A 68,486-nucleotide genomic window follows, 5' to 3' on the forward strand; every position below is an offset into this window, starting at 1 on the left:
TTTAAACATCTGCACACAAATTGTCTGTTATACCTTGAAAACATGGAGCATTCTCTGAAATCATCCATTAACAAGAGAGGCCAGAGAGCAAGAGCAGGTGTCATGTAGCTTTTGCAGATGTGACAGAGAAGCAAACAATATAATGACAATCTTAAACTGCCCACATCTACTGAAAACTTGTATCTCTCCTCTGGCATACCCATCCGAGCACACTTGAAACAGATGTGGTTCCTTCAGAAGTTTAGCTTTGCCTTGTGGTCTTGCTCTTTACTATTGTATTGGGCTCACACACGTGCACTTGCAAACCTATGTCTAACCTTTTGAACTTCTAGTCAGTGAATTAGCAAGAAATGTCAGGGTTAGTTTTTTTCTGTCAGCCTAAGAGGAGACACTTATGGCTGCCATATGTTTTCTGGTCAAAACAACAGATTTTTTTGCTGTGTCCTTTGCAATGCCTCAGCAGACGAAGTTACATTGATATTCTCTGAAGCTCCTCTGGATACTAAACCTTCATGCTGTTCTTGCATCCCATGAAAATAGACCTCAATTATAACTGCCTGCCAAATGACGGTTTGACCACAAAACAGGCTTGAGTTGCATCACTTCTACTCCTACTGCATTGTGAAAAGCCACACTTTGAGTTATGAAGTTAATGGAAAAGATTCTAATGATGAATGTGTGGATTTAAATGTGTTTTGCTAAGGATACTTCAGTAAAGCTCTATAAACAGTGCACTAATCTGCAGGAAGCCACAAAAGTCATGACTTGCAGCCCCCCAACACCCACCCACCCCACCATGTGGGCCCCATGCTTTACTATCCACTAACACTGTTTCCCCAAGTGGACCAGAGGATCCTGACAACAACAGACACTCAATACTATTACTCAACCATAGTGACACAGACATATAAAAAAAAAAAAAACTGGACCATGGGAACAGTCATTTCAGCTGTTACTATAAAAATGAGGCTTTCTACTATTGTTTGTCAGCAGATGGGTGGAACAATGAAGTTTTGTAAAGGCACTACAATGGCATTCAATAGCAGGCAAATAATAATGTGAATTCTGTTAGAAAAAGTGTAAAAATGTTTTTTTTTTTTGTTGCAGGCACACATAATAAAATGCCTCACAAAAAGATATAAGGGAAAAAAAAAATAAATTGTGTTTTTTTTAAAGGTTATCATCAGCAACAGAGGAGGCCTGTATTTCCTTTGTGTATGAATAGATAAAGTAACCTGAGTGCACAGCGAACAGATCAAGTTCTTTTGTGCCAGAAAAAAAAGGTTCTTAAATAGTTCTGAGTTAAGCTGGAGAATAAGACTGCAGTTTTTTTTTCTTGGGGTGGGTGGGGGTGTGTGGGGGTGTCTTCTAAATCTATGAGCAGAGACATTCGGCACAGTCAGCACTTAAGCCCAGTGTTTACAGTGCACAGAAAGGTAAGCTGTACCGACTCCACGAAGCTCTCTCACTAGTGGGTAAAAGAGGCCAAGTCTCTGCTATCACTCGTCTGCAGTCCGTCTATCCCAATTAACTCAATGAGCATACCTACAGTTAATACAATGATATGATATGAAGAACATTTACAGCTCTAAAACACATCCAGTGAAACTTTAGTACAATGCACAATGTATATGAAGTGATGGAGGATCTGTCATCGCTATTTCACTTTTCATGGATATTTTGTGTTTGCAGTTGAAACAGTTTGGTGTTTTATGGACAGATTAGTGCACAAACACACCAATGGCTCACAACTCCTACTAAAAACAAAAGAGGAGCGCACAGTGGCATGTTAAGACCAAGACAATTTACTTTCATTTCATTATTCACACACTGAAAATTGAATATGGGGTTCAACTTTAAATACTTCAGCAAAAACTATACACAAAGGATGGAAAGTCCCTACCTCGCACGACACAGAGCCTGAGAAGCCTGAGCCAGTTAGACTGTACTGCTAATGACTTCCCCAGTGTAATTCTGTGTCTAAAAGGAGAAACGTATTAAGCCGTTGCTCTCAGGCCGCTTTGCCTTTTTGGATCTTTTGCTCTTTGAACAAAGATCTACAGAGAGTAGTGATCAAAAGAACTTCTCTCTGTTGGGGTGATACAACAGTTTCTGTTGCTACTCAGTTTCCAACATAAAATCCGCTCACTGTTTTGTGTATAGTAAATTCAACTGTGGTCAGGTGACTGAGCACTGCAGCGTGCAGCTCTGTGAGTTCACATCTCTCTTTGAGAGCAAGATGACACAACTAAGTATATCACTGTTATGTCTTAATGATTACAATAATGCTGGAGTGAACATTGTTAAGATGAACCTAACAAAAACACAACAAGCAACATAATTTGAGTTTAATCTGCTCTAAAATCAAATACAGGTGCTCATTAGCAGACAGAGGTCAACTAACTGTTTCCCCTGTTTAGCTTTTAAAAAACTCCATGTTATTATAGATACAATTTGCTGAAGTGCAACATAATCACAATGCTAGCAGACGAAGGTCATGAAACAATTCCATCCCAGAGATTTTATGTTGAGGTGTATGGGGCAAACATCCACAAGCACATGAAGTAATCTTCCTAAGGGGTGCAGGGTTTTGTATGGGAGGTTGCTAATAACAGCTGCCAGATGTGCGGAGTCCCCTGAGCCCGTGTACATTCTCACAGACAATGGAATGCTTGTGAGGAGCCCCAACAGGAAGTGAGGTCAGGGCTCTTGACCCCTCCCCTAAAGTCTCAGTGAGAGACACAGCAGTGGGGCAGTTTTAGTGGAGCAAGGCCCTGAAAGTGGCTCATAATAAACATGCTGAGAGTACGCAGTTAGTCCATAAAGCTTTCCAGCTACATAACCATTAGTTCAAACAACCTGTCAGTATTTTACCTGAGAACAGAGGAAGTGAGAACAAAAGTTTTCAAGTTGACTGTTGAAGTTCATCTCTTGATATTGCAAGTTTAAAGATTTTTTACTTTATTCGTTCTTAGAATCAAGTTGTTCTTCTTCTTCTTTAGAGATTGTGGTTTCAACATAGCTACCGCGGGGGTGGCTGAGATGAGTGCGGTAAGAGTGGATTGCACAACCTTCTCCCCTGGAAAAGCCTAAGCAGGCATGGCAAGAGTCAAAGTTGCTGAAACGTTTCGTTAGAATCCAGACACTCAAAGACGCAACTGGAAACTGTCTGTTTCGAATGGTTCCTTTATTGTTAAAGATGAGTTGTGGGAAGTATAGTTTAGAACTTTCTCATCTGACTTACTCTGATGTCATTCAACCAAATCTGACTCGAAACAAAAATACCTACGTGTGTTAATCAGAAGAGTTGAAGAAGAGCTTCCTGCCCAGGATTGTGGAAAGAGGAAAAGCATCTGAAAGTCATTCTTTCTGTCACGCATAGGTGTCTATTTTTGATTTTCCTTTTACACACAGAAACCCCCCATTTTTATTAACGAAACATACATTTGAAATAGTTCAGAAATCTTAAAGAGAAGCCAAGTGTAACTGGTTAGTTTCTAGTATTGTTGTGTTTTGATGAACAGGCCCAGACCAGGATATCTTTGGAGGCGATCTCCGTTTATTCTCACAAAAGGTGTAATTAACAACAAAATCCTCCGGTCAATTGTGATGAACTTGAGCTCCTACACAAATTAAATGACACAGAAATATGTTAGCGTACTACACAATAAGTTTAAGCTAACAAGTAAATTCATAAATGTAGTTTAACAGAGGCTAAACCACTGAAATTTCTGTGACCACAATGTCGCTTTGAGGCAAAAGAGTGAGACACATATATAGAAGGGAACCATGAAAGTGAACGTTGGGCTACATAAACTGAATCTCAAACGTTCCACATATTGGTTCAAGAGGCCGGACATGTCAGGTTAAAACTATTAAAACAGATTTTGTGTAATTATAATACTACAAATTACTGTTGTATAATTGACTCTGTTACACAAGCAAGTTTAGATGTTTTGCAAGCTAAGAAATAAGTGCTATGATAACAACATGAAGCTCCTTCTCTTCACAGACACATGACATCATAGCCACTTGGGATGACTTTGGCTTTCAGTAATGACTGGGAAGATATTATTACCTCCTCTGGGGTTGGATAGAGGCTCTTTCACTGGAGCCAGCACCTGCATCGCGTAAACACAGCCCTGATGACTAAGAAGTCCTGACTTACCTTCACCTCACCCTTTTTACAACACCTATGCACCCACGTGAGAAGGATGAATATGACAATTACAGCTCAGTCATCAGAAACAAATACAAAAGAAAAAGAGAAATAAAGGAAAGAAAGTCTATAGACAAAGACATAAAAATGTTTATCACGCAGGCCGAAATTTGTATCTCTTTCTTGGATATTACTTGCAAAGGAAACTGAGCAAGGATGAGCTGAAATGTCTAAACCCTGGTTCGTGTTAGGGATCTGCTGGATGAAAGGAAGTTAGGAGGTGGAACATCTGGACTTTATTTGCGTGCTGCAGAGTGGTGAAAACGTCCAGAAACAGGCTTAAACAGTATCGTCCATATTAATTGCTGTCCACAAATGTATACTGCTATTATAATCCACCACTGAAACGCGCGACTCTTTATGGGCATGTGACGTTTCCACACACCCCACTCTGTCTCTGTGTGTGGGTGTGTTTGTGTGTGAGAGCGTTGCCTATTGTGTGCGCGCCTCCCCGACGCTTCACAGCCCCGTGGAGCTGTTGTTCCCATAGAGCAGGAGGACAATCTGGATTAGACGGGCAGAAGAGAAAGTTCCATTACTACTACGTTGTGTCTGTGTGGCGTGTATTACTTCTCTCTTTTTTTTACTTTGAAGCTCTTGGGTAACATTGGACGGTTTGTGGTGGCAAACAGCTGGTTATGGATTTACCAATGACGAGACACGCCGTCTAGTCTTCAACCAAAGTTTTGATTGTCATCTTTGACCGCGTCGAACTTTGACGGAGAATTCGTGAAAATCTGTTAACACATGTGAGGAATTTTGGAGACAAATATTTCCCGGAGCCTCTTTTCACCGCTCTCTACTGTATGGCTCATGGGGTAAGTTATGGTACCTGCTCTAAATATTGTTGGTCTCACAGCATGTGCTTCAGCAACCCAACAAAAGAATCCGTGTCTCTCGTACGACTGCAAAAGTCTGCCGCACAGTGGCAACGGTTCTTTGGCTTTTTTATCTTCAAAGTCCACGAGGTTCCCACATTTGCATTTTGTTTTGATAAACTAGTTAGTCATGAACGGAAAGTCTAGCCAAAATGCACTGACTCATGAACAGCAATGACAGCACGATCGCACGCATTAGGGAACACATCTCTGCACTTTTACTTGCCAAACGTTGACAAAAACTCCGTTGCAGTCAATATTCGGATCCCATGTGACAGATGCAGTTGTTAAATATTCTGCGTTTTAATGGATAACGCTGTGTGATGTTAAATATTAACACATGTGGCTACATCTGTCCATCATGCATGGGGGGTGCAGTCTGCTGCATCATGTGTAGACCCTCAGTTATAGCTGTTGTTGGGGATGAGTTGCGTGCACAGCAGGAGCACGGGAGCCGTGCGCATTCACAGCTCCTTGGAGCCGTTGCTCAGCCTGCTGCGCCCCCCCAACACCCCACCCCCTCCACCCTCACCCCCCATCTCTGACCCCTCCGATGTTGTTGAGGCTTGTTCATCCGTCACACTAAGGAAGGCATTGTATTGGAAGGATGTATTAATAAGACAAAAGCCCCTATTATCCCCGTGTACAAGAGTTAATCTCGTGGGGTTGGAATCGGGCTTCTCACAGGAAGCCAGCTCAGAGATTCTGCAACCAGCAACTTAACAGAAAACAACCTGTCAGCAGAAATTAAACTGAACCAAAAGAGAATATATATTTGCATACACTTTCATGATAGATATCAGTTTTGTTTCTATCGAGTGGTTTGCATTTGTATCGTGGCGTCAAATCGAAAGTTGGCCTCTCGATTTCTTTGTCATGACATAAAGGCCAGTCTCAGTTAAAAACAAGTTTCATTCTCTGTAAACGTGTAAGCCCTGTAGGATACATAGGTGTCAGTAGTCCAGCAGGCATCCTGGGAGAATCCTCAAATCACAGTGTGATAAGATGATAAGGTACTAGATAAGATGTTTATTGCCCAGATAAAAGCCCCCCATTCCTCATTCTCTGTTCTGTGCTTGGTCTGGTTCAGTCTGCACAGTGTGGTGCTCATTAGCAGTCTGAGGAACTGCAAAGACTAATGATATTATCTATGTTTTCAAGCATGGTAATACATGTGGAAATAGGAAGAAAAAAACAAAACCCACACGCATATGTGCCCAGTGCTGCAAAGCCTGTATGAATAACAATCAGCAAAGGTACTGTAAGAACATCAAGAGTGGGGGTGGAGAGGAAGCAGGGTTAGCAGTGTTAGGATAGGACTATCAAGTGTTGAAGGGCCTGTCAACAGATTCATTGACATAGTGTTGTGCAAGATCAGCTCAGTTTGTTTTTGGCATGCATGGCCACCTACAGACCCTGACGCTTCCCCCACTGTGACCTGCTGCAGCCACCCGTTCATCAGTGTTTGGTTCATATGACCACATGGCTCACTGGATCTGAACAACACCACCTCACCAGGCCTGACTGCTGTCAGCCTTACTCACGAACCCTTCACCATCCTTGGTCTTGGCAATAATAAGCAGAGGGTCCCTTGAACAGCTTTAACTCTTTGGCCAGATACTCCACAGCTCCAGTCATGCGCAGCATATCGCAGACATGGAACACATTTAGTATTAGTCTTAGCAGTCTGTGTAGAATAGCTTTAACATCTTATTGGCGTACGGATATTGTCTCAGACAAGCAGCACATTACCTCATGAGTTCAGGATCTGTGTGTTGCTGACCCAGCTCACTGCACTCAGTGGCCCTATTTTCCACTAGAGGACTGCTGTAATTGGACCCTTCTCAATGAGGACTGCCAGGGGAAGCGTGAGAAATGAAGACAAATAGATGAGTTGAATAAATAAATAGATGTATAACTGCACAGATGGGTAAATAAATGAATGGTAATTCATCTGTGGGAACTGGTTTTGTGGGACTTTTTTAATGGAATAGGTCATTGGGGGGTTGGAGGCGGGAATGGATGGCGAGTGGGTGGTGTCGATCCCTGAAGGATGCTCACGTTTCAGCTCAGGCCTGGGAGCGGCCCGTTAACAGGAAGCAGTGAGAGAGTTTTTGCTTGGGGAGGCCAAGTTCTTTTTTGTTGTCTGTGTTCACCACTCTGTTCAACCAGATAAAACGGGTTACAACTCTTTAAGATCCGAGAAGTGACCTGCCAGAGTGGCCCTGTCTTTTACCTGCTTAAATGAGACCAGACTGAGATCAATACAGAAACGCATATGTGAAAATAATATGAGCCAAAGCATGTCCTTACAGATTTCTTTTTTTGATTCAGTCTGTGACATTAATCGTTGTCTTGGACAGTCATCTGCGTTCTGTGAACTCAGAGTTCTGGCTGGTACTCCCCACTGTAGAAAAACACTTTTCTTGGGTGTGGCAGCTGGAGCAAAATAAATGCCTTCTGTTCACAAGCTGCTGAAGTGCAAGTCACAACACACAGCTGACGGCATATGGCTTTCTGATCCAAAGCCAAGAGCTGTGAGTGTCTCCGATCAGAGACATAAATATGACAGCTTTTGCTTATTACCCATTTTATAAACACAACTGAGAAAAAGGATGTGCAGCTTGCTCTTTGTTGACAGGTAGATAAATACACATGTACACTTACTGACCTTATCTGTCTTTCTTTTTCATAACAATCTTTCTGGGATGTATAAGTGCTGCCCTGATTATTACATAAACATTTACACAAACTGATTTTTTTTTGGGAGAAAAAAGTCCCTTTGGCTATTTTTGGAAGGTATCTTATCCATTAGCTTGAAAGTCTCCTTTTACATTCCGATTCCACTCAAAGGACTTGGACAAACCATAAGACCCCCCATGACCAAGCACTAATGCTTGTAGCAGCATGCCAGGATTTCCTAATGCTGTCTGAGGTGAGGATAAATCCGTTCTTCTTCTCTCACATTTCAAGCTTGGACCAGCTGGGTTCCAAAAGGCTGCCAGTTAGAAGTAATGCAGAAAATGGTTTGAGTGAACTGACATTTTTCAGTGTTGTTGCTTTGTAGACAAAAACATTGTCCATCTTTCGGAGACAATGACAAGTAGATTGAATACAGGGTTTCTGGTTACTATTGTGGCTTGGAATGAGATTTGCAGCCATTTAGAATATCTGTTTAGGTTGTATTTATGACCTGGATGGAGACAACCTCACGTTGTCTGTTTTAACTACAGACTTAATCAGTGGGGTTTCCTGATTTCTAGTAGTTCTCAGAGATCACTTTAGAGGGATCCTGGAACAGGTACACATGAAGATGTTGTGGAGACCCCCTTTTTTTTTCTTCTGCTCTATTGGAAGTCTTTGTTATCCAGTCAGCTTTGTTTGTGCAGCTGGAAAACTCAGCGGGATTACTTCAACACCCCACCTCCCCAAACCCAAAAGTAAGCCAGAGACCGTTTTCTTGGATTTTGAATTGCCTTGTGCCTTAGCCAGAGAAATTCTGCTGAAACCGTTCTTGTAGTTGAAACTGAAAGTTTACTTTGTCTTGCTTCCCCTTCAGCGTTTTAATCATTAGATTTTCTAATGGATGACAGACCTTAAAAACTGTTTTACTATGATTGCATGTTTTGTTAGAAATAATTATTAAGATTCCTTATCCAGTAAAGGCCCCAACTTAAGTTTTTCCAAGCTTTCCAACAGCCACACACAAGCCGGGTCATAATAGAGGCCAGACAGCTTTGTTGGAACAGACAGATTGAGTGGAAGTGAGTGCTGTTTGCGTAACTGACAACTGCTCAAATATGTCCATTTTAGAGGAACCATGTCATACAGTCAAGTACTTTCCTTGTGTTGCCTGAAAAGCTACACTAAAGCCTTAATCACATTCTGACCTTGTTGCCACTTTTGCTAAGTATCACTTGGCAAGCCAAAACCAAAACCCCCCACCAGGGCTCAATATGACACAAAAAGCTAGGTTGTTTACTTTGAATCTTTTGTTTACTTCTGTAACGCCTCCATGTATGCCGTCATTTATATTCAAATACAGATGAGACCTGTACCGGCCTTGATGAAAACATGTTTATCTATGGATGTCAAGAAATATATAATATATAACACTTTTAAGTAAGCAATCCTTAAATAGCATAAAATACTGGGGCTACAACTGTCGACTGTGTGGACACAACAGTGTTCCTTCTCCAGGCAACCGTGTTTTTTTCTCCAAAAACTGAGTTGTGTTTAATGGATCTGTGTTTGCCAGAACAGTCTGAAGTTGTTTTCTTATAAAGGACCACAGGGGAGAAAGTGTGAGGGCTCCATCAAGTAATCATTTCATCAATAGGCACTAGGCAAAGGGTGGCTTGTGCCCCTGTGTATTAACCTAAAGAGATGTTTTAATTTTTCATTGTGTAGTTCTTTGCTTTGTCGCCAATGCCTTCTCCTCCTCCTGCTCCATGCCTTTGATTTTGCATGCCTCTTTGTGACGGTTTGCTGCGGTGTTCAGAGGACAGTAAATCACCGCAATATTAGTGGAATAAACATGATTGTTACAGTCACAGCAGCCCTGAGCACTCATCAGATACACATCCATTAATATATGATGTATTTAATTATTTATTATTTTACTTTTTTCCATGCAACAAATGCTCACACATTCTCTCACGGCAACCTCACAATTTCCCAATGAACCAAGAGAACATGAGAAGGGGTGGAGCTCATGGTCTTGCAATAGAGCGGAATAGAACCAGGGAGCCAGGACAAAAGATACCTAAAGAGGGTTGAAAACCATTCATTTAGATCTCACTCTTAAGACAAGAACATGGGAAGAGATGAGAAGGGCAGAGTAGCTGAAACTTGAATCGTGCACAATTCAGCCGTCAGACATGCTGTCAGGTTCCTTATGCAGGATAGCCACGCCTGAGCTAATATATCTGTCTGCATCACACCTGCTAGCAAGAGGAGAAAAGCTGCTCTTAAAAAAGCATTGCAAAGTGCAGACATGACCTGACAGTGTGCACATCTGATGCATGCAAGTTGAACACTCCATTAAGGGTGGCTTGTGGCTAACCCTCTATCACACATACATTTAAAGGTGAGCTTTTTATGTGTGGTTTATGTGTCCTTCTGTCACATAAGAGTCAGAGAATATCACGTTTTCATTCTGAACATACCACAGTACTGCTTGCACAACAGATTCACATCCTGCCAGCTGTGGTTATACTTGAGTGGATGATAACATAACTATCTAATTAAAGTATTATAATTTAAAGTGTAATTATAAAGTATTATAATATAAATTTCATGAATTTTCATACGCATTTGTACTGTTTGAAAATGTGGTTTCATTCTGCAGAGCTCTGAGGCTTCTTGAATGGAGAGCTGATTGCACAGTATGTGCTGTAGTGAAGTCTTTGATAGGGGGTTATAAGAACATATCTGCTCCAGATGTGTGCTAAATAAATCTGTCTTGATGTGCATTTAATCACCTCTTTGTGGCCCTGTCTTTTGATCTCTGTGGTTTTTAAGTTTAAAATATACGAGGCGAGGAGGAGTGTTAAGAGTTCAGATTACGTGGCTCTACAAATAAGGAATCAGCATTAAAGGGAAATATGCAAAAACAGAGCAATAAAGAAGCATTAATAATTCTGAAAGAAGACCTTAGTTGACAGGAATGTTGTAAGGGTGAATGTATTACAGTAATTGCCTCTCAGGCGCCACATTTGGAGATCCCCCACCCCTCCAATTGGGTAGAGTGGACACGAGTTAGGGGGCTGGGGGACTATGGAAAGGGGGTTATGTTTCCTAAGGCAGTATGATGCCCTTCTTTACACAGCTCTTTGTTTCCATCTCCCCTCACTGCCACTGTAAGAGCCCCACAGCACATGAACATTTGCAATTAATAAAGCAAAACAAATGTTCAGAGATAACGTGGCTGTGGAAGAACAGAGGCTAACAAAAGTCCCATGGAGTAAAAGAAACAGTTTTTGTTCCAGACGGAACTGTGTTGACAGACTGTGCCCAAACTGTCAAACTGTTTGACGAGCAAAAGGGCAATCCCTAATTATATGATGAAACCCCCATATATTGAGGACACCCACTCCCCTCATGTCTTGCAGATTATGTGCAGCCTTCGTGAAGACTTTGTGAATAATAGCAGACAAAGAGCGAGGAAGGTTTGTCTTCTCAGGCTAAAATTAGGTCTCGAACATGGTGTGACAACACAAGAAGGAACTGGTTAAAGTCAGTAAAAAGGAAGTGCGTGGTTATTTTCTTTCATGATACAGGTATGATATGGATATAAATGTGTTATTAATACTTCTCTATTCAACCTCGATTTAAAAACAGGATGTTATTTCTAGATGTGATATAGTTGACTTGCCATAGACTTTTTTTTTATGTTAGATTAGCCATTTCCCACATTTGAGATCCACTCTGAGCTAGAAACTGTGAGATGTTGCAGGGCACCATCTCATATTTAAGTTAAAGGGTCTAGGTCCCAGTGTCTCCTTTTTGTTTATCTGATCTTTTGACCTGCATTGTCAGGTTTCTACTCTTGCATCATCTTGCTTTTGTTTCACAAATGCAGCGTGCAAGAAAGGAAACCATGGCTAGAATGTGTCAGCCATTCTGTCTGCTGGGATGTTAGAACTTCAGGTGTTCAGGAAATGTCAGTAAACAAGTGCAGACATCTAGCTAAACAGAAAAGAAAAAATAGCAGAAGAGACTGCTTGGCGTGTGTTGCTCTAAATCTTTGCAATCTTCTTGTGCTGACATTTAGAATTTTGAATATAAAGTAATAGCCCGAAGCTTGTGAAGGCATTTCTGTTTTGGGTTAGATGACTTTTACTTTTATACTAACTTGGTGTTGGCTATGTTTTGACCTCAAACATGCATATTTTTAATGTTGTCTTTATGTCAGTTGTACTTCTTTATTGTCACAGCTTTTGTTATCGGTTTTATCAGTGAGGTTGAGTGTGGCATGTGATAGAGATAAGCATGACAGCTCGAAATACGCTCAGGCAGTCATGAGAAAGTAAGAACTGTTCTGGCTTTGTTGATCTTGTAGAAGAGACCTTGCCAACTGTGTGTGACTATCTAGTGTGCCATGGTCATTTGAAGGGCCAGGATGCCGTTCAGTCATGTCACAGCAGCAACATGAGTCAATCTCATCCCTGTTACAGTGATTCTGAAAACATGAGTGTTCTTTCCTGGAAATAGCTCGTGAACAATCAATAGCTTTGCTGTGCTTATGGAAAAAGATATTCCACACAGAGGCCTTGGGCTCAGTGATGGATGGATCGGCAGAGAGATGCTGCAGCCACCTGCCAGCAGACACAGTCCATCGCTGTGTGTTTTCTGGCTGCACACATTGGCTGCATGGAGCTGCTTGATACAGAAAGGAAAAAAAGCACAAAAAAGCCTCCTGCCTTGAGGGTTTCTGTGTGTGCTGGCTTGTAATGGCTCAAAGGAACACTGAAAAGCTCCCTGTAAAGACAAGGGGACTTGTTTCAACACTGAAAAATGTAAAAAAAAATGAGTGCAGAAAAGAATGAGCATACACCTTTCAACTCTGTCACTTCGTTAGAAATGCTGTGGGTGTTGTGGTGAAACTTGTGGTGATAATAGATGAGTTTTTTCCTTTATGTCTGACATGTCAACACTTGAGTGCGGAACTTTCTAACTACTGTGCTGTTCTTTGCATTTTGGAAATTTCCTTTCCAGAGCCCAAGCTGTTGTCTCTCTATCTGTAGTGATATATAAATTTTTTGGTTGGGTTATTTTTTTAATTTTATAAACAGAAACGCACAAAGAAATTGGGAAAGTGTTGGCTGTCAGGTGGACTAGCTCCATCATCTCAAGCAGTCACAGCTTTAGATCAACAGGTCATTAAAAGGATGCTGGGTAGATACACAGAGCACTCACAGTGAAGAGGAATAGCTGAGAAACTGAACAGGAATGGATGGAGTACTTGAATTCCGTTTATAGAACAAAAGACGTGTTAAGTCTGTTACAAAAGAAAAAAAGATGATGTCTCGCAGAAGCACAGTAAGACATGAAATCCCCATTTGAGTGAAAAAAGTACATTCTATAAATGTAATTAACACCTTTATTTCTTTGATAGTCTCAAGCCACTGCCTTTTCAGTACCATTGGGAAAATCCAGGCTGGAAAGGTGCCATTTGTTGCCACTACAACGGCTTGTGAGCTGGAGGATGAGGGGCAGATGGAGATTGGTGTGAAACAGGATGTTTCACACCACAAACTATTGTACAAAAAAAACATGCTGTGTGACTCTTCTTAGAAAACAAACAGTTAACGTTTTTAAATGCAATCAAGATAAAGTGCAAATGTTAACTGTTTGAAACCCCAGCTTAGATGCTGCTCTTATCAGAAAATCTGTTGAAGTTTAGTGATAATGTGTGCGTAGATGGAAATGTGGTTATGCTCACTGTATCAAAGTCGAGGAGCGCCGCTGTTCTAAGAGCTTGCAGGTTGCAGGTAGTGTAATCGGGCGATGTTGCCTTGGTTTTTAGTGTGCAGAAAGACTGCTAATTGGGGCTTATCAGGTGTTTTTGGGAAAACACCTGAGGCTTTTGTGCAGCAGTCAGTCCCATTATGAATAAGGGAAGACTGCCTCTTGTTAGGCTTAGAGGAGTGGGAGCGTTATCTTTCAGCAGCATGCATCGTGTTTTTTTCAGTCATATTTTTCATGCTGTAAAAAGCTATGCTCTATGTGCATTTGTATAAAACTGTGGTATGATCAATGACAGGGTGTTGTTTTTTTGCATGGGTGGCTGAAGTGTAAAGGTGAACATGCAACACAAGTGCATCCTTGCCTCACTTCTCATATTATGAGAAACACACAGTGTGGGGACGAGTATGTCATAAACTTTCTGATAGGACATCCTTTCTCAACTGTCTTTGTCATCCTTGACTTCTTTTGTCACTTGATTGTTCTCTTCTGTTCATTCTTGTTAATTTCGTCAACTCTACGCTTGTATGAACATTGCTGCAAAATTCAGGCAGGATATTGAGCTGTTTTTTTCTGTAACCTTGCTACACTTTCACCGAGATCACAGTGCATGAGACACTAGTGAAACTCAACTTTTTTTTTTCTATTGTTGCTGTTCTCATGAAAATGAAGAGTAAAAAAAACAAACTAAAAGTTTAGGTATATGTCTTTCCTTCACCTGCATACTTTTAGACTATGCTGAAACAACTTAATATGATAAATATATATATGTATACACACACATTGCAGCAGTAAGTGTGCACTGCAGTCAGCCAATCACTGTGGATACATTTAAATGGCCCACAGCAGGTAGACGGGCTGAGCTGATACGAGACGGTGCTGTTGGCAAACCAGCTTGTCAGGTTTCCCACAAACAGTGAAATCCCTTGTTGATAGATTCCAAGGACTTCTTGGTTACAAGAGGACCTTGAATTTGTTTTATACTACAGATGGGAAGAGAGTTATCCTGCAAAAACCTGGCAGAACTGAGAGAAAAACCAAGATAAAACAAGGAGAAGTCAGTGTTGTTTTTTTTAACAGACGAGACACTGTGGAGATACAGAGGCGGTCCGTTCCGTGAATAAAATCCTTGTGCTTCAATAATGTAACCTAATGTTATTACCAAAGTGCAGCTGGCACATGTGCTCAAGCTCAAGCCTCCAATTTGTGTCTAATAATGGAGCTAAAAAGGATGGAAAGAAGATGAGACATCCTGAGATGGCGGTTTGATAAGGGATTGCTCATCTGTAAATACGTTATGCTATGATGCAGTTACAGCAGCCAAATGGAAGTGTGCTGAACTATTATCAAGACTGAAGGCCAGTGCTGTCCACACTGAAGGAGACTATTGTTCGTTGTTCCTGCATGAGGAAACACTGTTTCTTACCAGCGGCAGCTATGACTTCAACCTGCCTGTATGCTGGGGAATGCTTTGCTACAGTACTTTCTATCTGTCATGATTAGCTGTGTGTGTGTGAAAAGGTCCGTGGTTAGTTTGTGCATGCAAAGATCTCAGATTCTTGTCTTTGTGTTGAGATGCCGTTCCACATGCATGCTCTACGTCTGCCTTTGTGTCTATCCTTCTCTATCTTTTGGCCTCTCAGGTTTTGACTCAAAGCCCAGCAGAACACAGATGAGGTCCAGGCCCAGTTTCCACTCATTTTTCAGCTAACATTTGTTTCAGTCATCCAGGCCAGCAAAGACAGGCAGTGGAAGCATCAGTGTTGAATTATCTTGGGAGCTGGCCTACAGAGGGATCCTGTTACTTTTGACAGGTTTAAGAGACCAACTCCACCTCTAATTAGATTTCCAGAGCCTCCAACTTTCCTTTGTGCTCAGTCTTGAAGCTGCAGTCTGTTTTATTTAGCTTTTGTTTGTGCAGAGGTTGCACTGTGAAAAGAGTAATTTGAAACCAGGTTAGCAGTTTTCAAGGGTTTCTTTTGTTGTACCATTTTTTAGGCATCGTTATAAAACTGCACCAAATTATTTTAGAGCACTACTACTACAACTTGTATTCAGTCCCATTGAAAATCAAGTCAGAAATACTACTAGTGTGAACATTTTCTGTTTAACCATGTCAAAGTGCTATACAATGATACTGTACACCATAATCAAGTCTTAACAGGCCTTTTCTCTAAAAGTAAGGGAACCCCCCGCTTCTACTTCTCAGGTATCTGTTTGATTTGCTGTTAGCTTTTCTCAGCTGGCGACAAGTGGGTGGTTGGGCAGGTCAGGACGATGAGGTCTGGCTAATTCACAAGCTATGCTGAAGTTTCAAGAAGTAACTCAGTGGAGTGGAATGGTTCGCTCCCAATAACAATGCAGTGTGTTGACAGCCAAGTGCTCGGACAGGGTTGGTGGAATGTCCCCTTCAGACTGTGTGTGCAGCCCATTGTCTAATCACTCCCAGAGCCTCACAGAGCATTTTATTCTCTACCTGAAGACTATCTCTGCCAGCGCAGGTTCACCACTCTAAAAGTCAATAAGCTTGCAGGGTGTTATCATGCGAAGCAAACTAAAACTTTCCATGGAAATATGTTCATGAAATAGACAAAGAACTTGTGAGTGACTGGATTATTTCTCTCCGTTATTTTCAGAAGACTATAATTGTAGAGTGGGTTTTCAAGTTGGGAATGAACAAATAGACACAGTGAGTGCAGTATGTACACTGTGTGGCCATTTTTTGTGTCATGTGATTGTTTGGTATTACATATGAATGCCACGACTTAATTTTCAATCTGTTTACCTTTTGACATGAAAATGTTTTCTTTTTCTTTTTTTCACAGTGGTCATGGTCTTCTTATTTTCCACTTTTCAAACTGAGAAGTTGTTGCTTGGATACATTGTTTTGCATTAAGCTTTGGCTTTGGCTAATACTTTCATTTGCTAAAAATATGTGTTTGCTTTGCCACAGTTTATTTCATTTACAAAACAGCATTTCCTTTGTCAGTAACCAAGGCCTTCTCTTCTTCTTTGTGTCTGCAGGTGACCCACATACTACTCTTGAGACGTGACTGTTGGACAGGCAGTCCCCTCCCAGCCCTTTTCCTGTCCTTTCCATAAGGACAATAACTAATGGCATAGACACTCTGCACAACTCTACAGTGTGAATGAATCTTTGCCGTAAAGCCACTGTGCTCTGCCACCCTGTCACCATGAAGAGCAAGTATTCCCAGTACTACAACTGGAGTCTGATCCGCTCCTACTATGCTTATGCCAAGAATATGACCACCCAGGAAATGAATGAACACATTGAGAATAAAAAACAGCTTACTACTCTCCATATTGTCATTGTGACACTCTGCACCATCATCGTCCTAGAGAATCTTATGGTCCTGGTAGCTGTCTGCCGCAACAAGAAGTTCCACTCTGCCATGTTTTTCTTCATCGGCAACCTGGCGTTCTCTGACCTGTTAGCAGGCTCCGCTTACATAGCCAATATATTCCTATCAGGGTCAAAGACCTTCAAACTGGCACCTGTGCAGTGGTTCATCCGGGAAGGCACAGCATTCATCGCTCTGGCTGCTTCGGTTTTCAGTTTATTGGCGATAGCAATAGAACGTTATATTGCAATCACCAAAGTCAAGGTGTATGGCTCCACCAAAACATGTCGCATGTTTCTTCTGATAGGAGCTTGTTGGGTTACCTCCATCCTGCTCGGAGGACTTCCCATCTTAGGCTGGAACTGCATCAACAACCTCCCTGATTGCTCAGCCGTACTGCCACTCTACTCTAAGAAATACATCCTCTTTGTTGTCACCATTTTCAGCCTCATTCTGCTCTCTATTGTCATCCTCTATGTGAAGATTTATTTGATTGTACGCTCAAGCCACCAGGAAGCTACCAACTCACAAGCATATTTCCTTTTGAAAACAGTCACAATAGTCCTGGGAGTCTTCATCATGTGCTGGCTGCCTGCTTTTACCATCTTACTGTTGGATTCATCCTGCAGTATACAACTCTGCCCCATTCTCTCCAACGCAGACATCTTTTTTAGCATTGCCACTCTGAACTCAGCGCTTAACCCAGTGATCTACACACTGCGCAGCAAGGACATGAGAAAGGAGTTTCTGCGTCTGTTGTGCTGTTGGGGGGTGCTGCAAAGCGGACGGCCCTCTGAGCGCTGTCTGGTCCCTTTGAAAAGCTCCAGCTCTCTGGAACACTGCACCAACAAACACGAACACCAGACCACACCGATCATGCAAGATTGTACTACGTGTGTCTGAAATGGTGCTAACACACGGGGGGGGGGGTTGTGTAAGAATGTGTTGGAGACTGCATGTGTGCATATGAGATCAAGTGGAGAGGCCATGCCAAGATGGGCGGATGTTAAAAAAAGAAAGAACATCCTGGGACTGAGATGTCTGATGAGGGAGGGAGATAGCTGTCTGTCAATGCAAACTTTCTTATATATAACAATCAAATTGTGTGACTTCACAATCAGCATTCAGTTGATCACCCCTGATGCATGTGGGAAAAGAAAATGTTACAAGAGGCAACCAGTTTGCAGGGTGAGAAACTTTCATAAATGTGAAAAAAGGTTTTTACCGGGTACTTTTATTAATGAATATGGAACAAACCATTTTTAATTTATGTGATGACATGTTTTTGTTTTTGTTTCTAAACATGTAAACCCACATTAAAAGCCAAAAATAGAAACATGACCTGCATAATATCAGAGTTGAAGTGAGTTGTTTTGGGCCTTTTAAAAACTGTCAATGCAAAGATTGCAATGTTGCACTTTGTAGATTACTTTAGAGATTATCTTGTCTAATGTTCAACTACATCACTCTCCACTTATGCATAAGGCCTAAGGATAGATCACTTATTTCTTATTGAGCAAGAGACAGTGATCATCATAAAAAAAAAGCACTCCACTGCACAGAAGCCAAGCTATTCAGTAGTCCCTCAACAATACAAGGGCTATATATTCCCTGTATAACCTTACTTAGCCAATTTGATAAACTTCAGCAAAGGTACATAATATGCTTACATTTAATGCATGAAATTCTAACACATTCGTAAGCGCTGTATGATATATATTCCATATTTCATCACTAACACCCTTTCCCCCAGATGTCCTCATAATCTGTCCCTCTTGCTTTTGCCGTTGTATTTTGTGTCTTAACAATTTCCGTCGAGGAAGGCCAAAGGAGAAAGCACATTTCCTTAAGTGAGTTGGCACTGATGAATTTTACTCGTCGACAGCTCTCCAGCAGCTTTGACTAATAGGACTGAGGTCCTGTTGTAGCAACGTAGCAGCAATGTGCCACCTTCTGTTTGTGCCTTCCTTATGGGGAAAAAGGCTGAATGTATGTATGAAGTGTTTGGGGCACATGCGCCATTATTGACAGTATTATTGATCATCATTTTGAATTACCGAGTCATTGACAAGCAGAGAGTTGAAAGAACAGGGTAGGCCACTCTCACTGTGAAGTCTTACTGCGCCAAAAACAAAATTAGTTGTGAACATCCTAGTTTATATTGCCATACATACTCTTTGTGCAACTAAAGATGTTAAAATGTCTCATCTTTCCAAAGACCCCTCACCTCATCTACATAATAGAAAATCCAGTTTCAAATATACAGGAGGGTTCTGCCCTTGTGGGAGTCCAGCTGCATCTTCAGTCTCTGACATCCCAAAACACAAAACTTCCTTTGGCCATAGGAAGTCCTGTTTTTAATTGTCCGGTTCCTGTTGTTCAGGGTTACACTAACCTTCCTGTAGACACACAATTAAAACGCTTCTCTCCCTCAGTCTTCTTTATATTGACTTTCACATTCAGACAGCCAAGTAGAAATGGTGAAAAGCACTTTGGCAGCTTCGGTGATGTTTGCTTTCCCCCATTTTTTTTTCAGATGGAGAGGTGTTTGGAGCTATGTACCTATGACTTCATTGTATGTCTTTTTTTATGATTAAAATATAACTGTATGTTTGTAAGTATGTATGTCTCTTTGTACAGTACGTATGATTTTTTTGTGTTGTATGAAATGTCTTGTGTGCAATAGCTTTGTGTGTCCTGTAGCACGCTGCCTGCGTTAAATTGGTACAATCTGAAACACTAATGTAGGTACATAAACATTTTTAATTGCATTCCAATTTTATAAGATAAATAAAATACTGAAACAAATACATGTGTGTTCATTTTGAACAAGAACAAATCCAGCCACAGCTAAAACTCTTCTGCATGTCCAGAGATGTCCCATTATTGTGCCTGTACTCAGAATGCAGCATTAAATCCAAACATGCTCTGACACGGTCAGAGAAACCCTAGCTTCAACATGAAAGCCTGAAATTGTGCGTGCAAATGCTGGTTGGGCTGTCATAATAGCTCTCTTTCCTAATAAAATGATTCAGTTGCTTAAAGGCTAAAACAAGACAGGGCAATGATGGGAAGCTTGGCAGAGGACAGGGGGCTAAAAATGGGGTGTGGCAAAGAAGGCTGTACATTTGTTAGATAGTTTGTCTGAGAGAAGTATAGCAGAAGGCCCCTGGAGAGAATTTTGGGATGGGGGGGACTTGGGATGAGGGGAAAGGCTGACTTATAGTGGTCTTGGGAGAACTAGGCCTGTTTCTTGTCAGTAATCCAGAATTCCTGGGTGGGAACATTGGCTGAATCAGTCCCAGGAGGCTTTGCTGCTGGGAAGTCAGCCAAGTCTCTCCAGTGCCCTGCAGGATATTGCATCAAACTCAGAAACCTGTAGGTGAAGTTGTATGCACAACACAATTAACCCACAACAAAGGACCTATGTAAATTTATCCGGTAAATTAGGATAATGTAGAGGACTTCGCAAATAATCCCACAGACACAATCCTGAAGGCACACACATATACATAATAGCATCCATTGAACTGTAATAATAATTTACACATTGACCAGTGCTTAATTTAAACAACGTGACTGCATTGGATTTGCTTATTTTAAAGAGCGCCAGAAACCTCAATACAGCAGGCTGAAACGAAAGAAGTATCTTGAAGAATAGTGACGTGGTGACATCTTGTGGTTAAACAAGCAAATAGCTGACAATAGCTGAAGGACGTTTTGTCCGTATACTTCTTTAAAACTCTACTTAAAATCAATACAGTTATCAGAACACAACTTACATCCACTTATAAAAGAGATGACTTAACTTTACCCAGCCACAAAGTGAATCATACAGAACAATAACATTGTACGCTGGTAACACACTGCTGGTACCCTGCAAATAGCCAAATCGTTCAATTAAAAAACAGTCTCGCTTATCCAGTGTTATTCAAATTCAAAATGGCAGATGCATAAATTCAAATAAAGCTTTGCAATACAGTAAACAGAATTAATTTAACTTCCGCCTGGTCAGTTTACCACGACATTTGTGAAACAGTAGGGGTAGATTAACTTGGTTGTTCTTTTCTAGGAAACTACTTTTTGAAATAATATTACCAGATAATAATATTGAAAAAAGTATGCAGAGACTACAATTAGCATGAAAATATGTTTTCCATCCCGAATGATGCATTCAAGAACGAAATTGTACATCTTTCATAGACATTGTTTTACCCGTTAGTCACGGTAGTGGTACAGTCCACAACACCCGGGTTTCCGCGCGAAAAGACGGCCCGCGCGCCCGAATTGTATATAGCATTCACCTCAAGAAGCAGCACGCGAAAAGCAGACACCGTGGGGCTACGCTGTGGTTGATGACGGCGGGCAATTGCGTGATTTTAACCGTTTTTAAAGCAGTTTTAGCTTCTATCTTACGCTTTTAGTTAGCTGTTTACGATGCCATCTAAGACGTCCCTATCTCTGCCAGACGATGTCAGGAAAAGGTACGGTAACGATGGTAACCTGAATGCTAATACTATTCTAATGATGTAGCTAGCATCAGTCTCTTATATATGTTCAGAAGCCACAATAACAGCTCTGAATCTTATATTACTTACTCCGCTGCTCTGGACGCTTCCCGCGTGTTATGATCATGACCACCAATTTACCCTTTGCTTGCATAGCAGCTAGCGTTAGCTTCTCTCCTCTTGACAGTCAAGACTGATTCCATGGGCAATAGTTTCCCCTTAGTACTTGCAAATTAGCGCCGTTAGCCTTACAATGGACGGAGCAACGGGTAAGATTTGGCGCCACACAGGAAGTTTTGTTCCCTACGTTTCTGCTAGCTCTCTCTCACAATGGTTTTATGGCTACAACATGGCAATCGGTACGCCGCTTAAAGATTGGCGCTTCATAAGTTGCTGTAACGTTACTTTGACGTGTGCTCTGTTTACAGGTTGCAGATGCTGGATGATGATGGATTTTCAGAGGAGGTTAGTGTGCACTTACTGCAACTGAAAGACTGCGTGTAATACCCATGATTGCTACTCAGCTGTTCAGAATAGAAATTCAATTTGGAATTATAGACCATTTTGTAAGGTTGTAGGTTCAGCATATGGTGGCACCTCAAAGAACAATTCTAAATTGAAACAACTCCCAGTACTGCTGTGTGTGACAGATTTTAGAATACTAATCAGGCTTTAATTTGTCACTGCCATAAAGTGTCTCAATGGAACTTAAGATATCTGTTTTAGATTCAAATGATGTACCAGAAATTGAAGAGGCTGCTTTTTTTTTGTGACTTTGCAACAGCAAACATTTCAAATAGTTTTTGTGATTTAAGTGTTCTCTTAAATAATGTAGTTACTTGTAAGGCAGTGACGTGTGTCAACACACTCTTGACAGAAATAAAACCATCTAGTGTCGTTTTTCAAATGCAAATCATGACTTTGTAGAACTTTTGTAAATATCAAAGGTGAAACACGACAAGTTTTGTGTCTTAAGTATAGCGCTAAAGATGCATCTCCAATCTTTTTAAAAAATGTTATTTCAGGATCAAGTGAAAGAGAAGCTCAGGTTGGTGCAGGACTTCCTGCATGATGATGCCCAGAACCAACTAACCAGTCTTGAGAAAAAAATGAAAAGTTCAGAGATCTCAATGGTTAGTGACTCTTGAAGTTATCCTTTTGATAATCAGTGTGGTTACTCATCCACTTATAAACTCCCCTGATTTTTACCATGCATTTCAGGAGGTCTACATCTCGAAAGTGAAGACCTTGTTGGGTAAAGAGCTTCATCTTGAAAATGGCTCACATGTTGATGGCGTGGAGCAGAATGGAAAGAGTAATGGCTTCATTAATGGCTCCCATAAAGAAGAAGCAGATGATGTAGCCATGGGCTCACAGGAAGAAGAAGAGGAGGAAGAAGAACTTGATGCAGCTGTCAAGTCGCCCACTGCTTCCAAAGGGAAGGGTGGACGCAGAAGCAAGGGCAACTCTGACACAAAAAGTAAGCCTACGAGTAGATCACACGACAACTTATTTTCGAGATAAAGATGACCCACGAAGTAGCTCAGTCACAGCAGTAGAAAAATATCTTTTTTTCTTTTGTAGAGTCTCCAGCCAGTACCAGGGTTACAAGAAACAGTGGCAAACAGCCAACAATCATGTCAATGTTCTCCAAAGTGTAAGTACAACTTTTACCCAGTGTGTTTATGTATAATAGTTTTTTGTTTTGTTTTTTAAGCTAGAAGAAAAAATATGACTCGAGGCAAGTGATGGCAATCTAAAGTAAATCTGTCTTTGCAGTCAAAAGCGCAAGTCTGAAGACTTGAATGGAGAAGCTGTCAATGGACAAAATGAACTGAAGAAAGAAGAGAACCTGGAGGAGGTGAATCATTCTTATAAGTCATTGTTATTTAACCATCTGCGGTTGTTTTCCCATTGTCTGATAAATAACGGTGCACATATTTGCAATCTCACAGTCTCGGGAGGAGAAACGCCTCAAAGTGGATTCGGATGAGAAGTAAGTTATTGGCCCTCTAAACATTAGTGGTAATTGCATTAACGCGAGTAAATGTACTCTTAATAAATGTCTTTATGCAGAAGTGCTCCAGAGGAAAGTAAGAGCGAGATGATTAAGCCGGCATCTGCTGCAAAGGTAGTGAAGCGGGGCATTCAGCTGTGCGTTTTGGCTGTGAACTGCAAGCATCAGTGATCCTGCAACACGTCTTTCTTTCTTTTTCAGACACCACCCCCCAAATGTCCAGACTGTAGGCAGTACTTGGACGACTCAGACCTGAAGTTTTTTCAAGGAGATCCCGATAACGCTGTGAGAATCTGTCGCATTTATTGTGAAGTTTTTGCCCGCTAACGGCATTGCCTGACAAAATTGTATTTGCGGATTTTTAGCTTGATGAGCCAGAAATGTTAACAGACGAGCGTCTCTCCCTGTTTGACTCGAATGAGGATGGATTTGAGAGCTATGAGGATCTCCCACAGCACAAGATCACAAACTTCAGGTATGGGATTTTTTTTACCTGTACTCGGGTGACATTTGGGAAAACACCTGTCTTATTTTTTTGATAGAATGTGCTCTATTACAGCAGCTGAAATATTATCACGCTGCTGTGCTGTGTCTTATAGTGTGTATGATAAGCGTGGCCATCTTTGCCCATTTGACTCTGGGTTGATCGAGAAGAACGTGGAGCTTTACTTCAGCTGTGTTGTTAAACCCATCTATGATGACAACCCTTGCTTGGATGGTATGAAAGCCTTCATGTCAACAATATGAACTTGTTACTATCACATTGCTGTCACAGACAAGTAAAAATTATTTATATTCTTTTCCCTCAGGTGGCGTTCCTGCCAAAAAGCTCGGACCAATCAATGCCTGGTGGATCACTGGTTTTGATGGAGGAGAAAGGGCTCTAATTGGTTTCACCACAGGTAGCGAAGTCTTTCCATCTTCTGCCCTTTCTTTTAAGTGTTAATTTCAGGAGTGCAACATACTATTTCCGCTTTCTTTGTCCAGCTTTTGCCGACTACATCTTGATGCAGCCCAGTGAGGAGTATGGTCCCATCTTTGCGCTGATGCAGGAGAAAATCTATATGAGCAAGATTGTGGTCGAATTCCTCCAGAAAAACCGTGATGCTACTTATGAGGACCTTCTCAACAAAATCGAGGTGAGTGTTTATGTAGACTCAATCCAGCTTCCTGCGACGCTACCTGTGCGAGAACTACAATTTTTTAAAATTTTTTTTGTCACTGCAACCCAATGCAAACCGTCTCTTCTAACTGCTTTCAGACCACTGTCCCTCCTGCGGGACTAAACTTCAACTGCTTCACTGAAGACACGCTACTGCGTCATGCCCAGTTTGTGGTGGAACAGGTGGAGAGTTACGACGAGGCCGGCGACTCGGACGAGCAGCCCATCATCGTTACCCCCTGCATGAGAGACCTGATCAAACTGGCAGGAGTCACTCTAGGGAAGAGGTACGGCTGCAGATGATTTAATTGGGACTGTTGCATAAAACGGAATTAACTGTAGGTAGTGAAAGATCACAAAGTCATAAATAAGTCTTTTATTCCAGAGCTTTTATATGTAAGTAGACAATTGAGCAATATTAACAGCAGTCTTCCCCTTATCAGTTGAATAGTGGATCATTATTTCTGTCTATTGTGGATCTTGCCCTCGGAAGGTATAGAGTCAGGAAATTTTGTTATAAATACTTGATTTTCTTTTAAATTATCATTATTTTTTGTAATTGAATTGATTTAACAAAAATGTGTTGTCAGTTTTTTATTTTTTTATTTCTGTGTTTATACTCCTCCCTCCTTGTCTTGCTAATGTCTAACGTTCCTTTAACATTTCCAAATGCAGCATGCTGCTATACTGGTAGGTAGGCCTTGTTGTGATTGCATCATTAGCTTGTTTGGTGGTGTGTTAGTGTGACACATTTAGAAACGATGGGCAAAAAAATGTGCACTGTACAGGGGTTCATGCTGATGACTTTTATTTTATTTCTACACGTTTTGGCTTTACATTGTGGTTTTTATTTTACTGACATGTTTGAAATCTGGCAATTTATAACACTTGAGAGTGTTATAGAGGATCGGTGCCCAGAAGGGATTTTGACTCTGTCACAGCTGCTCTACGATAAAACGGTCAGGTTGCAGAAGGGTCTATAATGTGGACCAGTTAATGTCCAAGACATAGGCACAGAAAGGCTTTAAATACATGGTCTTTTTTTTTTTTTTTTTTTTTTTTTTTTTTTTTTTTTTTTAAGGAAAAATCTCACTTTTACAGGTCCTAAAGGTTTCTTTCGTGGTACTTAATCTTTAGCATAATAAGCCTTTGGGTATCCTGTGTTGGAACGTTAAATATTACTACAGTCACGGAGTAATCGATCAAAGCTGAAGATGGCTCTAAGGATATTTACCCAATTCCCTCATTTGGATTGCTTTATGATTAAGTTCAAAGTTATGCGCTTTTTGTTTTGACACCTTTTGTGCTGTTTTTCGCCCACAGTGAGACAAATGCTACTTACCACACAGATTGGTGCTTAACCAATGTGGAAATGTTCTTCTTAAGATAATTCTTATTTATAACTTGCAGGACAGGAAGAGCTAAAGTTCTTCATGTACACTCTAAACCTTTTAGGATTTTTATTTTTTCTGCAGGCCAGATTGCTTCTCGGTGTCAGAAAGATTTTATTGCCAGTTGCATTTAATCCGATCTGCATTTTTACATCTCGACTGTCTGTTAAGTTTTGTTTGCTTGTTGTGTTGCATGGCCTGACGCTGTGGTGTGTTGACGGCCAGGGGCTTCATAATGCCATCACTCCACTAATGATCAGGTGTTTGTGCGGGAGCAAACGAACCTTTCCCCTGAACAAAAAACTTTATTCGGTTTATAGGAGAGCTGCCAGAAGACAGGCCATCCGTCACCCAACAAAGATCGAGAAGGACAGCAAGGGACCAACTAAAGCAACCACTACCCAGATGGTGTATCAGATCTTTGATGCCTTCTTTTCTGATCAGATAGAGCAGAACGATAAAGAGGGAGGAGTCAAAAGACATCGCTGTGGCGTCTGCGAGGTGCGTTGAAGCTGCTAAACATTATCGGACATTGAGGTGCCTTCTCTCTAGTTCTAAACCTAGGAACACTCTCCATTTTCTCCATCCTTCTTTAGGTGTGCCAGTCTCCTGATTGCGGAAAGTGTATAGCCTGCAAAGACATGATCAAATTTGGAGGAAGTGGCAGAAGCAAGCAAGCTTGTAGGCAAAGAAGGTGAGCTTGTCTGACCAGTTTTAAACCCTTAATACAATGCTATTGATTAATAATCAAATGTTCAGTGGGGCTCTGTTCCCAATTCGTCATCTTTTTAGTGTCTCTTATCAAATATACATCCCTGTTTTTAGGTGCCCAAACCTTGCCGTAAAGGAGGCTGAAGATGATGAGAACATTGAGGAGGAAGATGTTCCAGCAGAGAAGACCAAGAAGATTACTCAGACCAAGAGAAAGAAGCAGACCCAGTGCAAACTCGCATGGATTGGCGAGCCCGTTCAGGTATGCGTTCCTTTACGTGGTCGCAAGCGGAGTTGAGCAAGCAGTGTAGACTGTGCACACATGGTAATAATCTGACCTGCTTCAGTCTCAGGGAAAGAAGCACTACTACAAGAAGGTGTCTGTGAATGATGAAGTGCTGGAGGTGGGAGACTGTGTCTCAGTTTCATCAGAGGATCCGTCTATTCCTCTGTATCTGGCAAGGTATGACGTTTAGAAAACGGTTTCTTCAAAAAAAGGATGTTGTGTTGCTGCTTGAGTGTAGCTTATGTGAATCTAACTGTATATTGCTTCTCAGGATCACTTCACTGTGGGAGGACAACAATGGAAAGATGTTCCATGCCCACTGGTTCCTTCGTGGAATTCACACTGCGCTCGGAGAGTCGTCCGATCCACTGGAGCTCGTCATTGTGGATGACTGTGAAGACATGCTGCTCAGTTATGTTCATGGAAAAGTCAATGTCATGTACAAGGCCCCATCTAACAACTGGTTTATGGAGGTGAGTGAATGAATTCAGTTGTTACACCTGCCTCTCGTGGTTTTTTTTTTGGTTTTTTTTTATCTCATGGCTGCCTTTTCTTGTATTTTAGGGTGGGATGGATGTGGACCTCAAGGTGATTGAGGATGACGGGAAGAGTTTCTTCTATCAGTTCTGGTATGATACGGAGTTTGCCCGATTTGAGACTCCTCCGATAACGTCTTCGCCATCAGAAGACTTCAGGTATGCTCCAGTCACAAATGTATTTGTACTGCTTGTTGTATTTTGGTTTTTACTTCTGCCTGAGTGGTTGTTAGATTGTCAGCAGGTTATTCAGAGTTTCAGATTATCTTACATGATACTGAGTTTTTAATTTTTATATATATATATATATTCTCATTTTCACCAACCTGTCGTCCTTGTTCTTCTGGTAGCGACATCTCGGACCATCCCTGACGAAAGTCTGCGGAAGGGTTGCCATTCATTGTTGTTTTCATAAAGATGTAGTCTTACTGATCGTTGATTCAAGATGCAGCTGTACAGTCTCAAATTTGGGAAGACCTGTTCATTTAGTTTACATTTTTATTTGAACAGGCCTGTAGGAACAAAGGATTGTCTAATTATTTTTAAAGGAATTGTCTTCATTTTCATGTTAATATGGACTACGCAGCTGTATATTGCCATGGGGTTTTACTTTGATCACAGCAGTCTTTATGAAGTCATTTGATTTGGAAGTGCCTGTGACATCATGTGTGGCATCAAGTTAAAAACCGAATTATAGGTGTGCGTGTGCTATTCAGACTAGACTATTCAAACTTCTTCTGTTCGGCCTTAGTGGAGGTATTCAGCCTTATGCCCCTTTGATTTGATGTACGCTTCTTTCACTTTTAGATTCTGTGGCAGCTGCACTCGCACCAAAGAGAGAGAAGAGCAGGAAATTCCTCGTGCATTTGAACCCCTGGAGAATGACAACAGTGACACCAAGACTCTGTATGCTTTGACCTACTTCAAAGGAGAACAGTTCAAGGTGGGAGACGGTGTGTACCTGCATCCTGAAGCCTTTAATTTCAGGTAAGTGATCCTTACCTGACTCTTATTTTTTTTTTTTTCTTTGGGTCACCTTTTGCCCTTCTTAGACTTGTGCTGTTATTTAAAAAAAGGACTGGAAACTGCCATTTTGAACCATGTCTCTAGTGCATCTTGCACTAATTCAGATCCATCAACTGGGAACAAGCACACCAGCAAAGTGTTATGGGCTTCTAGATGGATGACAAACTGATCCTCGATAGATTTAATTCTTCAACTTTGCCAGCTCTCGCTGCACTGTGAAACAAACGCCACCCGAGTGAAACAAGCATGAGATTCACACGTTTGTTTTCTGGTTGTCAGCGTGAAGCCAGCCAGTCCAGTGAAGCGCTCCCACAGGAAAGAGGATGTGGATGAAGATCTGTATCCAGAATATTACAGGAAGTCCTCAGACTACATTAAGGGATCAAATCTTGACGCTCCTGAACCCTTCCGGGTTGGTCGCATCAAGGAGATCTTCTGTCACCGGCGTAGCAACGGGAAACCTGACTCCTCCGAGGTCAAACTGCGGCTCTATAAATTCTACAGGTAGGATTACTGTCAAATTGTTCCCATTGATATTTTTCCAAATCTGTTTAGAATTGACTTAATTTGACAACTGACTTAATCTGCCAGGCCGGAGAACACTCACAAAGGTGTCAAAGCTAGTTACCACACAGACATCAATCAGCTCTACTGGAGCGATGAGGAAGTGACTGTCAGCGTGTCTGAGGTGCTTGGCCGCTGCCAGGTGGAATATGCAGAAGACCTGAATGAATCCGTTCAGGACTACTCCAGTGGTGGACCAGACCGCTTCTATTTCTTGGAGGTACAGTTTTCTTCTGTAATTGCAGAGTTGACTCACAGTTTTTGTCTAACGCGAGGCCTTTACTCTCTTAGAACTCTGGCACAGTGAGTTTGTGTGTAACTGGGTATGTTGAATAGTTTGTGCATTTCTTCCTCACAGGCGTACAATGCGAAGTCAAAAAGCTTTGAAGATCCTCCAAATCACGCTCGTTCGACTGTTCATAAAGGAAAAGGAAAGGGCAAAGGAAAAGGTTTGTTTAGTAAAAAAAAGGCACTCGGACAGAAACATATTTTCAGCGGTTCATGGCTTACTGAAAAATGTTTTTGTTTGTTTTACTCCCTTCAGGTAAAGGGAAAGGAAAGGCTGTACAGGAACCGCAGGACACTCCGATTGAACCACAGGCGCCTAAAGTGTCCAAATATCGCACACTCGATGTGTTCTCCGGCTGTGGTGGACTTTCTGAAGGCTTCCACCAGGCTGGTAAATGCGTCTTCCATGACACTTCCAATGTTTTCACATTCGCAAACTAAAAGAGGACAACTGCATGTTTGTTTCTGTGAGCTGCTTGACGGGCTGTTTGTCGCCTTCAGGTATCTCTGAGACTCTCTGGGCTATAGAGATGTGGGAGCCGGCAGCGCAGGCTTTCAGGCTCAACAACCCTGGCACCACGGTGTTCACAGAGGACTGCAACGTCCTGCTGAAGTTGGTGATGTCAGGAGAGAAGACCAATTCTCTTGGCCAGAAGCTGCCACAGAAGGGGGATGTGGAGATGCTGTGTGGGGGGCCTCCTTGTCAAGGTTTCAGTGGGATGAACCGCTTCAACTCTCGCACATATTCCAAATTTAAGAACTCGCTCGTGGTTTCTTATCTGAGGTCAGTGTTTGCGAGGCGAGATTGTGTCTCTAGTTTTTCTCTGAGCAGACTACTTAAACGACACGTTTTTGTTCTTGCAGTTACTGTGATTATTACAGACCCAAGTTCTTCCTCCTTGAGAATGTGAGGAACTTTGTATCATTCAAAAACTCCATGGTCCTGAAGCTCACTTTACGCTGTCTTGTGCGAATGGGCTACCAGTGTACCTTTGGAGTCCTTCAGGTGGGTCTATGCATATTGCTGTATGTCTTTAGGAGGGGATTGGCGTGGAATTCTGCATGTGTGAAACTGTCCTGGTAAAGCTAAACGAGATCGCTGAGGTGCTCTGCTCTGTCCTGCTCCGCAGGCCGGTCAGTACGGCGTTGCCCAGACCCGCCGTAGGGCAATAATCCTGGCTGCTGCTCCGGGAGAGAAGCTGCCTCGCTATCCTGAACCTCTCCATGTGTTTGCTCCCAGAGCCTGCTCTCTGAGTGTGGTGGTGGACGAAAAGAAATACGTCAGCAACGTCACACGGTAAACATCCTCTGCTGCACTGTTTGATCGTGACTCTACGTCACAAACCTCTGCAGGCTCAGTTGCAACGATGTTCAGACTTTATATTCTGTGTTGAAACAGAGGCAATGGAGGAATCTACAGAACCATCACGGTTAGGGACACCATGTCGGACCTGCCAGAGATTCGCAATGGTGCAGCCACACTGGAGATTTCCTACAATGGGGAACCTCAGTCTTGGTTCCAGAGGCAGATCAGAGGCACGCAGTATCAGCCGATCCTCAAAGACCATATCTGCAAGGTGAGCTGAATTGTTCGTGAAGTGAGAGTAAGAGTCACGGATTTAAGCGTGAGCTGGTAATTAAAATCATCTGTCTTCAGGACATGAGTGCTCTGGTTGAGGGGCGGATGCGTCACATCCCCTTGGCTCCTGGCTCAGACTGGAGAGACCTACCTAACATTGAAGTTCGGCTGAAAGATGGCACCATGACAAAGAAACTTCGCTACACACACCACGATAAAAAGAATGGCCGCAGCAGCACTGGTGCTCTCAGAGGTGTCTGCACCTGTTCAGGAGGTACGCAGGGTCCCGTTTATTAGTCATTCAATCTGCAGAGCTCAAATCTTCTGATTGAAGACTGTCTTTATCTATATTTATATGCCATTTGTAGGGAAACCTTGCGATCCTGCAGACAGGCAGTTTAACACCCTGATCCCCTGGTGCCTGCCTCATACTGGGAACCGCCACAATCACTGGGCTGGACTCTATGGCAGATTGGAGTGGGACGGATTCTTCAGCACAACGGTCACCAACCCTGAACCCATGGGCAAACAGGTACTTTGGCTTTTTAAGTTGATTCTTGCCTGAATGTCTGAAAACCATTATGTGATTAAATAAATCATTTAACATCTCATCTGCGACTGAACAGTTGTCATACGGAGAAATATGAGTTGTCCTTGTTGGTTATATATTTAAGCCATCTCAGAATTCCAGCCAGTGTTTTAAATTGTGATGAATTCAAATGAGCCTGTAGGGCCTATAATAAATTCTCTAGCTTTTGATTGAAACCCAAGCCTTTAATTTCAGGGCCGTGTTCTGCATCCTGAGCAGCACAGAGTCGTCAGTGTGAGGGAGTGCGCACGCTCTCAGGGATTCCCTGACACCTACCGCTTCTTCGGAAACATCCTGGACAAACACAGACAGGTAACATCTATTCTTAGCAAGTTTTACTTCCCAAAACAATTCCTGAATTAATGTTTGACTTGAGTCTTTGAGCACTTCCTTGTCACTCAGATCATATAACGGGTTTTTTTGTTTGTTTTTTTTCTGCTGCTCACTCTCAGGTTGGAAACGCTGTTCCTCCTCCGCTCTCCAGAGCCATCGGGCAAGAGATTAAGAAGTGTGTCATGCAGAGAATGAAAGAAGAACAAGCAGCAGGTTCTTATTCATTCCTGTCTGAACTGGACTTGATTTTTATGGTTTGCATTTAGCACTTGACTGGATATTCATAAATGTGCTTTCCTCCTTACAGAAAACATCAAACAAGAGAAGATGGAGACATCTGACTAGTCCCCCGTTCACTTTCCAGCAAAAATCTGTTCAACGAAAATGTTGGGACATGTTGTCGTTCTGTTTTTTTTAATAAGCTGGCTTTCAAATGTGAGTCACTAAGTGGCTACTATGGACGTTCTATGTAGTAATCATTCCATGTTGAGTTTTAACTGTGCTTTTAATCATGTTGTTAAGTGTTTACTTAATGTGGAATAAATTGTATGTAGTTTTTATATGTAAAATTTCAAATAAAGCTCTTATGAAATTGTATTTGTAGTCTGTGTTCACTAAGCATTTAAATGAGGCTAATGGCTTCGTACACAACTTTAGAACTTAACGTTTATAAAGGGATCAGTTCTGTGTTTAATAATGCAGAGATTTCAGAAGCTACCTTAGAAAGTCTTCATAGTTTACTGTATACTAATCACTTTATTATATTTAATCTGTCCAGAACATTTAAACATTGTTTAAATTCTGTTTAATTCCAAATGTGCTCAGACCTCCGTCTCATTTGTATTTCCTATGTGGACGTCTGAAGGCTTGTCTGAAAGTAAAGGACAAACTGTACAGCACCCATTCCAAATGAATGTGCAGTCCATTCCAAGCTTTTGATTATTCTGTGTTCCTAAGTCACAAGAGCATGTGTTCTAAATCAGTATCCCTGCGCAAAATGCTCTTTACTGATTCAAATCTGTATTTGACATTAATTTCAGCCTGCATGTGGGTTTTAACTGAACATAAGTCAGAATTTGACAGATTCTGTACAATAAAACACACTGCAGTTCTGAAGCATCGTTCTGCCACCAGCTGTGTTTCATCACTATTTCATCACAGATCTGTAGCCTGCAGTGGGTGGAACTATAATTCAAAGGTAAACCATCATCCATTTCTATAAGCACATCCCATCGCCCTGTAAATGTCTAAATGCCACATCTTCATGCAATGATGGGAAGTAATAATGTAGGCATTTCTTTGTTTGGTGTTAATGTTAACCTTTTTTTTTTTTGACCCTCAGTTTTATGGCTAATATCATCTCTCTTCTGTCTCACTCCAGGAGAAAACAATAGTCGACCCCTTTGGCAACAAGCACTACCTCAACAAAAACAGTTAAAGGCCATCAGACGACATGGGAACAAGACAGAAAACGGTAACAACTGATTTTCTTTATTTGGGTAACAGCCACATTTTACCACAACAATAAAATCTGGCATCTTGGAAATATTCTGAAGACTTCCTCAGTTGTTTGATGGTCTGTGAAGAGAGTTTAATTATGTTAGAGAGGAGTTATCAAAAAGTTGATTGCATGACTAACTCAACAAATTAACTTACTTGGCCCATTCAACATTGAGAATAAGATGATCGTATCCAAATCCTGACACTCCTGCAATGGCTCTGGCTGCATCCTCCCGACGGTGGAAACTGATGAAGGCAAATCCCTGCAGAAACCAACACATCAGCTGGTCATTAACTCAAGAGCACATAAGTTTGATAAATCAATGCAAAGAAGAGCTGAATAAAAAAGAATGAAAGGAAATAGGACTTTTTGCAATGTGAGCACTGACCTTTGACTGGCCTGTGTTCTTATCCTTGGCCAGATAGATCCTGGAGATGGAGCCAAATGGTCTAAAGAGCTCCTGCAAGTCTGTCTCACGGGTGTCCTCCGACAAGTTGGTCACACGAATGGTAGCGTTGTCGTCAGCTGTCAGGTGCAAGAAAACTCTTTAAATTCAGTAACACGCTTGCTGATGCACATTAATGCAAATGCATCACTCACCTCTGCGGTTAGGCTGCATGGACTCTCCTCTCCGTGTGCCTCCATCCCTCAGGCTTGGAGGGACATACTTCCCAGTCTTGCTCTGTGCAGGCTGGATGGGTTCTGGTTCCGCTGTTAGAAGAAAGCACGAGCGAGGCAATTTTATCGTCACAACTCTACAAACAACTTGGCAGTGTGGACTGTCTAACAGCAATATGATGAGGAGAATGGTGAGCTGATGTACCAGAACCAGCAGGCTTATCTTTGTCTCCAGTGGAAAGCCCAAGCTGCTCAGCCAGCTCCTTCTGCATGGGGCCCAGGGTGTCCTTGTACGGACAGCGGGTGGTCCAATGGTCGCCTTTGCAAATACGACAAGACACAATCTTCTGTCCTTTCAACTTGTTCATGGGATCTTCATCCTGGTCTTGGGCATTCAAGTCCTGTAACGGGCAAGATTAGGAAATCAGCACAAGCTGCACAAAGTTAACACAGAGCAATGCCGGCTTTATGTTAAAGAACATAAAGGCACGTCTAGTCAAACCTAAACGCTGACAAGTAATTCCCACCTCTTTGCTCGAGATGAATGTCATGAAGACATCGTCGCTGACTGTGGTGGTAGCAACATTAGGACCTGGTGCATCAAACTCAGAGTTGCCAAATTTCTTCCAGTTCTGAAACGAGCGGGGTAAGCATTACAATGACTTTGGCCAAAGTGTTAACCGTGACAAATTCAATGCTGCTTCCACTTAATTCAATTCAAACACCGACCTTCCTTCTGGCAACAGCTTTTGAGGCCTTCCTTGTCTCAATCTTGAAGGTCCGCACAATCTACAGAATGAAAACAGAAATCGTCACAACCAGCGCAAGATATAGAAAAACACGGAAATGTCCAACAGCATATATTTTGTTTAAAAAGTAGGGTCTGAAAACCCGCATATGAGCATTACCCATGAAATGTAGTGATACCAACACAAAAACAACCTTTACTGACACAACATAAACCGTAATAACGGTGTTACCTTGAACTTCTTTCCATCATCATCTATTTTGTATTCCGTGATTGTTTTTATGTTTCCTTTGATCGTTTCCTTCGGAGATGGTAGTGTGCCTGTCAAGAAAACAACACTTTAGTATATCTTCATTTGTAAGTCGCTTTGGATAAAAGTGTCTGCTAAATGCATAAACATAGTACAGCTTTAGGCTCAGAGGAATCCTCCAGGAGAGCAACGAAAAGCTTTACCAGACTGCAAGGTCACTGGAGATCTTTGTTAAAGTGGGACTGGTTGTTAGTGTATGTGTCAAACTACTATCATAGATATTGATACGACCATTAATCCTTTACTAGATTGTCAAAAAGCCTCACTCCAGTTCTAACTTCTTCCGGGACTTGCTTCGCTCACAATAGACAACGACACTGTTGCAAACAAAGGCACGTTTTCAATTCTAACATAGCAGTTCGTTGTTCTAACCAGGCAACAATATCTTTAACAGTGTAAAAGTCTCGCTAAAGCAGCTTCGTAGCCGTTAGCACGCATCTCGTGCTGACTCGTCACTGTCCACAGGCCACCGCCAACTATCTCTTATCAAATTTCGTCAACAAAATGCCGATTTCTATCAGTCACGCATGGTACATGTTCCTGGAATGATACATATCTTAAATATGTTGCGTAAGTTAATTTTGATCACGCAACTAAAGACAGATAACCACGTAGAAGTGGAAACTGCCTAGCCGGCCTCCTCCTTCAGCCACCAACTGCAAGAAAAGTGCTAGCTTTAGCTCCAAATGCTAACAAGCACTTTACCTTCATCTCCTTCTTCCTCGACTTGGTCAGCCCAGCTGGGCTTCGAGCTAGAGGACGGAGTGAGATATTTAACATTAGATCACTTTAAAAAAATACCCAACACACAGAAAATATTAAAACCATCTAATGACACTCACTCGTCGTATTCAATCGACGGCATCCTCACGGTTAGCCTAGCTTCAGGACTTGCACGAGAGACGCCGCGCCAGACACACTTCCGGAACTTAAACTTCAAAATAAAGGTACGAAGTGTGTCTAGTTTCTTTTCTTCACAGTCGGAGGTCGGACATGTCGTAATGGCCACGAGTTAGGGGATATATGATATATGATAATGTTTTATTATTTTTTAAGGCAGTGTCAGCTTAGATTCACCTAAGATCAACTTCTGAGAAACTAGAAAAACTAAATAACTGAAGATAATCATAGAGACAAAAATACGAATATTTTTAATGCACAGTTTATTATACGAAAATGTTTCCACATATGTATTTACATTTCTCTGTTGCTCACTCCAGTAAAAATGATACAGATCAAATCAAAATATAGATCAAATCAACATTCACTGAAAAAGTTTGCAAACCACCTCTACAGAGACTTGGATCCTTAAGCCTATTTCAGCCGGTGCTGGAAATGTTTTAATTGATTATTAATAATAATAATAATAATAATAATAATAATAATAATAATAATAATAATAATAATAACAAAAAACGATAAAATGACATAAAATAAAAAACAGAGGCAGTGAAATAAAGCAGTCAAATGGCATAACACACAAAAGACCAAGTAAGTCTACATTTACATAAGTGATCTGCAGTTTATCTATGCGATACATTTAATATGCAATGATATACTGTACAGTCGTTTAAATTTTCACATAACAGCACTATTCTTTGTCTACCTTGATATGAAGGGGCTTACTTCTCATGGTATAGTACTGTGATTGATGCAATATTATAACTGTACGTTATGTCTTGAACTATATTTTCATATACATTTGTCTCTGTTTTTTATTTATGTATATTTATCTATATCTGTATATGTATTGGTCTCTTACTGCACATTGAGATAGTAGAAAAACACAATAAAGCCTGTTCTGCACCTTTCCTTTGGAGGACCTGTTGCAAAAAAAGCAACATACACCAACTATGGATATAAGATCATACAACATGTATAGAAATACTGTGGATAGAAAATGAAATCTCTTGATCTAAAATTTTTGCCCATTATGAGTTGTACAGGATATTGTTATTACAGATAAGTGTACAGTGTCTTTGCAGAATTGTGATAAGCTGAAGTTTTTCAGCATGAAAAAAGAAAGAACTTCACACAAAAACTACAAAGCGGAAGCCCTATTTACTGTGTGTTCACTAGCGTTCCTCTTTGCTCTTTCCACAACATGCTACTCTTATACTGTCAAATAAAGCCATGTAGAGGATGGGATGGATACACATGTTCAGTGTTGCCAGTCCCTTGGACACCTGGTACATGTTGTAGACCCAACAGATTGTGTTGTTAGGATTGTTGATTCTTAGATACAGGTGACATATTTGGAAGACATGATGTGGCACAAAAGAAATTGCATATAGCACAATCACTGAGGCAACTAACAGGGCTACCTTGCGTTTTTCAAGTGTTGTTATACTGGCGCTTTGCCACACCACTCGAATCACCATACAGTAAGAAGTGAAAGTAACCAGGAAGGGAACAAGACACCCAAAAATAGCAAGAAACAGTTTGTAAGTAAAGTGAGGCTTTGCATCTTCAGACTCCTGATCACAAAAAGACACACACAGAGTATTGTTGTTGTCCTTATGACGGCAAATGGAAGCAAATTTAAACGCAGGGCAGGAGATAATTCCAACAATAATCCATATGAGGACGCTGATGGCCTTGACATGGATGGGCTCCACATGGGAGCGGGTAAAAAAGGGCCACACGAGGCCCACACAACGGTTCACACTTATCGCCATGACAAAGAAGATGCTCACGTATAAGTTGCAGATAAAAAGAAACCTCTCAATTTTACACGCAGCATCACCAAAGATCCAATGTTTCCCCTGTGAGTAGTAGGCGATCAGCAAAGGCAGGGTGAGGACATACAGCAAGTCACTGACGGCCAGGTTACAGGACAGGACCACACCAGTGTGCCAGTTCCCTCTTTCTCTAACCAGCAGCAGCCACAGGGCGAACATGTTTCCTGCGAGGGCCACAACAAACTCAACCCCATACACTGCAGGAAGCAAGCCGATTTGAAACCCCTCACATACAGAGAAGTTCTGCGCCATCCTGCGTTCAGCTCAAAGTTAGTTTGTTCTTGTGCAACTGTCACACCTACAATTGGAAGAGAATTAGTTAATTACATTCACTAATTTCAATAAGTGACACATATTAAAGGAAAGTTCTGGTTTGTTTTATGTTTTTTTCTGGTTGAGTACATAAAGATGCAGATGCTGCTCAGATAAAGCATAGATTTTTCTATCTTCTATTAGACAGATCAGAGCTGATTATAACATTAAACTGTTTGAAAAATGTTGTAACCTTAAGCTGAAAGCAGAAACAAAAATAACAACCACTTACCTAGAGGTAGATGTGTGCTGCGCTGTTTGCTGTCGTGTTTTGAGCGGTCATTTCCTGTTGGAAATCTGTAAATACCACGAGACTTAAACCAGCACAACTGTAGCCCGAGATGTGGGCGAGCATGAAACACACTCACTTCCCCACACATGCGTTTCACAATTCTAAGAAGGAAATGTGTGATGCCACCAAATCTATACATTTGCAAAACAGGCAATGGATAGCCTAACGTATACTGTTAGCCATAGACTAATTTGTCAGAGGACGCACACAGACACAGAAATCTCCTCTCCATCTGCTGCCTGTGAGTAGTCAAAACAGTAAAAGTAAAAATCATTTTCACATCTACCAAGTACACGACAATAAGATTAAACATCCCCACCCCAGAAAATCTCACTCCTCCACACAGTAACACACACATCAAGTCTCCTGATTATCCTTTCAGTAGAATAAAAACCATTTAAAAATAAGGGGGATATAGATATGGAAAGATTAATAAATGTAGACAACACTGGTTTCATAGAATCCATTTATTAGCATCACGAGGGACAGAGAAAAAGAACTTTACATGATTTCAGTCTTGCAGCCTCTTTCATTCCCTGATAGCTCTGAAAGAAAAGGCAGATCCCTTTTAGAGGTGTTGTGATTCTGGTCACCTGTTCCAAGCAAATCCTTAACATTGTGATATCACAGTATCGTAAAGGTTTTATTTTTTATTTTGTTAAAAAAAAAAGGGAAAATATGTGAGCACATAAGATTTTCAAAACTATTGCATTTAAAGACACTCTCACAACTACAATACTGCTGAGTTTGTCCATTAAAGGCATACATTTTAAATGTTTGTAACTTATCTCACTTGAGATTAGGAAAATATGAGAGTGAGATTAGAATGTCTGAAGAAGCTGTGTCGCATTTCACAACATTAAACTCTTTGCTTTTTCTGTCTTGAGGAGCTCAACCAACTGCTATCTTCTGAAACTGATCTGTTACTATTATAGATTTTCTAATTAGATTTTAAGACGTCTAAGATAAGGAAGTTGACTGCTGCTCTCGCTCTTTCACGGACTCAGAAATTAGTTTTATTCAAATAAATAAAAAGTAGTCTTTCTAAACACATGGCTGTCCATATCATTTAAATTGTCAAAAATTTGAGACAAGTGAATCAATGCTGAAACATTCTCCAGGGATTTTTTTACGTAGTTATTTAATTAAAAAAAAAAAAACACGGGATGAACAAACAGCAAGTGAATGATCCCTTTTGATGGTTCCCGTTAATTTGGTCTTTTACTATGAACAGGCTACCAGCTAAATTAGCTGACGGGATACCAGACTTTGCCTTTATTTCACCGTAGAGAAAGAACCAGAACCAATCATTGTGGACCCGTCACCTACTTATTTATATTAGGAGTGAAAATTTTAATTTGGACATCATGAAGGAAAATTGTGTACCTGTGTATCAATGACAAAGAATCAACAAAACATCTCGATGAACTTCAGGACTGAAATATAAAAATAACGTATATTTATTGTTCTGAGGTCGACAGATATAAAACACTGACAAGAAGTAAAAGGGATTTCAGTATCCATCTACAGCCTGCAATACTTCTTTAGTCCATCAGTTCATTTTAAATACAACAACTCAGAACCGAGGTCACCACCAACAGAAGCAATGAGCGAACACGCTGCTGCCATCTGCTGTTTCAGGACAGTACTACACACAAAGTCCAGGCTCTGAAATAAAGAGGGTTCAGCCTTTTCCCTTCCTCTGTGTGAAGCCTTTCTTTGCTCCTGCACCCTTCTTCTTGAACCCTGGCTTACCTTTAGATTTGAATGATTTGTCCTTGTTTTTCTTTCCATCAAACTTCTTTTTATCACCAAATTTATTTTCTCTTTCCCCAAGTTTCTTTGAGCCAAATGCTTTTCCTGAAGGCCTCGTCTTCCTTCCAGATCCCTTCTCCCCATCCCAGGATTTCCTCCATCCCTTTCCTTGTTGGACTTTTCCTGTCTTGCCCCTGTGCTGTTCTCCTGGACTCTTCCTTTTTGGTGACTTGGAACCTCTTTCTGTTGAGGATTTCCCAGGGGACAACTTCCTCTTCTTGAAAGGCACATGAGACTTTTCCGATTGCCGTCTCTTCTTACCACTCGGGAACATGTCTGTACGTTGAAAAAAGAACATCTTAGTCAATGAAAAAAAAAAAAAAAAAAAACTTAAAACCCCAGTGAACCTATTGTTTATGGTGTGTTAGTTCTATTAACCTTCATCTGGTTCCTCCCCCACAGCCTGCCTGTAGTACTCTGCCTCATCATCAGACTCAACAGCAGCAGTCTTGTCTTCCTGCATCCCTGGATCTTCAACTTCACTGTCTTCCTCAGCTTCAGATTGTTTTCTCTTTATGCCTTCCAGACTCTTTTTTCTGGTAGAGGGGAGGTAAAACAACCAAAAACATTTTTTTAAATTAGTTTTACATCAACAGAGTGAAAAACGAGAAAAGGGGCAAATTACTTCAAACCAAAATTACTTGTGTTCTTCTCGTTTCTCCTTCTTCTGAACTATGTTCTGCTCCTGTTTCTTCCGACGTTGCTCCTTCTCCTTCATCTGGGCCTCCTTTCTGTTCAGGATGTCCTGGATTTCCTCCGCCGTCTTGGAGACTGCAAACATTAGAAACAAAGATATTCCCACTGAAACACAGCTTGTAGCAGGTGCACATGAGACAAACTAAGGTCTAGATGAATCAGTAAGCGTTTACTTTTAGAGAGAAATCACAGAATTCATACTGCTTCTGTCATCATGTACATCTGTATGAGCCAATTTCAAACTTCAATTAGGCATGCACTCACTCATCGAGTGGTAAAGGACATTCCCTTCACCCATCCCCTCCTGAATCTTAACCAGCTGCAGGGTCATGCGTGGACCAATCTGAGGATAAGAAAGGGCAACATTAGCCAACACCCGACATCATTCTGACAGTTTTCCAGCAGTGCACCCCTCTGCTTACGCACTTCGGTCAAACGGACAGCACTCTGTTGGGACGCCATGTTGCCTCTTCCAGAGTAAGCCTGCGGAAGCTCAGTTATGTTGTCCTCTCCATCCTGTTCAGCTTCACTTTCTGAAAGGTTTGCGCCCCTAAGTTGTCAGAGAGCACAACATCTTTTACCATACAACACACTGCACCATCTGTTCTGTAACAGATGACACTTTTGGCCTCATACTTTGCAGAATTGTACCTTTATAAAAGCCTTACTTCATCAGGAGCTCACTGATATCCTCAAACTTGCTCATATTGGGAAACTTCTCCTGCATCAGCTTCTTCACTCCGCGGCTCATGCCCACAGGGACGACCTTCAGGCTGCTGCAGGTTGAGGACAAGAAACACTTCTTTAGTCGGACAGCGAATCAACAAATAGGTCAGTACGTTTCTGTGGGTGAGGGCTCATCAGTGCGTTTACTTTGGACAAGCATCACAGAACATTCAAGTCATAGTCTGTCATCATCTGAGCCCCAAATACCATTTCACAAAGTTGTTTTTTGTATGTTAAACCAGTAGAAAGTTTCGTTTTAAAGTCTGTCAACTCTTTACTCGTAAGCCAAACCCATTTATGAGAAATCCACAAATCAATTTTACTTACTAGTGTCGAAATTGTATTTCCTGGGAGGCTGGGTCATAGCTAAACAGCACACACCTCTTGATGTTGTTGAGGTTTACCTGAAATAATAATAATAGAAAAAAAAAAAAAAGAATTTCTCAGTAGACCTCAAGGCTAAACTTTCAACATGCTGAATGACTTGTTGGAGGAGAAATCAGAAAGCGTTTACTTATGAAAAATCTTCACATGTTCTCAGAAGACTATACTGTCATCACGGTTTTTTTTTAACCTCCAGTCCAAACACGGCGGGGAAAGAAGAATAAAAAGCATCTTTACTTAACAAACCTTTTGCACATTTATGGAAGGAAACATGTTTTGGAACATGGTGGCCATGAGCTTGACATGCATGCCCTCCAGACCAAAGTTACTGAGGATGAGTAGTGGATGGTGAGTGAACTGCTGCTCGTGCATCCTGTGCTTCTTCAGGGTTGAAACCACATCTTTGATAAGAGAATACTGAAAGAGAGATGCAAGTTTTTACAATAAAGTGAAGGCAAAAAAAAGTAGAGTAGGGGGGGGGGGGAGACTGGTAACTTGGGCACATCAGTGCGTTTACTTTGAAAAACATCACTTGACAATCAAATCTAACATGTCATCATCTGCACCCATCATTTGAAATAGCAAAAAGTTTCCTTCAGACGATATCTACCTTAAGGACTTTAAAGTGGAGCATGGGGCCTTTGGGAAGTCGTGCAAGTCTCTGTAAGGACGAGAAAGGGCTTGTTAGACTGACGGCTGCATGAGCTCCACACAGAAAAAGTGCACTTCTGTTAGTTCGAGGCCTCACCATGTTGACGCTGTCTGGAGTTTTGCCGAAGATCATGAAGTGCGTCACTCCGAGCGGTCCTGCTATTGCCACAAAGTCTTTTAACACATTCTTTTTCCGGACCTGATTTAAATTGAAGACAACCAACACGGTGAGTTGGTAACAGGGCAGCACAACAGAAATATTTGCTAAAACATCTCACATTAAAAGGAAAAGATTGAATACATTCTAGATTCCATCTGCACTTGTTAAAATAACGTTCTTAAAGTAGAGCAACGTGGAGTCTTCCAGCTACACTACAGACAGTAACTCATACGTTGAAAGGCTGACACACGCACCTTCAGGGACTCTGCGGTGTAGGGCTCCATGACTTTCCGCATGTCCAGGATGAGTTGACCCACGTTTGTTCCAACTTGACCTCGATGGAACACGAAGGAATGTGGCACAGAGGCGTACGTCTCCTCGGCCACATGGTTGGCTACTGTTCTGGATTTCTTCTGGTTCTTGGTCTGATACAGAAAGTATCCGTGTAAAGTTTTAAGTGGTTACACGTACAAGCGGGGCAAATTTTTGATACGGTTTTCATTACGAGCTCCAAATGAACTTAGCTAAGTGAACAGCAAATCTTGTCGCGGGGCAACATTACTACCCAACTTTCTACTACACTAACTAACTGCCGTTTTACAACAGATTAGTAACACATTTGAACTATCCAACAATGAAATAATTTCCCTTATATACTCGTACATTTATGCAACAGCCACCCTTTTTAGCTGAGTGCTAGCGCAGGCCGGGCACTTACCTTTGATTTCCCCATAATCTAACTCGATGGAGATCGGATGATATTTTTTCAAAAACTGACAAAAAAAAATGTTGCTAAAGCGTATTTAATCTTACAAAGATAATCAAGCTCATTATTTCGTCAAGAGGTCGTAAACAACGAATCTAAGACCTAAACTTCGAAGTCAGTACGACTCCTTCCACATGGTTTTGTCAATGTGTCACACACTAATACGTCCGTGTTTCTCAAATATAAGTTCCTAGCTGTTCTGGTGGTCAGCGGTCTATCTACGTCATTCTTGCAGTTCATCCTTTTGGCCACTAAAAGGAGGTATTAATCAGCCATACGGTCTATGATTTTAATTTAGTCAATATGTAAGATTCGGTATTCACAATAAACTGTGATAAAACAGATATCAACACTGAAATAAAGTACTGTAAAACCTTCTAAACATTTTGTTCAATTATTGTCATTGTGATTATTTTTATCAGACAATAACTTATTTTGAATACTTGGCTCCTAGAATTTGACAAAGCACAAGTAAATAAAGTTTAATGTTTAACGAGTAAATAAATCAGTACATTTTCATCACTGTTAATTATAAAAATGTCACCTACTTAGTTGGGAAAACATTATCAAACATGCAAATGTTTGTCTTATGTATAAGATTTTACGTGACCTTACTTCTCTGCTCTGGCAGTTTATCAGCATCTAACAATAGATGTGTATGGACTTTCTCTGTCCAATCAGCTATAATCGAACTGGATGCTTACAATTTATTTAAAGTTAATTTGAAAAAAAATATTTATATATATTATATATATATATATATATAATTAGTTTGTATTCACCGAAAGTAACTGAAATTCTGGAGAGTTTTGGTGTCCGCAGCCACCTGTCACTGTATTTGTTCATCTAGTTTTCCGTGTGTGTTAAATTTTTACATTTGTACAGGTTTGGCATGCTAATATTCAACATTGATTCTAGTTTTCTCTTTTATTCTGTATTTTGTGTACTATATTGATCTATATAACACTGCTATCATTTCATATTCTGTTTTGGGGTGAATTTACCATTGGTATGGGCACTACAGATTAAAAATAGCCTTTTGGCTAACTCTGGCACATTTAGAGTTATGTAAGGGATCAAATACAAGTATGGCAACAGTGAAAAGGGAGCAAGCAAAAGGCTTGCTTTCTTTTTAAAGTGCAAAGCAATCCTAGAGGACAGGATGTATATTTGCGGCATGGGAGGAGTTGCTGTCAAATTGCACACACAGCCACCTACCCACACACAAGCACACACACACAATCAAGTCAAGTTTAGGTGTGGTCTTTTAGCAGTAAGGAGCTATTATTTTGACAGATGATGCAATGCCAGATGTATTGATTCACTGTTATAGCTCTGGTGTGAAATGTGCCTTAAACAGTCCAAACCAAGCCTCACCGTATGTGTGTATGTATTGCACAAGTGATACCTATAACTCCGAGATTATTGGCCCATCTGATACACTGATGCTAGAAGGCCAACTGCAATAATCATTTTTTGAGGGTCAATGCTGACATCTGAAGCTTTAGTGACATAGCTCTAAACATTGCTAGCCTCATGCTATCATTAAACACAACATTCTGATGAAAGCATCAGCAGAAGCTGCAGAAATTACATTAAAAGCTAAACAACTAATTTTCAAACAGTTTTGATGTTTTTATCGGATTGTACAATATGCTCCCACCTCAAACCTGATCAGCTTTGCTATCACAGTGAATGTGACTCTCCCAGTTCTGTGTGTGTTTATCATTATTATTGCATACACTATAAAAGTACTGTAGCAACACCTACTAACAAAGATTCACTTGTGAGGTCAGTTAAAGGAGAAACTACTGTGTAGTAATCCAGGCATACTAGAACATGTGTCCCTGTGAAAGGCTCTGATGCTTGTGTACAGTACAACAAATGTTCTATTAAATGTTTCCAATGAAAAGACAGTCACAGTTTGCAGCATGAATAAGGAAGGTCAGTTTTTAAGGTCAGTTAAAATCCATGAATCAAACTACAGATGCCTCAGTGTTAAGGTGAAAGATCTGGTTTAGACCTTTGTGGGATTGAATCTGTGGCAGGATCACAGGTTGATGTCAGAGGGAGGAGACATCCAGATACCTCCTACACTGAGCACCCAGCTAAACAACAAGGACTGGGAGGTGGTGACTTTGGGATTGTTTATAAATTAGCTGTCTCTTTCTTTGGAGATCCTGAGACAGAAAGTGTGCAGATGAGGAGCAAGTGTTGCATTCTGCATCAATTCAGCATTTACAGAGAGCCACTTGCAATGTTTGGGCAACTTTGTGGAGGAAGCAGCTAATTTATGCATCTCTTTATTTGAATATTTGATTCTTTAAGTCCTAATTTTCCATCTCTGTGTACTGGAAGCTGCTATCTCACATTAGAACAAAGCAAATACAACCATTTTCAACTGCCTCGGTAAGTTACAATTGATACCATGTTGTGATTAATTTAGTTAATTTCTCATTTATTTTTATTTGACTTGTCTATGCATTAAAATGATGATAAGTATCACTGCAAACAGACCATGTTTTTACTGACACAGTTCTAGATTTCCATTGATATGTCAGTGATATCCTATTTGCATTGTTTATGGTGTTGACTGTGGTCGTTGTGGGGTAAACTGTTCTGTTGACTGTGAGATGGAGGTGTGTTGATTTTGCCTGGTTTGTGTTGACCGTTGTCTCTTGAGAGTTGACATGTCAAGTTCCAGCTTGGTGGGAATGTGTGTGCTTAAACGTTGGCAACAAAACATCTATTGAACAGACAATGTCCACATAAGATTCTTAAAATGCAAAAATTATGTTTGTGTTTAAAAAATTTCAGAAATGCCTCTGAGTGCTGCCCTTTTTTGTGTCACTGTCGTGGCAATAATAATGAAGTCTTCTTCTCCACTACCAGGTTTTCCTCAGAATTTTAACAGATTCATGGACAGGACACTGACAATAAGTCTGACTCTTTTCCTCACACTCTGTGTGGACACACCAGAAGCTGGTGAATGGAGGGAGGGAGCCAATGGCGAGAGCAAACGCTCAACGCGTTCTTCAGACACTAAAGCAAGTCGTTGCTCCTACACCTTCATTGTTCCACAGCAGAAACTTACTGGAGCTCTGTGTTTAAACACACAGACTGCACAGACAAACCACTCTGAGGTGGCATCACTGCAGATGGAGCTCAAACGGCAGCAGGAACAGCTGGAGAAGCTCCAGCACCAACTGGAGCAGGAAGGGTCTCTTGCTATGGAAGTAAGAGCCCTGCGCAAGGAGAGCAACAGCATGAATTCTCGCATTGCGCAGCTCTATGCCCAGCTGCTACATGAAGTTATCCATAAGAAAGACCAGACTTTGGAACAGCAAAGGGTGGAGAGCCTCTTACTAAATGCTACAACACAGGTGAGCAGAAGACTACACAGACAACTACAACCTTTTTAAATCAGTATCAAATGATCAAAAATGATGCCTAATGGGAGTGGTGGGACATCTTAGGCACTGCAGGTGTCCAGTAATTACAAGGAACTGGAGAAGAAATACGGAGCCCTGACATCCACGTTGAGCTCCCAAAACCAGTTGATTGCTCAACTGGAGAAGCAGTGTCAGTGCAGGGACTCGAGTCAGTCCTTTCTGGTAGGGAACATATTGCTCTGCATGTTGCTGATGTAGGCTGAGTTCGTTCACAGGGACTGACAGCTGTGTGTTGTTTTGTGTTGGTCTGAACAGGCAATGACCGAGGCACCAGAAAGCAGGTCTAATGTGCATCGTAATTACAGCTCTGAAGCCAACAAAATGACTAATGAAGTTCAAAGGGACCAAAGTGCTGCACCATTACAGCAAGCAAAGACAGGGGGAGTTCCTTCCGTCCCCACCATTACCACCAGCATTTCTACAGAGGCGCCCTTTGCTAGTTTTCCTGTCACAAAATCTCCAGGTACATCTGTGGAAAACACATCAGCAGCACCTGATTAGACTCAGAACTGTGTGTATAAATGTGTCAGTCTTGTGTCATGGTTATTTAACTGCTGAGACACGCAGCAGAAGCTCATGGAGTCAGTGACCTGCTGGTAGAAGTCTTATCTTCCTGGGAAAGCCTAAACAATGTCAGCTTGCAGCTCTTATCAGAGTACAAGCTTCATAAGAAACACATATGCGTAATCACATCCTCTACTGGAGCTTTAAATGACACTTCTAGCATAAACTTAGACATCTGGAATGTTTGGAATTACAAAGTATAGGCTTTTAGTGGTCTTTTTGAGAGGTTAGCAGAACCAAAGTGACTCTATTATCAGTGTGACTCAGCGCAGCCTAAAATGTCAGACGAAAGAGGGCAGATTGCCAAATCTAGCTCATGTTAAAAGGCTTGTCATGGGAAATCATTGGTCAGTATCACACAGTGTGGGAGAATATCCGTATGTATATATTTTGTCTTTGCAGATTCCTATGTTCATCTAATCTCTGAGACACTGAACATGTGCTGCAGAGAGAATTCTTCAGCTCCAGATAGATAAATTGAAGCTGCAGTACATCTTTGATCCTCCTGCCTTTATGACAGCAGTATGAGACACTCCGTGTACAAATTTCACAGACTGAACTAAAGTCTGTTTTAAAACAGTGGGTTTGAGACAAATAAAATTCTCAGAAGCTTTTATTTCAGTGACTAGAAAACTCTGTACTATTAGAAAAGTTTGACTTCTCAGAATATTTTTTATATAATTATTTTTCAGCATTGTATTTATTATCTGTTTTTTTTATTTTTAATTTTTAATTTAGGATATCTTAATATGAAATACCAGGACAGTATATCTGCATAACGGCTGCATATGTTCCCCTGCCTCAGGGCCGTGGCGGGACTGTCAGCATGTTCTGGACTCTGGTGAGACTGCCAGCGGTATCTACCTGCTTCGCCCGCACAATGCCAACCGACTCCTGCAGGCCTGGTGTGAGCAGAGTCATGCGCAGGGAGGTTGGACAGTCATCCAGAGGAGACAGGATGGGTCCGTCAACTTTTTCAGAACTTGGGAACAGTACAAGGTGACCTCATCCACCTTCTGAATTCTGGAAAACAAACTGTGTGCTTATTGTTATCATGGCAGAAACAGGAACAGGCACTTGGCACATATCTGTAAGGCTGCTGCATGCTTTAATTGTAAATGCAAAGGTAAAAAGAATCCTAACATGCTTTATGGTATTGGTCATAAACCAAAGTATTTGACAAATTATTTTGTTAGTTATTATTTGTTATTGATATCACTTATAACCTCTTTAGACTTTTTCTGAAATCTACACCTGAAAAAAATGCAAAACAGCAAGGCCTAAATGAGCATCTGTGGGCTATTGACACTTGGGAGAGTATTATGCATTCAGCACACTCCTCACATGTTCAAAAGGAAAGGAATTCCCGCTGAGTAAAACTAAAGCATTGTATTGGCATGTTACAGCAAGGCTTTGGGAATCTGGATGGAGAGTACTGGCTTGGCCTGGAACACCTCTACTGGCTGACAAAACAGGCCAAGTATAAGTTGCGCGTTGCCCTGGAGGACTGGCAGGGTCGGCAGGTCTATGCAGAGTACGACAGCTTTCACCTGGAACCAGAGAGTGACTGGTACCGTCTGCGCTTAGGACAATATCACGGCAATGCAGGGGACTCCCTCTCATGGCACAACAACAAGGCCTTTACCACCCTGGATCGAGACAAGGACAGCTACACGGGTCTGCCCCTGCTCAATAGTTCTTTGTCCTGAGGTGACCTTTTCTGCTTATAACTGTTTATTTTCTTCTGTTGTGTCACCAGGTAACTGTGCTCATTACCAGAAAGGGGGGTGGTGGTATCACATGTGTGCCCACTCCAACCTGAATGGTGTGTGGTATCGGGGCGGACACTATCGAAGTCGCTACCAGGATGGGGTCTACTGGGCAGAGTTCCACGGAGGGTCCTACTCTCTCAAACGAGTTTCCATGATGATCAAACCAACATAGTTGTATTATGAACATGTGCGAGGGAAACACATAAACTAATGTGACTAACACAGATAAATGGAAAGAACTCTCAAATGTTTTTACTGTGTATGTATAATAAAAAGAACCTCTTTAACTTGAACCCAGTCACTGATCTACGTGTAAAACTTTGTGATAGTGGATGATGACCGAGATGTACCACAAAAAACTGAATAAGCTCATTTACAACAGTTTGAAAACAAGATTTGAAAATGTACTGTGAATGGCTACACAGAATATGGGTGGAGAAAATCGTCACTGTCAGTTGCGCCACAGAGTTTCCTGTTTCCTTTACATCAGGGTGTTGAATTTCCCCTGAACCCTGTTTTCTTTTTCTATCTATGTCTGTGTAACCATCAGTAGCAGGTCATAATCTACAGGGCGAGCTCTGAGCCCAGATTAATCTTATCCAGTTCCTAAAGTTGGACATCCTCTGGACCAACCTGAAATACACCTCACCTTCACCCTCCCACGGGCTGGTCGAGCATGCTGCCTTTCAGGATGTTGGGCCTTTTCTTTCTCACGTTGTTATCTTACGGTGAGTGATAAAGATGCTCTGTAAGAAATTGGTACTGATAATCAATGCTTAATGTTAATATATTGCATAATAATAAACCATATAGTGATAATTATGGGATCTAACTGTAATAGCAGAACTATCACAGTTAATAGTGATATTCGTGATCTAACCCTATTGCAGCATAACTGTAGTTAGTTAAAATAGGGACAAAACTCATTGAAATTGTGAGATAGTTTCTTGCTAGTTTTTGTTTCTATAGCTCCACATGTTGTAATGTGTCAGCAATGCACATCTTGTATCTATACCAGAAAATTATGTTTCATAAAATTGCCATAATCTTTAAACAGGATCAAAACTGTTACGAACCAAGTCTTTGCTTAATTTTTAAACAAGACAAAGTGAAACACAATGAAAAAGCTGACGATGTGAATACATCTTTAAGATTCTAAAAAGGGAGGGGTAGCTGTTATAAGGTTTGTGGTATCTGTTCTAACAGATAAAAGTGTGAACTGGGCTAGCAGCACAAACTGGGTGTGGTTTTTGATAACAAAGTAATAGGATTGCTTAGCAGACCATCTATAGACTTTGTAGAGCACAGGTGGCTTTCAGTGCATTTACATTCCATAAATGCTTGAACAGCATTGTACATAAAGAGAACCATCAACAATTTTATTCGAATTCAGCACCACCAAACCAAACTTTATGTGTCAATAAACCACAGTGGTGTTGTTTCCTTTTCTCCAACACTTGCTCTGTTGCTGAGGACACGTTTCCTAAATGGTTGTGCTTTCTAGCCAGGCTTTTGCAAAGACTATTAGACCTTGATACGCAGCCACTCTAAATATTGTTTACTCTTAGCATTTGATTAAAATATGTGTACTTTTATATGTACTTTTAATGCACATTGTCTCAATCCAAAGTGGATTAGCACTGATTGATGGTTAATTTGTTGGTAAAGTTTGCCTGGAAACTTTATAAATACGACAGCATAAAATTCAAGCATTAGTAATTTGAGCCACAAGAGTGCAGCAAAGTCTGCTTTACACTGTTGTTTGTCTATTCACAGGTGCACACAGTACATGCCCCTCAGAGGTCTTCCTGCATCCTCCAGTGATTATAGAAGAATATGGGAGAGAAGTCTTTATAAACTGTAGCCGTCAAAATGTAGAGATGTCCCTGTGGGTTGGAGGCGAAGTCCTTAAAAATCTTTCGGGAAGAGCTTTAATCCAACACCGTATCGCACTGACAGAATGGAACCTGACTGCAGAATGTAGAATACAGCTAAATGACTCCCATGAATGCATCAAAGCGTTTGATATTACTGTATATAGTAAGTATAATTTCAAAAGAATTTAAAGCAGTGAAGAGATATATTTAAACAATATTAACAGTAACTAACAAGATTTTTATTGATTTTGTTTTGATAGACAATCCAAAGGTCATTCTCTCTATAAAGCCTGAACATACTGAGGGGGAAGAAACCCATTATGAACTGAAGTGTGATGTCATCGATGCTGCTCCTGCTCAAAACCTCAAGGTCACGTGGTACAAAAATGATCAAATCTTTGCAAATAACGCTTCCTCAGAAACAACCAGAGCACCAGTAAACGAGTCCTTTACTCTGAGATTCAGCATCAGCAAAGGAGAGAACAATACTAGGTTTAGGTGTGAAGCCAAGCTGGACTTTGGGGCAGTAAACCAACTCAACCCTGTTGTTTCTCAAGAACACAATGTTTCTGCGCTCTGTAAGTAAACATCCTGTTTCCAAACTTTCTTTTTTTTTTTTTCAAATTCTTAGCTTTGAAAACAACAAATGTTGTGTGGTTCTCTTTCATGACTTATATAAACAAATTGCCTTTATTTGCCTCTTTAGATGCTCCTGAGCTCACCAAAAATCATTCAAATGAAATCAGAGTCTATCAGGGTGAGAACATTATCCTGACCTGTGAAGTCAAAGGGAACCCTCCTCCTGTCTTTTACTGGACCACTAATGGGACTATTATCTTCGAGGACACAAACAAGCTTGAAATAATTCAACAAAACCACAGTGCAATCTACACATGCACAGCTACTAATGAACTCGGAAACGTAACTGTAGAAATTAATGTTTCAGTGACAGAAAAGCCCGAAGATGCCGACCCTGCAGCTACGCCCACTGCCGAGGCAGCGGCACAAGGTATACATCTATATTTGCTTTACAACATACATGTTTTGATCATCTTGTTGATGACTGATTTCTTATAGTGCACCAAATCAAAGATCCAATTCAATATGTTTGCTTGTGATTGACAGATTGCTCCCTGATCCTGACACCCTCTGAAGCTGTGGTGAGATTTGGAGAGCCAGTTGAAATTAACTGCGCAGCTGTCACAGATGTTCTTGGAATGGGTTGGGAGGTTTCAGTTGCAGGCAAAGGTTTCCAACAACATGTTAAAAACTTAACCTGGAAGGTTGAAAAACTTGAAGAATGGAAAGTACAGCCTATATGCTATGTCTCCCTGGGAGAGGATAAACAGTGTGAAGCCAAGCCAAATATCACTCTTTACAGTAAGTGCAATTTAAATATTTTGTCTTCAACATGATTTTCCAATAAAGTAATTATGTTAATTAGTTAAATAACTTTTCATTCACAGAGATTCCAGATATTGTGTCAGTCTCTGCAGTGGATCATGGTCCGATGATAGAGGGCAGAGAGTATCAGCTAAGATGTGATATAAAAAATGTGGCGCCTGCACAGCTCCAAGTAAAGTGGTACAAAGGAAATGAAACTCTGTTCACAGAAGACAAAAAACTACCCATTGCGACTCCATTCAATGTGTCATCACACTTTAACATCACTCCTAAGAGAAGTGACAATGGATCAGTAATTAGGTGTGAGGCTGAGCTGCAGTTAGGACCCAAAGGACCCGCCCTCCATCCTGCTGCCTCAACACCTTACATTGCAAATGTGCAGTGTAAGATTCCAAGACATCATTTATTCATTTTTAGAACACGAAATACAAACTTTGAATTAATATGCTCTGTTTGTTTGTAGATAAACCCCTCTTCAAAGCCTGTCCAGACAAATATAAGGGCACAGAAGGGAAGTTCACTTTGCAAGAGTTCCCTTGTGAAATTGATGCAAACCCACCTACCAGTATAAACTGGTACCACAACGGTAAAAGTGTCAGTTCATATGAGCCACTCAAGAGAACAGACTCTGGAAACTACATGGCTGAGATTGTCAATATCATTGGCAAGAGTTCCACTCCTGTTTCTATTACAATTGAATGTGAGTGCATCGGACTTCCCATATCTTTACAGTATACACATTGCTCTGTTATTACTTATTCTGAAATATATTGTGATTTTCACAGATGGGCCTAGTTTTTCCTGTAAGGGGGAGTATGAGGTTAATGAGAACGGAGCGTTCAGAAATCTCTGTGAACCAGAGGGAGTACCTCCACCCAGTATTACCTGGTTCAAACATGAAAACATGATCTCCCTCCAGCACTGGACAAAGGAAGACAGCGGAGAATACTCCCTTAAAGCAACCAACCCCCATGGAACAGTCGAACACAAGTTTAATCTTACAGTTTTGTGTATGTTTTCATTTTTACAATCAAATTTACTGTCTTTTATCTGTATTTTGTTCATAGTTTATGTTAACAATTTAAAGAGGAAAAAAAAGGTACATTTGACAACACTTTTTTTTTTTTAAACTAAAATTTTTCCACAGACGCTCCTGAGTTCACGGATGGAAATACCACTGTGGAGTTTATCCAGGGTGGAAATATGACGTTGAATTGTAGTGCCGTGGGCAACCCCAACCCTGCAATCCACTGGGACTACCAACCCTGCAGGAATCTGAAAAATTCCACTGTGGGGCGCTATAAGATCATCACTGTCACGGGAGCCACGTCTAACAATGCTGGTGTTTACAAGTGTGTTGCCACGAATAAAGTTGGGACAGTGACAAGATCTTTCACGCTGGTGGAGAAAGGTATGATTAACTGTAGATTACAGGAGAAAAATATGTATGGCATCAACGACACATGAATGTTGTTTCAATTCTTGTTATTTTTTTTGTCCTACAGATAAAACCAGTGGTACCCCTAATTATTTGTGGCTCATAATTCTGCTTATGATCACCATCATCATCATCTGCCTGATAGTCCTCCACCGCTCCTACAAGAAAAAACAAGGACGCTATAGTTTTGTTAGGAACCAAGATCCTACAGCTATCCCCTTGACTACAAAGTCTGGTGCAGTGCATGCTTAGGTTGGAAAACTGAACTGGATGGCAAGAGCTGGCTGGAAATGCATTTTTTCTTCTTTTGTATAAATCAAGCTCATCTACATACACCTGTAGATAGTAAACATGTTGTCTGTACAAATGCTGAACATATGTTTTGCTGAACTTTAGAAAGCCCTTATCTCAATGCTTTTACTTTTTTAATTTCATAGTGAGGGTTTGATTAATTCCAATGCTGTAGATCAGCTCCCAGCTTTTGAATGTGTAAAAGCCTGTGGGCCTTAAATAACATTACAATACAGTTGACGAATAAAGACTACCCAGAAATAACTGACTCGAGACTGATTTTAATAAGAAAACGACATCGTACCCAGTTTCCATGCTTCACCTCTCATGACTCTCATACGTCACTCATGACTTGAATCTTCTTTGATCGTGTCAGTCTGTCAGCATCCTGTGTTTTGCAGAATCTGCCTACAACATGGTACATCACTCCCTCATGTGATAAACTCCATGTCATATTTGAGGTGGGGTTGTCGAGGGTCTTCTCTCGGGCTAGCGCAAAATCTTCCGACTTCAGGATGATGATGATATATTCATAAACCAGGAAGAGGATGGTATCGATTTAAAAAATGTAATTTGAACCAATCCAGGATGTAGAAGTGTCCAGGCCAGCGTCTCAGTGCGCTGCCCCTTTAAGGCTTAGGATTTGGGAGTGACGCGGATACGAGAGCTACTTTGTCCCTGTTTCCTTCGCTATGAAAAATATTTGGACTAACTAGACAAACGACTGCCAGCCCAAGTCGATTGGTTAATTATGATTCGGATTTACATCATTTGCTAACGAAATCAACACCGGAGCGCGTTGGGTTTTATCCCGGCGGGATTGTACTTGCCAGCGACGTCCTTCGAGCTGCTGGGATAACTTTGGAGAAGTTCTTTGTATTCGGGAGACAGCTTGGCAAACAAGCTGAACATGGATTGGGGCACAGAGCTTTGGGTGAGGTTATCATCTAACTCAACTATTTTATTAAGCGCATCGGGATGACAATAGTGCATTATTTCGGACAGTGCGAAAGCGAGAAATTTGGTGAGGAGTATTTCTGGAAAAAAACGGTGCAACGTTGAGATCAGCTTGTGTTTGCAAAACGGTGCATTCATGAACGTCATTACCTCTGTAGCGCTTTCTTTAACATTAAGTAGATAAAACACAACAGTGAAAACAACTACTAGATAAGACTTAAACTTGAACAATTCAGGTCAAATTAGGTAATCTTCACGGTGTCTGCACTGTTACCATCGCACGTTGAAAATTGATTTTGCGCAAAACACAGCGTCAAAATGTATTTTGTTCTGCATATATATTTTCAAACTGCTGAGGCTGGACTTGTGGGAGGCTTTTCTGTTTACATTCTGTCACACCTGGCTTCCATAGAGATCAAATCAGCTGCTGTGTTGTGGCTTGGCAACAACCATCATTACTGCTAACGTGCTTTACGCGTCTACCTGAGTGGCAACATGACTTATTCAACAATCAGTGCACAGATTTCCATGTTCTGAGGCGATTTGGTCAGATAGATTTGCTAGTAAACACGTTTTCACGAGGCTGTCTTGAACGGTGCAGTAGTTATCATGATCTGCTCCTACAGGTCAAAGTTAATTATTAGGGCTATTTACAAGGTCAAAACAAATCAAGGTAAATAGTCTTGTAGCAAACTGTAAGCCACCTCCTGGAAGCAGCAGCAAAAGGGATGACACTCTTCAGAACCCGAACAAAGCTTGTTGTCACACAAGCATTCTTTCAGGGAACCTACATGTAAAATGGAGCACTGCAAAAATGAGGATAGGGAGGTTGTGACCTCATTACTGTCTCCCCTAGGCCTCTTCCCCCGTCCCTTTTCGTCATATGTGCTGGTGAAACAGCCTAATTAGTTTTGCCCTACTTTGATTGATATAGAGAAACATCCGCACTCCAGTATTTATCAGATGCTCCGTCTCTGATGGAGTTTTTCCTGTTCCATCGCATGACACTTTTGCAATAGGTTTAAAGAAAATGATCCATGATAAAAGCTAGTCAGCTGCCTTTAGACAGGTTTGATTTAAATGATTTCATGCAAATGTTGAAAATATTTAACTTTGACCACACCTGTCTGGTTAGAAAAAGCGCCACAAGCATCATTGGTATTGTTAATGTTTGGCTGCAGAGTTAACCCTTGGGACAAGTGAGTTCTATGGCATCTGTTCCCTGATTGTTGCTAATCCGGTAGCTATTTTAAGACACAAGTTTGTAGAGTGCAAGATCAGTGTTGAGGCTTTAGCTTTGATAGTGAGTGCCACTCCTGTGTGGTAGGTCTGGATTTTGCCTGGCTTTCACTTGATGCCAGTGCTATTATATAAACTATGATACCTAATTCTAATAAATAAAAAATATATATATGACATCAAAATGAAGTAGAAAAATAATTTAGAGTAGGAGAGAAAATAAAGCAAAATATTAACAGTGTGTAAAGCAGCTAAAGGGGAAAAGGTTTATAAGACAATATATACATACAAGCAACAGTTTCACAGCAAATGCAGTACTTTAGTTGTAAAACACAACATTACCATTTGGAAGTTCTTACACAATCATTTCTGTTTTACAAAAATCAGTGGGGTACAAACTGACTTTTTGGAGATCTGTAAAGATAATTTATAGCCTTGGCTTGGGCTGTGATAAACTACAATAGTCCTAAAGTCACTGGTGTTTGACACAACAGAGATTATATTCTTGTAATCTATTGTGCATTTCAAAGTCAGCGATTTGGATGGAGATGTAGTTTTTATGTAATATTTGCTTAAAACATGTTAAAATACTACAGACTATGTTGTATTGGGTAGTGGACTTGGACTATCAAACAGTTTTTCATCTATGCTCTCTTCAAAATTTTTAGTGTGAGTCTAGAATCAGGTCCTCGTGATGCAGAAAGTATTTAAGGTGGGCAAAAGTACACCTTGCCCCTAAAACTGTAATTGGTGTCAAAATAACTCCAGGTCCAAAAGTGGGGCCCCTGCACATCACAGTGTATCATACGACTTTTGGTCTGCAGTATGCCCTCCTCTTGTCTTACCAGCCATCATTCAACAGCTCACACACCAGTTAAAGCATATTAACCAGCAATGGCCAAGTGGTAAATGGCTCAATCGCTCACAAATAACATCAGAATAACATAGAATAACTTTAAAAAGCTGGTAAATGAATGCATCCAGCAACAGCAAATGGTTCTGCACATTAAACACATTAAAGAACGATGACTATGAAGAAAATGCTAGCAGCTATGTAGGAGAAAATCAGGGTTTGGAGTGCCACAAGAGATAAAATTGTAGCTTTAGAAGCTTTGTTTTAACATTAACAACCATCTTGATTGGCTGGGTGATTTTATTAAAAAAAAAGAAGAAAAAGCTTCTTTCTGTGATGTCACAAATGCAATGACCAGACATATTTCAACTTTACTCTGACTTTAAAGAAACTGGGTTTGTATAGTTTTGGTATTGTTGTTTTGGACCAAGTACTCATTATTGAGTTATTAAGAAAAGAATTTGGTGACATATTGAAGCTGAGTTTATGTCCTGGAATATGATTGATCTACTTTAGGATTAGAATTGAATTTTTAGTTGTGAGTAACCTTTTTTTTCCTTGGTAATGCTCACTTTTACTACTCAGTTTCTCACTTTTCTCACTTGTTCGATAAAGTCATATGCATGCAGGGATATGCATGTTAATGTGTAGTCAAAAAACCTTTTCCGGTCTATGAGGCAAATGGTAAATGGACTGTACTTGCATAGAGCTTTTCTAGTCTAGCTGACCACTCAAAGCGCTTCTAACACTACATGCTACATTCACCCATTCACACACACTCATACAGTACATCTTAGGTCTATACATAACTACATGCTTTCTAACCATTCATACACACATTCATACACGGATGGATGCATCAGTAGGCAACATGGGGTTCAGTGTCTTGCCCAAGGATGCTTTGACATGTAACCCGGGGAAGCCGGAGTCGAACCACCGACCTTCCGATTGATGGGCGACTTCCTTCTTCCTCCTGAGCTACAGCCGCCCCGGCATGATGTATCATGTCTCATAGTATCATGGTCTGAGCCTGTTTTGCTGTGTCTTGGCCCGGCTTCTTGCTGTCATTGATTACATAAAGAATTCTGAATGATATGGCTGAATTGTAAACGAAAATGTCAAGAAGTCTGTCTGTGAACTGATTGCCAACAAAGTCAGTGTTACTGCAAGACAGAAGTTGTTATAGAAAAAAAAGGTTAATGTTTTGGAATTGCCAAGTCAATGTTCCTCACCTTAAAACCAAAACAAACTAGGAAGGACTCACGATAGGAAACCTTTCTTTAAATCTATCATGAGATTCCTCCAAACTGATGTACAGGATTGCTCAGTTACCAGAAGTGTTCAGTCTCAGTTATTTCTGCAGTTGTAGGTCACTGACAGCAGAGGTTCTTTTACTTTTACCCATCAGACATATGAAGTTTTAAAATGTATTTACCTGAAAGAGTAAATGCTTGAGTGTGCAAGTTTTTGTTTATTTAATTAGATTTTCTGTATCAACTGTAGAAATTTAGATAATTTTTATAGAGAAATATTGAAAGTTGTCTATAAATGTATACTTTTGTAACATAACATTAAAGTTATGTAAATAGTTTAATCACAGCAGTATAATAACAATAGAAAGGTAACTTTCTAATCTAGAATGAACCAAACAAATACAATTATTATACAAAACAAATAACTGGATACAGAGCAAAAAAAAAAGTATTTCAAAAGTTTTATACATTTAGAAGCTTCACTGTAGTCTAACCTATATGAACTATGCACTCAGTTTATTCATGCATCTGTCAATGTACAATTTCAGCTTGAAACGTTGTGAAAGTTCATGATGCTGTGCTTGTCGATTAAACCAACACGCAACTCTGATAACTGGAAGTGAATTTAGTTTCAAGTTGATGGCATTGTACTTTCAAATTGACTGACTTTCCAGTCATGTTTGTCTTGTCCCATCTGTCACAACTTACAGTTACAGATAGCATATTGTATAAAAGCACCTGAGAGACTGCCAACAACAGTGGGTCGAGGGGGCACTTTTTTTGTTTAGATTTGATGCGATTCCGATGCCTGAATTATCTACCAATATCCATACATTCCAATATCCCAGCTTCCAGCAAATGGTTGTTAATGTTGTACAAAGCAACACAACTTCAATGTCTCGGCACTTGGGCTGTTCATACGTTACATGTCACTGTTTTGCCTTTCTCTGTTTCAAAACCAAAATACCTTGATTTAACAAACTGTGCTCACTCTGTTTCAGACTGCCTTAAATAGTGGGTTCCTAGTTCAATGCAGATGCACTGGTATGTCTAAATTCTGATCACGGATTGACGGCCGTATCAGGAAGTGATACAGATGATGATATGAATAGATAAATACAATTACTTTTTGAAAATGGCAATCTGGTTCATTCACTGTTTAAGCCACCCTCCCGCAGCCATTCGAGGTTCTCCAGTTTTGGAACCTTTACTTTGGTTTCAGAAGGTTGCTGCATGCTTGCTCCTTATCAAATGAATAGTATTTCCGATCATCTGTCTGTTTTGTTTTTTTATTTTTTTTAGCAGTGCACCTAATCCTAGATTCACTTTTTTTCTAAAGAAACTATGTTTATGTATTTATCAGACGCTTTTATCCAAAGCGACTTACAAATCAAGATATAACAAGCCAAATAAAAAGCTAACAATAAACTACATAGAAGAAACCCACTAGTCTGACTCTGTCAGAGGTGACAGAGTAGAGATAAGGTGCAGGCATAGAAGGAAGTGCAGAAAGATAAAGTGCAAAGATAGAGGGGGTAGGGAAGTACAAAGTAAGTGCTGGGATATTTGATTGATATTTGATTTGGTTGCATTGGATGTAAGCGACTGTGGTTCATGATTAATTCTAGAACACACGACTATTTAGCATTAAGTTGGCCATATTTTTATGTAGCACACTTAAACTCTGCAATTTGCTTACTTCACTTAAAAAAAGAAAAAAAAGAATCCATTTTAAAAACAATTTGCTGTCTTGACTGTCATTACTTCTGTTTTAAAGACCTCAAATTAGATCTTTGTTAGGTGTTATTGTGGTGACTGACTGTAGGCCTTTTAACTGTGTCCTGTGATTAGGTTAAGTGTTCTGTCGCTTATCTGAGACCTGCCTCTTTTGTTTGACCCGAAGGCAATGTAGAGTGAGGAAAGAACAAGGCCATACATGTTAGGAATCCCCTTTCGAAATGCCCCCACCTTTTTACAAAAGTCAGCAGCAAAAAAAGCTTCGGGGAGCTGCTCTTTGTGTTGAGTGAGAGTGACTGGTTTTGATATCATCCCTCAACCCTAACAGACTTGTCTGAGCTTGAAGGTGTTCTAAAGTTCCATACCAACTTAGTACAGATGGAGGAAGAGAAACAAAGAAAACCTTCATCTTGTACAATATGAAAATGAAAAGTCAGCAAATTCTTTTGTAAATGAAGAGGAAACTGTTGAAATATCTACTTAAATTGCTCAGCATAATCGTAGTCATCATGTGACATTTATTTTCAGTTCACTTGACACAGTTTAACAGGATATATACCAGAGATGTAGATACCATTGACTTGGAATCTTGTGTCCTTTGACTGCCCTCTTCCTACATTAACATGGATGCTGAATGAATTTGAAGCAAAGCAGACATTTTAAGACCCAAATACATTTAGCATGTATAGAGAGCATTCTTAGATTCCCATACGTTGGAAAAAAGCTTGTTGTGTTTAGTTTATTGCCTTTCATTCAAGATAGTCCCAGATGCCCTCAAACTTAACCGTAGGAACACCTCAGTTGTAGCCTGAAGGTTAATGCATGCCCCTAGTGTGTGTTGGCTTTTCTTTTCCTTATTTGTCTCCTGTGCTGCTTTCTCAGGACCAATGTGACATCATAGAGAAGCACACACAGTCTGGCCTGGAGCTGGTGGAGAAGTATGTGAAATTTGTGAAGGAGAGGACAGAGATTGAGCAAAACTATGCCAAACAGCTGAGGTAGGCCTCGTTCTTGTTTTTTTTTTCCTCCGCCAACTGTCTAAAATAGTTTTATGCGAGTGTGTGGCTCCAAGCAGCTTGTTTCTGCATTTGTGTGGATGTGTTTGTGCTTGTGTTTGAATGGGAGCATGTTAGAAGGTTGTTTATGAAACTTTTGTTGGTCTTATGACTGCTTTGGGACAAAATCTAGCTTGTCTCTGAAACACTAGCCCAATTCTCCAGCAGCAGTGTGCTCGCTGGCTCCCCCCTCTTTCTTCATCCCTATTGCTTCCTCTCCCGGTCATTTCCTAGTGCGCAGGCCCACATCTGTTGTAGTGCTGAGCTTTGCTGGAGAGGAGAGGAAGTGGGAGCAGACTGGCACATGATAGACGGGATGTGGTCAAAGGGAGAGTGAAAGGAGGAAGAACAGCTATTTGAATATGTTCGTAGTGAACTGTCGTTTTTAATAAAGTTGGGGGGGGGCAAAAAACACTGCCACTGGTTACATAAGTATATAACCAATCTTTTCAATCATTTCCCTGTGAGTTTGTTAAATATTCAGATTCTTGATGCCCACTGTCCACAGGAATCTTTCAAAGAAATATAACCAAAAACGAGGCAGTAAGGATGAGCCAGAATGCAGGTGAGTCTTTGTAGATTTAGTTACAAAGTCTGTATTCAGAAATTGTTTGCACCTGATTTAAATGTTTTCAGATTCAGGAACCCCCTATATTTGTACCCTGTCTCTAATTGCTTTTTTTAGGTACTCATCAGGGAAAATTAACAAAGGAAAACAAAACCAAAATGCAGATAGTATTGCTTTAAAACTGTGAAGAATTGTCTTGTTACTGGTGTTATCCATGTAGTTGGCTCACTCTGAAGTTTCTGACATTCAAGTGCCGTGGGGAGGAAGCAGGAACAAGGAAGTCATGATGTTCTTATCATAACTTAGCCCACTGCTGAGCTTTGTGTGTTCATCGTGTTATCAGTGGTCCCATCAGCTTGTTCTATTTTCTCCACCCTTTCCTTTATCCTCCTCTTAAATTGTAGGTTGTCCAGCTACCAATCTTTTTTGGACATTCTGAATGAGCTGAATGACTATGCGGGGCAGAGGGAGCTGATTGCTGAGAACTTGATGATGAACATTTGTATTGATCTCACCAAATACCTGCAAGAACTCAAGCAGGAGCGAAAGACGGTGAGCTTGATGTGTTAAGGACCAGAAATACACTGTTTTTGCCTGCTAAAAATTGATTTTTGTTGCAACCATTGGTGTCCAAATAAACTGAAGTTGACATAATTTCTCCGGTAAAAGGCACTTTGTTTATTGCCAGCCCTCTGACACACCTTACCTGTAGCTTGTTTGCTTTGTCATGATGGTGTTCTGGGCATTCTAGGAGAGTGGAGATCTCACTGCTGTGGCATTAGATAAGTTAGTGTCTCCTAAGGGAGGCATGGTTGTTGTGGTGGTGTTCCATTTCTCCATGAGGAATGCTCTGTGTTATATTGGACTGCAGAACAGCGAAGCCGTGTACAGCCTATTGCTGAAGACGTTATGTCTCAAACTGACACACTGGTATTTGTTTTCTTGTCTGTTATGCTGTGTGGCTTTTAGAGGTCTTTGTTTATTCTGTCTGCTCCTACACATGTTGTTTCTCTGTCGCTGTCATCTGACCCTCCTCTCACTCTGTCTATTTTTATGAATGTTTGCAGTATCTGTTGGATGCCAAGAAGGCCCAGCAGAGTTTGGAGAGCACCTACAAACAGCTTGACAGCGTAAGTCGAGTCTTAGAATTTGACAAGTGATCAAAACATACAAACAGGCACATAAGTGCCTGTTGAGTTCAGAATGGCGGACATGAAAATCAGTCTGTAAGAGAATGGCTGCAGAGTCAGTGTGGTCTCTCAGGTGACTTTATTTGTGTATAGTAAAAACAGGATCAGGATCAATGATCCAAGACCTACTTTGAGTTTTTTTTCTGCTCCCAAAGGCTGCAACTTTCTCTGTCTCAGACAGTAAAACAGCTTTGCACTAAATATTCGATCCTCTTCATAGTTGATTTAGGTACTGGCTTCACTTCACCTCATTGACTGGTGTACATTTTTTTCTTATCTCCCTCTTTACCAGAGTAAAAAACGTTTTGAAAGAGAGTGGAGGGAAGCAGAGCGTGCGGCGCAATATGCAGAGAAGACTGATCAGGACATCAATGCCACAAAAGCAGATGTTGAAAAAGTAAGATGTGCTAAATATGTAGATCGACTTTATTCATGCTGTGTGTGTATATATAGTATTTATTTATTATATTTGTATTTTATTTGTGGTTTCAGGCCAAACAACAGGCTCATATGAGAGCACACATAGCAGACGAGTGTAAGAACGATTATGCCGCTCAGCTCCAGAAATACAACAAGGAGCAGAGCCAGTTCTATTTTACTGACATGCCACTCATTTTCAATGTAAGTGAATTACCTGTCACAGCATGATAACCTGCCATCAACATTTCTTGCATTGTTATTATTTTAGTAGAATGATAAATCGTGTTAAATGATTTATTACTTGTATGTAATTAGATAAATGGCATGCTACTTTACTGTTTTCATCTACATATCCACGCAATTTCTATAGCTTCTTTTACATGTGGGCTGAGTCTTATTGGCACAGAAGAACATCTTTGTTAACCTGTTACTGTTCCTCCTCATAATTCACACGTCAAACAGAGGCGGATTAGTCCCTCATTGCTCTATCCTTACACACATCAAGTTGGAGTTGCAGAATCAGTTGAGTGACACTGCTGGTGTTGTCAGCCACAATGCTGGCTTGATGTATGTAAGCAGGTGGGATCAATGCATCTCTGTTACCACTTCCCTTGCTGGCGAAGAGACGTATCAGTAATGGATTACCTTTGACCCCCAGTTCTGTGTACTTTCACACTTGACACGATGCGCAATTTAGGTGCATCAGTCCTGACTTGAAAAGGCATGGTTTCAGAAAGAAGCCTGTTAGCATAAAAACATAAGAGAAAAATGACCTGACAGCTGATTTTTTATTTTTTTGCCTTTACAAAATATTTTATTCATTAGAATATGATCTTAATTGCTACCTTTCTGTCTTATTGAATAGAGCGCCAAGTTCTTCTGTAAATTTTGCTCACATTTAAAGTAAACTTTTTCTATAAAGCACAGACTGCATTGGGGCAGGATTAGTTATTCTGATCCTCAGTCAGGTCCACTGCCCAGTCATAACATCCAGTCTCCAAAGGGCAAGCAACGACCAAAATGTTTAACTCAAGGCTTCAAAATGGGTCAAACAAATGGGTCACCACATGATGTCTGCCTTTATTTATTCAGGTTGTGGTAATCAGAGAAGCTATGGAGGATGTGTCTTTCTGGAAAACCTGCTCCTCACTAATTGCTTGAGCAAGCACCAGCCACTGTTATGCATCACCTCTGCAGACCTTTGAAATGGACTTTGATTTGATGCTAAATTAGAATAGGCCTCCAAGTGCAGGATAAGTCATGAATATTGTATAATTATTATCGAGGAAAGGACAAATTCTACTATTCAGAATACCAACAAATTTAAAACAAGTGCAAAAGACATTTAAGATTCTAGTTTTGATTTAATTTGTACCGTAAACCAAGACTACTTATATTGACTAAAGGTCAGAGATGAAATGTTCTGATAATTTTGTTGAATCTTTTCACGTGCTATGAATGTATATTCATGACTATTAAGAAGAAGTTGTTAGTTTAGTATGTTTTCTGTTTTGTCCACACACAAAAAAGGTTTTTGTATTGATATGCGTGTTGAATTTTGCTTTACCTCATTTATATTAATGTCGCTGTGTAAACAAATGTTTTGGGTTTTCCAGAAATTGCAGGATCTGGATGAGAGGCGAATACAGAAGTTGGCACAAGGTTACATCTTGTTCTCAGACACAGAAAAGCATGTGATGCCCATCATTGGCAAGTGCTTGGAAGGCATTACTAAAGCTGGCACTAGTGTTGATGAGAAGAATGTAAGTTGCTCTTAAAAACTGACATTTCATGTGCAGGATGGCTTTAGTTGTACATCTGTTTGAAAATAACTTGGTTGCTCTTATCTATTACTGCATTAAACACAGGACTCCATGGTTGTAATAGAGCAGAATAAGTCAGGCTTTGAGCGTCCTGGAGATTTGGAGTTTGAGGACTACAGTCAGGGCATCAATCGAGCCTCGTCTGATAGCAGTCTGGGTACACCAAAAGGCCCCATGGACCTTCTGGGGAAGAACAAGAGTAAAAACTTTTGGCTCTTCAGCAAAAGGAGTAAGGTAGGACATTTTACAATTTAAGAGTACATTTGTTATGACGGAACACTAACAGATATCTGTTTTTATTTTAGTCATTTTTTGCCATTGTAGAAATTGTACAGTGAATGAGTCAACTACCCTACATTAATGAGATGAAAATCTGCAAGTTGGCAGTCATTCAGATTAGTGGGTGACTCTTTGCTTGGCAGAGCCAGGAAATCCCTTACAGAGAGCACTCATGGTGAACCTGTAGTTATGGCTACACACACATACAATAGGCAAACCCTGTAAAACACCTTCTCATCTTTGAAGCTCAGTATAATAATGCATGAGCCACTTTCATTTAATTGTAATTGACCTCACACACACCCCAACTCTTTCAGAAAAGGTCCCTTTGCATGCCTCTGTTCCTGCCTGTGAGTGAATAAACCTATACCCCCCCCCTACCCCAACACACACACAAAGACATACACACCGCAAAGCACTGCAGAGTGCTTTCCAATAGGTCAACTGACAGTCAGCATTCTGCTATGCTTGTGCTTTCATCAGCACGGGACCCAAACAACACTGAATTTTCCTCTACAGGCATCCACAAACACACTGCCTCTATTCTCCTGCTCAGAACCTAGCATTATTTGTGGCATCACAATAAAATCTTTGTACCAACATCAGACTGACCCCAGGTTTGCTAGGCCAGAAAAATGTCATCATTGTAAACATTGATATATTTGTATTTGCTCTTCAGTGTCTGGTTGGGGTAAAACACTCTCTGCACTGTAATGGATCTTAAAGCACTCTGAGGTCCCACATTAAACCGGTGATATGAGTGGCTGACCACTAACTAGCTAATGGTCCCCTCCTCCAGTCCCAAAAGTAAATGATCCCTTCTTTCGTCCCTGCAGCTTTTGCTTGCTCAGCACTGCTATTCTCTCTGCATGTCTTACTGGCTATGCTCGGCTGTGCACTTTTCTTGTCCTGTGTATGTGTGTGACACAGAGCCCTGTGTCATCAGTCATGCTCTCCCAATTAGACCTTAGGAGTGTGAATAGGTGGCTGGCTGTACTGGCATGAGTAAAATCTGGGTTTACATATGACCCCTAAACATTCCTATTAACTGCTCTCCTGTATTTAGAGCTCACCCATCCATCCATTTTCTAAACCCACTTAATCCAATTCAGGGTCGCAGGGGGCTGGAGCTGGGCTAGAGGCAGGGTACACCCTGGACAGGTAGCCAGACCATTACAGGGGCACACAGAGACAAACTGGGCAAACAACCATGCACACTTGTACTTAGATCTAAATACCTCTAAACAAAATTAGCACCAAAGCAGTAGATGTTCACATAATAACAGTGCTGTACTTCAAACTCTTAGTATTTACAAATCAGGCCTTTTTTTAAGGGTTGTTATTAAGGACTAGAGGCCAAAAGCCTCATATGTAATTTAGCTAATAAATCCCACTCCCACCATTCGCCATAGTTGTAGATTTATGTAGTTCACTCCGAGCATGTTGGCATATTAACCTCTTTCTAATACAGGGCATTTGTCAAGCTCCAAAAATCTATAAGCACTATTCCACTCTGATAATTATGCAAGCTATGTATAATCACTGTACTTGTTTACGAACTGATGTTATCCGTATAGGTCAGACTCAGAATAGAGTCGCTTCAACCTGTGAACATGATTTTCCACTCTGAATCCTGATGATTGAGTCGGCTAATTCATGTTTAGACAGCCAGCAAGGCTATGGTAAAACTTATTCTAAAAAATACTAAATGGTAATAAAAATGTTGAAACTATCAATTATGACAGCTTAAGAAATTTTAAGCAGTATAGACATGATTCAGTGTTTGCGGGCCTGCTCCATGACCCTCACTGGGGCTCACTCTGCCCTTCAACTTTGCTTGAGTTTGGCTGCAGATGTTGGGCTGGTGTGGCACCAGTGTTGAAGTTATGGCTGGTTGCTAACTGTGTAGATTTTGGTTTTCTGGCTATTCCTTCCAAATTCACACAACTCTTCCAGTTCACGAAATGGATTTTGTTCAAGTAACAACAACAACAAAAAAAATCATCTAAAATCCTACATTAAGCTAATATTGCTTATCAGTTGCTCTTTTGTTTCAATAGATGATTAAAAACATTCAGCAAATCGAAAGGACAGTTCGCAAGTAGACGGCTGATGTTGAATGTTTTAAAGTAATACGATTATCACAAAAGTTACTAACATAATATTATATACTGACTGCCAAGTATTTTTTTACTTAAACAGTCGGTTTTCAAAACTTAACCCTTTACAACATCTGGCTTTGTTTAAAACGTATTCTAAAACCTGAAGGTTTACTTTTAAACTGTCCACTAAAACATGAAATAAAAAGCATTTGAGGGGTTAAACATTCAGCTTATACTGTAAATCATTAAAGGAATTATCCATTTTTATCTACAATATTTCTTGGCAAATGGACATTGTTTTCAAATGTCGATAAGCATAAAGGCAAAGTCAGTAAGTTACAATATAAGCTGAATGTTTAAGCTGAATGGTCTATGCCCTGCTGGCAGCCTCTTTTTATTTCTACATAGCAAGTAATAAATGGATTAGACAAAAAACTTAAACGTGAATATAAATTGCTCACCGTCAGGTGCACCATCAGAACAAAGCCGACTGAGGCAATAAGCCATCATGGTGCTTCGTTGGTTTAGGATTTAATGGTGCATACCAGAAGGCTTCAATAAAAAGGAGGAGATG

The 68,486-nt window shown here is 40.7% G+C and overlaps 7 protein-coding genes across 10 annotated transcripts in view; 5 read left to right on the plus strand and 2 right to left on the minus strand.

Annotated features, from left to right (window-relative positions):
• Positions 1-4,612: 4,612 nt before the first annotated feature.
• s1pr2 (sphingosine-1-phosphate receptor 2) lies at positions 4,613-19,736 on the plus strand. The gene is made up of 2 exons (XM_072368507.1): positions 4,613-5,037; positions 16,591-19,736. The coding sequence occupies exon 2, from the start codon at positions 16,716-16,718 to the stop codon at positions 17,829-17,831; it is 1,116 nt and encodes a 371-aa protein (XP_072224608.1). The 5' UTR covers positions 4,613-5,037; positions 16,591-16,715; the 3' UTR covers positions 17,832-19,736.
• Positions 19,737-21,197: 1,461 nt separating this feature from the next.
• Positions 21,198-32,515, plus strand: dnmt1 (DNA (cytosine-5-)-methyltransferase 1). Its single transcript, XM_072368173.1, has 34 exons — positions 21,198-21,412; positions 21,865-21,901; positions 22,462-22,569; positions 22,658-22,916; positions 23,021-23,093; positions 23,216-23,297; positions 23,392-23,432; positions 23,513-23,567; positions 23,655-23,738; positions 23,819-23,928; positions 24,053-24,171; positions 24,263-24,355; positions 24,441-24,592; positions 24,715-24,902; positions 26,327-26,507; positions 26,603-26,700; positions 26,832-26,979; positions 27,065-27,180; positions 27,275-27,476; positions 27,568-27,698; positions 28,347-28,526; positions 28,845-29,069; positions 29,157-29,349; positions 29,488-29,578; positions 29,674-29,808; positions 29,919-30,201; positions 30,282-30,423; positions 30,548-30,714; positions 30,817-30,994; positions 31,075-31,270; positions 31,365-31,528; positions 31,781-31,897; positions 32,038-32,131; positions 32,226-32,515. Exons 1-34 carry the CDS (start codon positions 21,366-21,368, stop codon positions 32,261-32,263), a joined length of 4,527 nt encoding a protein of 1,508 aa, XP_072224274.1. The 5' UTR covers positions 21,198-21,365; the 3' UTR covers positions 32,264-32,515.
• An 873-nt stretch (positions 32,516-33,388) lies between these two features.
• eif3g (eukaryotic translation initiation factor 3, subunit G) lies at positions 33,389-36,024 on the minus strand. Its single transcript, XM_072369105.1, has 10 exons — positions 35,938-36,024; positions 35,801-35,847; positions 35,018-35,106; positions 34,767-34,826; positions 34,565-34,669; positions 34,243-34,438; positions 34,020-34,130; positions 33,808-33,944; positions 33,575-33,681; positions 33,389-33,496 (listed from the first exon to the last, which is right to left on the minus strand). The coding sequence occupies exons 1-10, from the start codon at positions 35,958-35,960 to the stop codon at positions 33,481-33,483; spliced, it is 891 nt and encodes a 296-aa protein (XP_072225206.1). The 5' UTR covers positions 35,961-36,024; the 3' UTR covers positions 33,389-33,480.
• A 1,111-nt stretch (positions 36,025-37,135) lies between these two features.
• On the minus strand, positions 37,136-43,802 carry LOC140273899 (uncharacterized). Its single transcript, XM_072369569.1, has 13 exons — positions 43,591-43,802; positions 43,127-43,297; positions 42,810-42,911; positions 42,672-42,722; positions 42,308-42,478; positions 42,005-42,081; positions 41,620-41,727; positions 41,378-41,501; positions 41,216-41,294; positions 40,897-41,026; positions 40,634-40,791; positions 40,127-40,531; positions 37,136-38,099 (listed from the first exon to the last, which is right to left on the minus strand). Exons 1-13 carry the CDS (start codon positions 43,603-43,605, stop codon positions 37,171-37,173), a joined length of 2,520 nt encoding a protein of 839 aa, XP_072225670.1. The 5' UTR covers positions 43,606-43,802; the 3' UTR covers positions 37,136-37,170.
• Positions 43,803-45,839: 2,037 nt separating this feature from the next.
• angptl6 (angiopoietin-like 6) lies at positions 45,840-50,051 on the plus strand. Of its 2 annotated transcripts, XM_072368422.1 has the most exons (8): positions 45,840-46,047; positions 46,531-47,021; positions 47,115-47,252; positions 47,346-47,553; positions 48,460-48,653; positions 49,061-49,331; positions 49,414-49,638; positions 49,977-50,051. In XM_072368422.1, the coding sequence occupies exons 2-7, from the start codon at positions 46,557-46,559 to the stop codon at positions 49,596-49,598; spliced, it is 1,461 nt and encodes a 486-aa protein (XP_072224523.1). In that variant the 5' UTR covers positions 45,840-46,047; positions 46,531-46,556; the 3' UTR covers positions 49,599-49,638; positions 49,977-50,051. The 2 variants fall into 2 exon arrangements, with proteins under 2 accessions (XP_072224523.1, XP_072224522.1); XM_072368421.1 differs by lacking the exon at positions 49,977-50,051 and having other exon boundaries at positions 49,414-49,714.
• Positions 50,052-50,072: 21 nt separating this feature from the next.
• LOC140272912 (intercellular adhesion molecule 1) lies at positions 50,073-54,631 on the plus strand. The gene is made up of 10 exons (XM_072368420.1): positions 50,073-50,154; positions 51,203-51,466; positions 51,564-51,881; positions 52,010-52,312; positions 52,429-52,683; positions 52,770-53,090; positions 53,171-53,407; positions 53,493-53,717; positions 53,855-54,118; positions 54,213-54,631. Exons 1-10 carry the CDS (start codon positions 50,103-50,105, stop codon positions 54,395-54,397), a joined length of 2,424 nt encoding a protein of 807 aa, XP_072224521.1. The 5' UTR covers positions 50,073-50,102; the 3' UTR covers positions 54,398-54,631.
• Positions 54,632-55,065: 434 nt separating this feature from the next.
• The window catches only part of trip10a (thyroid hormone receptor interactor 10a), an 18,227-nt gene continuing 4,806 nt past the window's right edge, over positions 55,066-68,486 (plus strand). For 2 of the 3 annotated variants that reach the window (XM_072368367.1, XM_072368368.1), the window contains exons 1-9: positions 55,067-55,370; positions 61,358-61,473; positions 62,039-62,095; positions 62,503-62,650; positions 63,166-63,228; positions 63,581-63,685; positions 63,781-63,909; positions 65,325-65,471; positions 65,577-65,765. In XM_072368367.1, the coding sequence (XP_072224468.1) occupies positions 55,347-55,370; positions 61,358-61,473; positions 62,039-62,095; positions 62,503-62,650; positions 63,166-63,228; positions 63,581-63,685; positions 63,781-63,909; positions 65,325-65,471; positions 65,577-65,765 (978 nt within the window). In that variant the 5' untranslated portion in view covers positions 55,067-55,346. Of the gene's footprint in view, positions 55,371-61,357; positions 61,474-62,038; positions 62,096-62,502; positions 62,651-63,165; positions 63,229-63,580; positions 63,686-63,780; positions 63,910-65,324; positions 65,472-65,576; positions 65,766-68,486 lie in introns of all 3 variants that reach the window. The other variant, XM_072368366.1, reaches the window with a different exon arrangement.

The sequence above is a fragment of the Leuresthes tenuis genome, unplaced genomic scaffold (assembly GCF_036924035.1).
Source record: "Leuresthes tenuis unplaced genomic scaffold, fLeuTen1.0.hap1 SCAF_17, whole genome shotgun sequence".
Lineage (NCBI taxonomy): Eukaryota > Metazoa > Chordata > Actinopteri > Atheriniformes > Atherinopsidae > Leuresthes > Leuresthes tenuis.

What these genes read in the sequence shown, in the direction of transcription:
- dnmt1 (XM_072368173.1), top strand. Translation starts at nt 21,366, where the DNA reads ATGCCATCTAAGACGTCCCTATCTCTGCCAGACGATGTCAGGAAAAG. An exon ending in AAAGTTCAGAGATCTCAATG is followed by an intron (nt 22,570 to 22,657) that starts GTTAGTGACTCT and finishes CATGCATTTCAG; the next exon opens with GAGGTCTACATCTCGAAAGT. An exon ending in GTACCTTTGGAGTCCTTCAG is followed by an intron (nt 30,424 to 30,547) that starts GTGGGTCTATGC and finishes CCTGCTCCGCAG; the next exon opens with GCCGGTCAGTACGGCGTTGC.
- eif3g (XM_072369105.1), bottom strand. Translation starts at nt 35,960, where the DNA reads ATGCCGTCGATTGAATACGACGA. An exon ending in CCGTCGATTGAATACGACGA is followed by an intron (nt 35,848 to 35,937) that starts GTGAGTGTCATT and finishes TCCGTCCTCTAG; the next exon opens with CTCGAAGCCCAGCTGGGCTG. An exon ending in CGAGGAAGAAGGAGATGAAG is followed by an intron (nt 35,107 to 35,800) that starts GTAAAGTGCTTG and finishes TTTTCTTGACAG; the next exon opens with GCACACTACCATCTCCGAAG.
- angptl6 (XM_072368422.1), top strand. Translation starts at nt 46,557, where the DNA reads ATGGACAGGACACTGACAATAAGTCTGACTCTTTTCCTCACACTCTGT. An exon ending in TACTAAATGCTACAACACAG is followed by an intron (nt 47,022 to 47,114) that starts GTGAGCAGAAGA and finishes GGGACATCTTAG; the next exon opens with GCACTGCAGGTGTCCAGTAA. An exon ending in TCCTGTCACAAAATCTCCAG is followed by an intron (nt 47,554 to 48,459) that starts GTACATCTGTGG and finishes CCCCTGCCTCAG; the next exon opens with GGCCGTGGCGGGACTGTCAG.
- LOC140273899 (XM_072369569.1), bottom strand. An exon ending in CTTCCATAAATGTGCAAAAG is followed by an intron (nt 42,082 to 42,307) that starts GTTTGTTAAGTA and finishes TTATTATTTCAG; the next exon opens with GTAAACCTCAACAACATCAA. An exon ending in ATCAGTGAGCTCCTGATGAA is followed by an intron (nt 41,502 to 41,619) that starts GTAAGGCTTTTA and finishes CTGACAACTTAG; the next exon opens with GGGCGCAAACCTTTCAGAAA.
- LOC140272912 (XM_072368420.1), top strand. Translation starts at nt 50,103, where the DNA reads ATGCTGCCTTTCAGGATGTTGGGCCTTTTCTTTCTCACGTTGTTATCT. An exon ending in TTACATTGCAAATGTGCAGT is followed by an intron (nt 53,091 to 53,170) that starts GTAAGATTCCAA and finishes GTTTGTTTGTAG; the next exon opens with ATAAACCCCTCTTCAAAGCC. An exon ending in TTTCACGCTGGTGGAGAAAG is followed by an intron (nt 54,119 to 54,212) that starts GTATGATTAACT and finishes TTTGTCCTACAG; the next exon opens with ATAAAACCAGTGGTACCCCT.
- s1pr2 (XM_072368507.1), top strand. Translation starts at nt 16,716, where the DNA reads ATGAATCTTTGCCGTAAAGCCACTGTGCTCTGCCACCCTGTCACCATG.